Source organism: Anoplopoma fimbria, chromosome 4, assembly GCF_027596085.1.
Source record: "Anoplopoma fimbria isolate UVic2021 breed Golden Eagle Sablefish chromosome 4, Afim_UVic_2022, whole genome shotgun sequence".
NCBI classification, from domain to species: domain Eukaryota; kingdom Metazoa; phylum Chordata; class Actinopteri; order Perciformes; family Anoplopomatidae; genus Anoplopoma; species Anoplopoma fimbria.
In genome coordinates this window covers 16,487,526-16,559,614 of record NC_072452.1, presented here as the reverse complement: position 1 = coordinate 16,559,614, position 72,089 = coordinate 16,487,526, and the positions used below count along the sequence as shown (strand labels likewise).

The 72,089-nt window shown below is 40.5% G+C and overlaps 1 protein-coding gene across 3 annotated transcripts; it reads right to left on the bottom strand.

Annotated features, from left to right (window-relative positions):
- Positions 1 to 22,952: 22,952 nt before the first annotated feature.
- Positions 22,953 to 67,691, bottom strand: fgf13a (fibroblast growth factor 13a). Of its 3 annotated transcripts, none has more exons than XM_054597027.1 (5): positions 67,532 to 67,691; positions 42,593 to 42,703; positions 37,500 to 37,603; positions 26,358 to 26,556; positions 22,953 to 23,207 (listed from the first exon to the last, which is right to left on the bottom strand). In XM_054597027.1, the coding sequence occupies exons 1-5, from the start codon at positions 67,659 to 67,661 to the stop codon at positions 23,071 to 23,073; spliced, it is 681 nt and encodes a 226-aa protein (XP_054453002.1). In that variant the 5' UTR covers positions 67,662 to 67,691; the 3' UTR covers positions 22,953 to 23,070. The 3 variants fall into 3 exon arrangements, with proteins under 3 accessions (XP_054453002.1, XP_054453001.1, XP_054453000.1); XM_054597026.1 differs by lacking the exon at positions 67,532 to 67,691 and adding an exon at positions 47,854 to 47,884; XM_054597025.1 differs by lacking the exon at positions 67,532 to 67,691 and adding an exon at positions 45,446 to 45,635.
- Positions 67,692 to 72,089: the final 4,398 nt, after the last annotated feature.

Sequence of the window (72,089 nt, the reverse complement as noted above, 5' to 3'; positions counted from 1 at the left end):
GCTGTTTTTTCTCCCTTGTTATTCTGGTTCTGAAATGAGAAGTAATACATGGATAAGAGCTATCTATACTGTTGAGTACACGTACCAGAATTCTGGTCTGTGGCCATGTCCACCCTTCATTGAGAAAACAGAGCTCTGGGTAGTGAGACTTAATTATGGATTTGACAACTTAATTCCTATTAGACCAGATGTTTAGGATGTGATGACTTAGTGATATATCAGCATCTAGTGATTGCAGTGTGTGGAGGCCCCTAACAAGAACAACAGTTGTTAACTCTGTAATGAAGTCAATAAAGAGGCAAATATGGACGTCATTGTGAAAGAGAATTTAATATATCATCCACAGTGCTAGCTGCCTTAATGCAAACTGGCACAACACTGGAGAGATGTTTTCTGAAAACAACAAGTCTCTTGACATTAAGAAGAAGTGATGTATGTTTTTGGTCAGGCACTTATATGAGAACCTATTCCTAATGCAAGCAGGAATAGGAAGAAACAGGAAAAAATGGTAGTGAGCGACAGGGTAAGTTCATCAGTATAGTGCTTCATGGCTGCTGTAACACACCGACCCTGTAGTCATGGTGTTCGTTTGGCAGAGGAGGGTTTTGGCTTCATTTTCTAAATAATAGTAAAATGTTGGTTGCCATTAACAAGAGAGAGGGGGTGGATGGTTTTTTACATCAGTTCCAAATCTGCAGTAGAATCCATTGAAGCAGTCGAGGAAAGAATCATTCCAGTTTAAACTAAGCTGTGGTGCTTGGTATCGTGCTTTGTGATGTCTGCCAGTCTTGACATCTTTGCCCTGAAGCTTAGCCTATAATTCATCTTTGAAGCAAGACTTATTTTTTTTCACAGCCTTTTGAAATTCATAGTTCAGATGTTTGTACTGAACTCTGACACAGTTCTTAAAGGCATAGTGGTTCTTGCTACAAAGCAACCTGACTTCATGCTGTTGCTTGTTGTTGCTAAACACAGTTAGAATGCATGCACTTTCTGAGAACCTGAAGTGAAACATTACAGTATCATTGTCAACATCAATAATGTCCTCTTCATCATTCTTAAAAACTCTTCAATCTCTGCTGTTTTACAGCATGGCAGTGTAGCTGACTCAGTCTAAGACCTTCAGCCATTCATCAGTTTTACCAGATATTAGATGCTTTATGTAAATTTAATTAAATGATATATTTGCTGACCCCATTGGCTGAGTGACCACATGTACTGCAGCAACACCCTACACCTCCTGGTCTAGTCCTGTCTTTTTGGGCTCTATTTATTTGTCTTTTATTGTGGTTGTATCATTGATACTTCCCTCTTGCTTTAGTATCGTCACTACCTCTCAGTGGCCATTGAGGCATAATTACTTTCATGGATATTGAAAACACAGATGGAAGGTTGTTTTGCTTAAATACGGTTAGTATTTAATTCCATCCATGTAATAACATCACAGGATTAAGGGCATTTACAGCACGAAACAGGATCTCAATCCAAGAATGGCCAATATTATTTTGATGATGAAACGGTTGAATTTTACTGTATTGGAATGGAAAGATGGTGCATATAAGGCCTACAGTTTAGGTGGGGGTTGACTCACTCACTTATCCACTTTTACATTTCTCTCTCAACTCCCATTGTCAACATAATGGATAGGTGCAGTAAAGTGATCAATACAGTACCAGTCAAAAGTTTGGACACACCTTCTCATTCAATGATTTTTCTTTATTTTTATTTTTATTTTTTCCTACATTGTAGATTAATATTGAAGACATCCAAACTATGAAGGAACACATATGGAATCATGTGGTAAACAAACAAATGCTCAACAAACCAGAATGTTTTATATTTTAGATTCTTCAGAGTAGTTGAATGAGAAGGTGTGTCCACACTTTTGACTGGAACTGTAAATACATAAATACATGCATACCTCATTAACTGTCAAAAACAGCAATCATTTGAACCAAAACACTGCCAAATCACGAGGACTTTAATAATTACCTATGAATTACCTTTTGTGTCATTTCAGATTTTTTTATTTATTTTTTTCAAATTGAAGCGTTGCAGCATGAGGAAGCCGGAAATTGAAACCGGAAATGGAATGGCGTAAATTCGTCCGGTATTTGTTTGTTTGAAAGCAACTTGTTCAATGTTAAAACTTCATATTGCTGAGTGTTGAGGGGGAAAGTTTTTAATCAAAACTGACTGGAGAAGACTCTTTCAGGGTTATGCTTCACCCTAAAAACACAGGACTGTTTGTTTAACGACGTGTTGACATTTTGTAACAAGTGGATTTAAGTTACAGGACTGACTTTGGAGGAAGGACTGTTTGGACGTCAGCTGCTGTTTATCATCAGGAACAGCTGTGAAGGAAAGCATGACACCACCGACGGGAGGAAAAGTGCACATGAATGAATGGAAACATCCATTTGGACTCATCAGGGATGACTGGGAGCTGAGGCCATTGTCCCCACAACCTAGACCCTGAAACCATAAGTGTGAGTACTAGTTCTGTGTTTTACATTTGTGAACTTGTTATGTTAGTTGAATTTGTTCCTCTGCAGCTTGTTTTTATGGATCAGCTGAGATGTGGAGCTTGTTGTTTATTTTGCCTGCCATTCCCTCATTAAGGACACACGTGACTTTGTGTTTCTCCCCTGAAGATTCATAAAACTAAATGTTAAAGTAACTGAGGTATGAGTGAGGTTAGGTACTTGGAGAGGAAAGCCAGACTTGTGGCTGAAAAAGTCAACATGATCTGAATATTTGCATGCACTGTTTAGTCACCCTGGTTGTTTCCCTGCCAAGGACAGTGGCATAGTCCTGCATTGTTTACCCACTAGATTGTAGCGTATAGGACGTTTTTGGCAACGATTGTAACATTGTGATGCTTATTTCTTTGCACTGATATGACTATTCACATCGTAAATGAATATTATAGTGCACACATTGCCAGTGTATTTCTGTTGAAGATTGCGTAAAGCTTTTACCGAGCTCTTAGCTTGTCATTGAATCCTTATATTACATGTGAATAAGGATATATGGGTTATAAATATTCCATACTACAATAATCCATTCCTTTCCGTCATGTTCATGAGGCACGTCAAGAATAAAAGTGCTCGAAACAAGGGCGAGAGGCTGTGTCTGTAATTAAACTTTTATGGCTGTTTCAGAGTTGAACTTTCAGAAGCTTTTTACTGCATTTTTCAACATCCCTCACTCAGTCTGTAGTCTCACACTTCCAGACATAAATGGTGCTTTTGATCTTTCTTTTGACCTCTGATTAAAATTAGTTTGATTAAACTTGACAAATTTGACATATCTTAAACAGAATTGAAATGCTGCAGCTGGTAATCGGACTGAATTGGCATTTCATTTTGCTTCCTTTTTAATGGAAGAAAGTAGCCCCAAAGGCTGGTTTCTTGGAGAGGCAAATAAAAACAATGAGCTATTCAAGAGCTTTAATGTTTTTTTAAATACAAGTCTGTAATTGTTTTGTTTATTTTGTGTAATGATTTCCATCTGAGAGTAGCATTCAGTGGCATGAAAGAAAGATGAAAGCTTGGTCATCTAGCAAAAAGTGTCAAAGGGGCTCTGTTAGAAGTCATGAATAATGAAAGGTGTGGCTACTACTGCTGATTCAAATGCTGAGGTGAAGTGGAATGGCCACATGCAGCATGCAATAGTCTTTAAGGACCACGGATAGAGACTTTTAAAACTACCGAACTCACTCACACAGAAGCATAAAGATAGTACTCTCTCTCTCTCTGTTGCCAACACTCCTATACTTCTGTGTCTTGCACGTCTCCGCTTTGGAAGAGGAATCTATCCTCAGTTGCTCTTCCTAAGGTTTCTCCTATTTTTGCCTTGTTCAAACTTCTTTGGGGGGAGTTTTTCCTTGCCTGAAGCAAGGGTCAAAAATACTATAATGATACTTTTCTACCAGCACTGTGCAACAGGCTTAAAACACACTCTATATTATGACTTTTACATCAAAGTAATAGAGGATATTGACCTGTAAGGTACTTTACTTGCTGGATTAGCCAAAAGATATTTTTGTAAGTGTGACCTTACTCATCCTCTGTGGTGAAAATGTGTTTCGGAAACGATTAGCTTCATCTATTTGACATGTTATTATAAAAATGAATGACATAATACAATTAGAATTTTAGCACGTATATTGACAGGTTTTTAACTGTTGGCTGGGATATTTTGCATGTGAGTATTTTCACAATGCATATGCAAATAAACGCATGTACATCAGGGAAACACACTAATTAGAAAAGCACTGTAACTCATTTCTATCACCAAGACTTAGTGCATCAATAGGCTAATGAAGATAATTGTTCTCATGTGTTTGAATCCTGTGTGAAAGAATCAAGATTCATATGCTGTTGTGATACAATTGGGAATAGATGTGTGTTTGATTGAGATTAATTATTTTCATTGAAGAGTTGTGCCAAAGGAACTGAGAAAACTGTAAACCCTGGCCAAGCTGGAAAGACCATTTAAATACAAAAAAATGTTTTACTTGATTTTATCACAGTCACTGTTTTACTGCTGTTTACTTGTTCCTGAGTTGAGTGTTTTGATATCAGTGAATGGATTATGCTGTGTTTTGTCAGTCTTCTGACACCCACAGAAAAATCAGGAACTAATCTCTCAAAACATGCTGCCATGAACACATTATTGTTACATTCATGTTCTCCTACTTTGGCCTTTTTAAATGGCAGCTCCACCAGCATTCCAGCACTAAACAACGCCGTAATTTGTTCCATTTGTCAAATTGGTGTGCGAGTCGTTGTGACCTTTCTCAAATGGATGATTGTTTGTTTTTGTAACAAATCTGTGCAGATGCTAGTAACCATGAATGATGACGTTGTATGTTGGCCAGTCTCCTGGTGTCGTGCATTTACTGCAGGCAGGAACATCTGTTGGCCAGTAAGCGTTTGTGTGCGTGTATGTGTGATGGTGTGTGTGTGTGTGTCCAGATACGTGATGGGTGTGGTCAGTCACATGGTGGCTCATAACATCACATGAGTTTCAACTACCCGCAGTACACAGGTCATTGCCTCCTTCATTGTGCATTTTTTTCTGTGGCACAGGCTTTGTGTGTGTTGTAAGAGTTGCTCCTGTAACTGACATGTTTTTTTTAAACATACTACCCGATTGTTTGCGCTAAATAGACAGTCATAAAAACATAAAGCGCATTAACCATTCAGACATGTCATTTATTAAAAGATATAAAGCAACAAGAACGTCTGTTATAATAGGAAATCATGTTAAAAGAGAATCATGGGAATTTCTTCCCTGTCACACAAACAGAATAAAATCCAGTACGAATCAATACTTTTGAACATATTCTGTGAGCTAGTATTCTAGGTACTTTAAAAAAAATCCTGCTGTGGGCAATTACAGACCATGATTTATAGCTGCGTGAGAAATGTATAGCACTCTTTAGAAATGATGAATTGCCTGCTATATCCCTGGGAGTGAATCGATACAGCGAGTTAATACTTTGGCATCATAGTCCAATACACATATTCAGTACAAGTGAAGTACACATACGTGTTGCGTCTACCAGCTCTTCCATACTCCTTATACTATATCTTTGGCTCTCTGTTCCTGCTCATTGGTAAAGTGCAGTTCAACATAGCTGAGCAGCAGCCCGAAGCCTGTGGTGAGTTTCTCAGCTTAATTTGACCGGCCTCCTCCATCTCTGTCATCGGAGGGCTGTTTTTGGACCTGGCTACCGCATTATTAATAATGCTGATACATTCTCACATGGTCAGCCAGGGGAAATTAATTATCCTAATGGGCATAATTCCACTGTAGCTCCGATTGCCCCCGCTTAGTATATGGGACAAGATGGACGAGACGTGTTATTGAGGGGAACGGTGGCCTGGATGGATCGAATAACTGTTCTTAAATGAAGCTGAGCTGTGAGCATGGCTGAAGTGTCTGTGTGCGCAGCAACAACAAAAAAACAATATCAGCAAAGATTCAAGCAGGAGAAAAACCAGAGACTTTGGTGGGGGAGCTATTTGATGAGCAATCATATCATAATGTAATGAATATTAATTAGCTGATATTAACAGGGTCCCCTCTGGCCAAACTTTCTCCTTTCAACTGCTTACTCATCTGTGGGAGGTCAGCCGAGCCAGTGCTGTCCAAACAGGAAGAAAGCTGTTTGTTTATCGTGATGATTGCTCCATCTCTCCTATCACACACTCCATTCGGTTCAATGCTTTGACCATCTCTCTCTCTCTCTCTCTCTCTCTCTCTCTCTCTCTCTCTCTCTCTCTCTCTCTCAGTGTTTTAATCCTACTGCGCTCTTCTACATGCTCTTCTTTGACAAATGTGATGTATAATAAAATCCAGCACCCAGTTGGCATTGCTTGATTTGGTACAGAGCCATGCTCTAATTGGAAACAGTGCCATAATGCTGGATTCTAATTATGGTTTCCATAGCAACTGCACAAAAAAAAAAGGTTTCTTCTGTAGAGTTGTGATGTATTTCAGGAAGAAAAACATTAAGAGCAAGGTATGGTATGCTTACCCTTGTTCTTCTCCTGCTCTTCTACCTATAATACCTTTTTATGAGCTTACATCCAATCTGTATGATTTGATGACATCATGCCAATGTGTATGGCGAAGAATTACAGTCTAGGATTATGGACGTTCTTCTGGGTATTTCACATATGCTGCCTAGCTGTTATTAGACGTATCTTCCACAGGGTGAGAGCAAAACTTTGTTAAAAGTTCGGAGTGGTGGGTTCAGTGATCCTCTGGTTGTTGTTTTCAGCAGCCTCGTATGCTTATCTCTCTCTTTCTCAACTTTAAAATATCAGCATGCACAAAAACACACACAAGCAAGCACACATGAACATGCACAGACACGTGCACCTGACTAAAGAACATTTGAATACTTTTTTTATGGGTTACAGCAGAAAACTACTACTGCTTGCCAACCTTAAAGTACGGAAGAAGCAGCTCTTAGTTGGTACTGTGTGTGTGTGTGGGTGTTTTGGACAAAAGTCAGCTTTGTTAAGTGAAGTTTCACAATACTTTGAGGGTTTTTAAGTTCATGTGCTTGTTTGTGAGAGTTTAACTAGCTCAAGGAATAAAACGGATGATTTATGAGCTTATACAATTATCAGATAGAGACAAAATTGTACAGGAGGTCATTTGATATTCCACACTTGATTGATTTCAAAGTTCCCTTTGATGACAAGAGAGACTGGCGTTAATGCTTTTTAATCAATCCATGTACAAGTCTGTTTTTTCTGGTTGTCATTAATTCAATATAGATCAAACACAATATTTATTTTACATGTTGTAAATGCAGTAGCAGAGTTCTCAGTTTCTACTTAAAGACAGATGACATCATGGTGCTTTGTTCTGTTTATTCTGATGGAAAAAGATGCTGCCACATAAAAGGCTAAAAGCCTGCTAATGCCCTGTCATGACTCTCCACAGAGCAGCCTGGTCTCATCTGTTTGTAAATGTGTGTGCGTGTGTGTGCGTGCACTGTGCGTGGATAGGATAGCGATGACGGAAATGATATGACACGTGTAGGCGAGGGACAGTGCCTGTGTGTTCTTGGAAACCTGCGGTCCTCCATCTGCTGCTGTTAGGCAACCAGCTGCCTGCATCCCATCGGCCCAGCAACACCAGCCACAACTACTGGCTGAAACCATGGCAACCGGCTCCTTTCTGTGGGCTGCCTAGAATGACTGACCCATCTCCTTTTTTCTTCTTCACTTTTTCTCATCTTCTTTTTGGAAATAATATCAAGGGGCTTTTATTTCTGAGATTAATCCCGAGCTCCTCTTGCATGAATTCTGCTTTTCAAATGTGCAAAGACAAATGCAACCCAGTACTGTACTATGCAGTGTACTGTACTCACATGAATCATATGCACTGTGTCAATACAGTGTGGCACTGAGAATGAACATTCACTAACCAAGCATAAACGCACTACACACCCACACATCGTCAGTGTCCTGCTTTCTCCACGGCTCACTCATTTGCAGCCATGCACACACAGACATCTTCACATTGACATAAACTGCCATCCTCTCTGGCTCAGCCTGACAGAACCAGAGGGGATCCCTTCCATTCAGTGAGGGGCCTCTCTCTCTTTTCCACATCTCCTGGTGAGACATTGATTATCAGCTTGCAGAGCTTCAGGGACCCCCACCCCCCACCATTACCTCTATCCTCATCACCAATAGAGCCTTCACATCCGGCGTCTGTGCTTTCACGCCGAACAAGCACACTGAAAACATCAGAAAATGCTCAGAGCAAATGCACAAAACGTATGTGTATATTTATATGTGCCGTTAGGACGTTTTACTAATTCTTGCTATATGCAGAACTGGGCTCCGATAGTGGCCAATGGCTGCACGGCCACAACCAGTCACGCTGAGACGTTCATCACCTTTTGCGTGGAGGCTCCATCACATAATCTTTTACAGAAAATATGTGTGTGCATGTGATTAATTCCTGTTGATAATAATAACAACTGTTAAAGACTCCATAAAATTGCACCTGGACTTTGAGACCAGAAGGAAGCATTGGGGGAACTCCAGCCATAAATGCTTATTTTGATTGTCTGAGATATATATTTTTTGAAAGTAGTTCTCCACTGCAGGAAAAAAACCTTTATTAGGCGTTACTGAGGCGATAGGGCTAGAAAATGTGGGCTTATACTTTCTCCTACCTGGGAACAGCTTATGTTACAGCAAGCTGGCTGACAAAAGGCATTAGTGTCAAATCTGACCCATTTTCAGTTTATTTCTCGCCACTCAAGTTATCTCACGAGTATATAACACAACACTACCAGCTCTTGGTAGTGAGTACCGGCCGATTGATCAACATCTAATCTATACATCTAGGCCTATATCGTAAGCTAAACTTTTCATAACTTTTCATAACTTTTCTCCTGATCCCATTACAAACAACACAATTTTTAAGGTTATTACAGATTTAGTTTGACTTTTTGTTTATTATTATTAAAGGGGTTGAATAAGGGATTGCTCAGTCACATTATGACAGAGAAATACCTGATAAGTGCTCGCTGTCAGCATTGCTTACTTGAACATGGTTAAACTGTATTTAATAAGATGTATGGAAAAACAAGAGCAAAGCGCTTGTGGCAACCTCTTTGACAGGTTAATCATCATTCATTTCAAGTGACTGGAGAGCCTCGAGGCAATATGTTCATTCAACGTAGACCCTCTTAGCATGCACACGGCTATAATAGATAATGACAAACGCAGCAACACTGGACACACACACACACACACACACACACACACACACACACACACACACACACACACACACACACACACACACACACACACACACACACACACACACACACACACTCTTCTTTTCCCACCAGAGCAGTCATTGCCTATAGCCAATACAAGAAGACATACAATATGCCCACATGCATCCACCAACTCCCACTCTTAACATACTGCTGATCCATCACCTTTCTCAGCCCATGAGACACACAACTCACTGCTCCTCCACCAGAGAGATCTAAGAACGATTTAAGAAGTGCATTTTACAGACTGTGTAGCATCGGCGAAGGTCTCCAAATGCTCCAGAGCAACTGTCATTACGCACGACCATTATGCAAGGTTGTTGCTATTTATAGCACCCATACCACTAATACATCACATGTACCTATAAACCATAATTGATAAACATCGTCATTAAACATCAGAAGGACGATCAGTGATTAATGATTCCCTCTCTCACTTTATATTTCATCTCCATCTTATTATCTTACCTACATCTGGCTCTAGAAAACCCCGTCTATGCACAAGGTTCACACATTCTCACCACACATTCTTCTTATAAACACCACTTTATGTGTAGGTTAAACAATCGTTTTTATGCCTATGTAGTGTTTATACACACCAAGTTCTTCTTGGCTGTGGTTTTGGCTGTGGCGCTAAGCCGGGCCACAGCAGCGTGGCTATCCCTCGCTGTGAGGCAGCAGTGGAAATGCATGCCATGGTTTGGCACGGCTAAAGGAAAAAACAGAGGCCAGAATTACAATTTGCTTGAAATTTTAAACCAACAGGACGCAATGCAGTAGAATCATTCTGCCATGTGTGACTAAATGTGGATTGCTTTCTTTAAAAACACACCATGAGGCCAAAAATCTACTTTATCAACTCTACAGAGCAGAATAACAGAATCCTCACAAATAAGAAGAATGTTCCAATAAAGCATGACTTGTTCAAAGCTTTATACATAATATGTACTTGTACGTACTATACATTTTTGCTGTATATGTTGCATGCATTGGTTTTTATGTGTTTATGCTGTCCGTGTTTGTCGTAAAGTAGTAAAATGGCGTACAAAATGTAATTGGTAGTTCCCCTGATATGAGATGATATATCATAGTATTTATTAACAATAGCAGTCCTTTTCACTGTGATAGTGGCAACCGAGAGTGCACAGATTCTGTGTTTCATTGCCCAGCAGTTCTCCCTATAGGCTTCTGGCTCCACTTAGAAAGCTGATAGACAGCTGGCCAAGATATTGACATCCTGGTACATTTGCGCTCAGAGGCTGAGCTGTTAATGGGGATTTAAGCCACAGATCCACAAGCATGAGCATTATTCGTCCTCACCACAAGTCCCATTATTGACAAGTGGAATCAACAAGAAATTACCAGGATGAGAAAGGTGTATGGGACGGAAGCAATTTCCACACACTTGTGTGAAACAATCGCATAGATAGAGACTAAAGAGATGACACACGAGCATTAAGCAAAAGAAAGCTCCAGCCTGAGGGAGAGAAAAAGAGATTGTGCGCAGGAGATAAGACCAGGAGATAGCCGAACAGAGAGCCATGAGAGAAACTGAGAAAGGGAGTTGTTATGATGTGGAAGAGGAGGGGAGACAGTGTGGAGTTGTGTGATAGGAGAGAGAGAGAGAGATCTGAAAGAAAGCTTGCAGCTTGGTGTGTAAAGATGGACACACTTTATAACTGCCTGGCCTGGACTGATAATCCAGGCGTGATCGGACCAAACTAGACTGAGTTTGTTCTAGTTTCTATTGACAATTGAGAGATAAAGCCGTACACTAAATATTTTACGAGGAGAAAAAACATTCATTTCCATTATTGAAGAAATACAGAAGCGTTTTTACACACATCTAAAATATTTCATACAGTCATTCTTCAGGGCAAAAACATTATAAAAAAAGAATTTAATGAAAAAAGCTGCCATAAAGAAATGAATCTTATCCTTCCCTATAATAACTGACGATGGAACAAAAAAATGTTGATTTTCATTTTCTTTTTGCTGACATTAATTTGTTTTTAAAATTCACATTTGATCTGAATTTGTATGGAAACATACATTACCAGTACAGTTAATAAGATGGCACAGATGCAATAGTAACCTGCTACATCCATGCTCTTTCTTTTCACAAAACGTTCAATTTTTGCATCAAGCAGTCAACCTATGATGACTTCCCTGCAGGCAGCTTGATATTTTGCCCTATATTTCTGTTTTGCTGAATTCATAATCTGTTTTTTGCTCCCTTCAACCTTTTGTGTTTCCTCTAGCTCACACAAGTCTTAAGTCCTTTACGTTATCCTCTATTCACTCAATCTGTTCTCCCGTCACATGTTTAATGTCAAGGCTGTTTGTTTTGTGCGGGGGTGTTCCTGGTATGCATATGTAGAGGAGGTAATAACCTTCACAAACCGTCATGTTTTACCAGCGGAGCAAATCCTCAAATATCAGATCAGTAAATCACGCCGTCCCATCAATATCAAAGGGCGCCGATATCGATTCATTCCCGGACCTCGGCTTGTGGCAGTCAATCCAACAGGATATTAAAGAAGCTCTGTTGTTTTGAGAAATAGACATCTCCAGAATACATCTTCTACACATTCTGATTTAGTCTTGTTATTTACCAGTGACACGTATTCAACATAATATCAAAACATTATGAGACATTTCATTATGTGAGCTCAATGATTAGATATAAGATATCCTGAAGACGTCCAGTCTCTTATCTGTTTGACGTAGTTCTACACATGTATTCTGGTTAAACAGGCTGTGACCTGAGTTGTCATTGACGTTCCCTAATGCTTTCTTGTTAGGTGTGTGTGTGTGTGTGTGTGTGTGTGTGTGTGTGTGTGTGTGTGTGTGTGTGTGTGTGTGTGTGTGTGTGTGTGTGTGTGTGTGTGTGTGTGTGTGTGTGTGTGTGTGTGTGTGTGTGTGTGTGTGTGGTGGACTGGAGGCAAAATGTTTTCCCCATGCAGGCGTTTACCAAGTTCGGTCTACTGTTTTGTAGCATGGCAGCAGAAGAATGCATTTATGCTGCAGAGGCTTCATGAATATTAGATATGGCCCCTGCCTGCTTTTCAGTACCTGCCTCATTGCTTGACTGCATGCTAGCAGAGGTTGGTGCTGGCTGTCTGGCTAATTCGCTCCCCGTTACATAACGCCTGACCTCATCCACTGCAGTGAGGCAAGAGCTGGGATTCCCTTCTGCACATGGCAACGAGTAGTGGGGGAGAAGGGAGGAGGGAGATGGAAGGAAGGGAGGGAGGGAGGGAGGGAGAACACCGTGCAGCACAAAGGAAAGTGGATGCTTATTAATGATTACACTGTGGACCGGCAAAATGAAAGAAGAATGCCAACTGAAATGCATTTAAACTTCAGATGACAAGGATATGAAGCTAACAAAAACAAAAAAATGACAGGAAATAAGTACAACCAGATTCTTGGCTTCATGGTTGAAATGTGATATGTGTTGTTCACTATACTAGTGGCTGATAATGGTTAGAAGGAACTGAGAGTGATGCGCAGAGAGTATGTTAGTCAGTCGGGGGGGGGGGGGGTATGAGTACATGCAAAGCGTTTCCTCTAGTCCTGAGGGAATGACTTGGCTTTGCGGGACTGAGATTTGAATAATTTGAGCTAAAAAGCACTGAAGCAAATCCAGATGGAACAGGTAAAGAGGTAGAGAAACCAAAAACAATGGAAGCAGTACTGTGGAAATGTACTGCTGTTGCATAACACATCATGCTGGTTGTTTGGACATCTCTTGAATGAATCTAATTTCAAATAGTATTTCAGGTACAGTAGAAAAATAATTTGTGATGTCCCTGTCTGTAGGAATTGCTGACATTTGTATATATAAGTATGTATTTATGTGGTTGAAAGGTGTTGAAGACACAGAATACACACAATGGTAACTGAGAATAGAGTATATAAATATTGTTAGTGGGTCTGACACAAGATTACTTCATAGTATCTTATGAAAAGAATCCCACTATCCTCTCAAAAACATGACTCAGAAGGTGCCATTATAAATAAAATGGCCTCACATTTTGAAAGAAAAACAAAGAAAAACAAAGCAAAACAGAATTATGTAACATCTTCTTTTGAGTGATGTGGAGGAGAGAGGATGAAAAGACAGAAGAGAGTGAGGGTATGACCTCAGACAGTGGTTGCTATTTGAACCGACAATATAAAAGTATATGGAATGTTTTTCATCCTGTTCTCTTGTGTAAGACTCCCAGCTATACCGTCCCAAACTCATTGTGCCAATAAATGTTTGTTTTGGCCAAGTAAAATGACACTGAATAGTAAAACTGAATTTGTAGAACACAAACTCATAAAATCTCACACCACAGATTTACTGACAATTGTCATCCAAAAATATTGCGTGAAAGCACTACACATACATTTTGAGGCCAATACTGTTTAAGTGTTGGATATACAGTGTATTTCTCTTTCCAATATCATTTTCTAGACAATTCAGGAGAGCAAATGTTAATTGGTTGCTCAAAAAACATTTCTGACAGTAAACATCAGTCTTTGGTTTCAGTCCCTTCAGATTCAAAGAGGAAGAGCTTCTTGCCAAATAACATCCACTGACATTTAATAATCCTTCAGGGAGAACTGCATCATTAATGAACCGGAGATACGAACTCCAGACTATAACCTAAATAGACCAGAATACAAAATAGCCACGAGGAAATATTGTAATTTATTGTAATTGTGTTTGTTTTGTGCAAAATAACCTCTGGCATTTACAGATCACCCATTGATCATTTATAATAGTGGGAAGAGACGTGTTGCTAAAAGCTTGGGACATGCTAAATGTTGGTCCGTCTTCTTTTTTCTCCAGGTGTGTCTACAGGCATTTTGAGTTCAATGTGTCTGCAGAGATACAGCTGGAGGCTTTTTTACCCCAGGACCACCAGGATATGTTTTTGGGCGCACATACTTTATAAAAAGTGTGATTTGAACAGCTGCCATACAACATTTCCTTCTTACATTATCCATAATTTACATCCAAAGCTGCTCTTCTACGTTATTAACTGGGGATTATTCATTAAAGTAATGGGTTGCAGTCTTTGTCTGGATTATAGTAACGTTAATCTGACTCTCCTGACTGAGACTGGGATATGTGATCACTCATTGGCTGTTCATAACCCTGTCGGGCAGTTCTGGTGCTGCATCAACCAAATATTTTTCTCTATTCAGTCTATTTAGTCTTTGTGGGTTTAATTATGTAATCTTTCACACAACAGGTCTTCTGGAAAAAAGGGCTCACACAGATAAAAAAAAAACAACCAGATGTACAGCTGACATATGACGTGTTAGAATGAATACGTCATTACTGGATTAAGTAGAAGTCACTCAAACCAAACAAAGGGCTTATAATAATGGATTTTCAACCAGCATTTGTGTAATTTTTTATACCCTGTGGTCTAAATCTGTTATCTAATACACAGAAATTACAGTGGTATGCTGTAACTAAAGGCTTCCATGGTGATGCAGTGCCCCCACTCTAACCAGAGGTCTGTGAATGTCAAAATGTTTTTAAGCAAAAAAGGAACTTGATTTCCTCTCTGGAGAAGTGATACCTTACTTAAATGGGAATGCTACTATACGTCTTTGAGTAAAGTCAACCCGCCAACAGCATCCTACTCTGAATACACAAGCATTCATTTGCATAAAATGAAATATTCCCACTCTGCACTGATCTTTCTGCGTCCATTGCATGTGCCATTAATGGTGAATGGATGGATAGACAGACACACAGGGTGACTACATTTACACGCACCAAATATTCTGTTTTTTTGTCTTTATTCCGAAAAAAGACAGTATTCCTAATAAGCTGTTTATATGGCTATTGACAATGAATATTCCACTAATATTCCCGTTTACATGCAGCCGTGCATAAACCGATTAACGTAAAACGACCCCATGCTGCATCCTCGTTACCGAGGGCTAGTACTTCCCAAGTTGGCGCCTTTTTCAGAAAAGGCCTAATTCAGAATATCCAAACGGAATAGGATGTTTACATGAAGCATATCAAAATCTGAATATTATCATAATCAGAATAACAGTGGAATATGAGTGTGCATGTAAATGTATCAGTAAACTATTAGGACATTCATGTGTTTTTGATTGTTTTCCTTCCGCATTTGGCTTAAATGAAACAATGACTGTGAGGTTGAGGTGTCGACTTTTTTAGCCATGCCAGCAGTATTGTTGGTCGGTCATACGGTTTTGGTCAGTAGACCGAAATATCTGTAATATAACTCTCTGCCATGACATTTTGTGCAGACAATCGTGATCCTCAGAGAATTGTTTCTACTCACTTTGTTGATTTTTCAAGTACAGCCTCACTTTTAGCTTTGATTAAGTGTCTTTGGGGGCATTTTATGTCTTTTTAGTAGAGAGTCAACAGTAGTGAGCTGACAGAAAATGGAAAGAGGGACAGATGGTTACCAGCTGTACCCGAACCAGGGAGGCTGCATCACACAGCCAGTGCCCTACACCCCTGTGCCACCTGAAGTGCTGACACTATACATAGCCCCAGTGTAACATGCCAATTATCCTAAATGTAGAAACAAAGCATCCAAAGAGTTTATTATTGTTGACTGACCAAGTGAATCATCTGGCCTTAGTCCGACTTAGTATGGTTTTCACTTGCTGAAGACCAAGATGAGGTCAAAACGTCCCAGTAGCCAACAAGAAGTGAGAATTTCCTTTGGTTTTTGACTCTATAAAATGCACTGCTGCATCAAGGGTTAATTCTAAAGTGACCCCCCATTGCATGGTCTTTTAGTTTGGTTCCTTTTTTTTCATTACCTAAATTTACTCATGTAGGACTTCCATGCCAACCAACCTCATGATGTCAGGCTACGCTAGAAGATGACGGAGCTACACTTGTTTGAAAAATGAAAAACTTAAATTACTTGCTATTTTTAGTGTTAAACCAAGAATGTTTTATAGTGTGGGGAATCCATTTTGTAAATTATGCTCCCTCCATCTAGTGTTTCTTTTCCACTTCAAACCTTGAAGCCATTACTTTTCATTTCAAATTCAGTGTGGTCTGCTGGATCACAGAGCCTTCACAACAAAAAAACGGTCTCTGTGTTGTAATGTATTTTCTTTCTCAGTCAACACAAGTGGGTCAGGCTCCCATCTCTGATAAACAATCCACATTAAATCCAACTATAGCCTGAAGAGTACAAGCAGGAGGCGACACCCCAGCCGTACTGCTCCTCTAATGGGGGAAAAAGTGATGTCTCGTGCTATTTGTGGTGGATGTTATCAATGTTCATTCTCTGGGAAGTGTGTCTCACCCATCTTTTCTGCCTGTCCCTGGTGCTCTGATGTGCTGGTTGGGCTGATAAGCAGAGGTGCGAGACACTTTCTGCTCAGGGTAATCTGGTGAGAATGAAGCCTCTACTTTTCCTGTGCCAGGGGAGCATGGGGAGGGATGATGGAAGAGAGGTTGATAGAGGGACAAATAGCAGAAGACTCTATTTGGATTCTCGGCGCTCAGAGGGCACCGGGGTGTTGGGGAATTGAGAAGCCTGGCATGTTCTGGGTTAGCAGTGATGCATTTCATACAATTTAATACATTTCTCTGCCTGAACATTTTTATTGTATGGACTGAAGGGCTGCAGAATGTCAGCTTGTGGTTTTTACTTCTGTCACCTTATAAACTTATTATATACATATGGTTTGTTTTGTTTCTCATGCAGAAGGTGAGGCATAAAAGCAAACTCTGTGTTCTGATTTTACACAATAAAAGTGTCACCTATTTTGCTCCTCAAGAGGGATATGCACAACTTTGTTTCCTAACACTAGCTGGCTGGGTGACTTCATTAATCTCAGCGTTAAGCCACTCTACCCTATTTCTTTCTTCTGTATCACATTTTCTCCCTCCCCTGCGTTCTCCTGCCTGTTTACCCTCAGTATGTCTCCAGGGTTTAGAGCCATATAGCTCCACATTATTTATAGTCTGCTAGCTTCAATTTCTCCCCCTCGTTTGTTTTGGTATAATCCATTTCTAAGGGGTTTGGACCTGTGAAAAATGACAATGAAGCTTCATGTTCAAATAGACACACATAATTTGAATTTACCACTTTGCAAATAACACGGAGAGCAAGTTGTTTCTAAACTGTCCACAAAGAAACTGATAAATAGGAAATTGAGAAGGAAAACAGGAAGAGAAGTAAATGAGCGCTGCAGCTGCCCCTCGTGGGAGGTTTCAGCGTCAGCCAGTCAATTAAATTAAAATGTCTTTGTCTTCTTCCGAAGCTTGTTAAAGCATCAATATTTCTGGTAAGTTGCGCTTGACTCCGTTTGCTGTACATTACATTGTGTGCAAAAAGCAGGAAGCAAATCATTCCAGCTTGTCTCGAAATTAGAGCAATTTCATGCATTGACTTCTTGACTGGCAGGTGGAAAATTGTTTTCTGTATAACACACCTCTTGTGACAACACTGTAAGAAAAGGATAAAAAAAAAAAAAAAAAAAGGCTACAGGACACATCTGTAACATCAACATTGTTAGTGAGGAAGAACTAATCCTCCCAGTGGAATAATAAAGAATGTAACTACTTATGAATTTGAAATGATTTATTTTACAGCTTTGACTGTAAAACTGTTTATGTATCCGATTATGATACATATACTCTACATACAGCATGCAGTAAAGCATAGTCATGAAGGGTTTTTAATTTGTTATTTATGATTTTATCAATGGTATTAGATATTTTATTAAGGCTTATCTTAATAATAACAATTATTTTGTTTCAGATTTGTAAATGATTGAGTGATTTACTAATCACTAAAACAGTCAATAAGAATTGTAAAGTAGCAAAGGATCATGCAGTTAGCCTTTCTATTCCATTCCATATAAAGCACATTATAGAAACATTAATGTTATTTCTTGACATGTAAATGATGTCGCGCTGTGCAATTGTGAATAAGATGACAAAGATGGAGAGACAGAAAAGGGAGACTGGGTGAGATGTGGGAAGGAAGCCAGCCAGCGTGTGCTGGCAGTGATAAAGGGTAATGAGTTATAGCATTCACAGGTACACAGTGCTCGCATACATCACAGCTCCATCAGCTCGGCCTGATTCGTGACGGATTATTGCAGAATGATCCCACTCGAGATCTCAAATCCTTGCGCACCAAAGTGGCAAAGGCTTTGCTTGACGTGCGTATACATGTGCTGCTTTGTGTGTAAGTGCACGAGACGCACCCTCAGGATTTGCATCTGCTCTTTTTTGGGGGCTCCATGAAGACTCATTAGTCTGGCCAAGTGAGGGGCAGAATATCTGATTGGTCATTAAGCGAGAGACAGAGAGAGAGGGAAATGGAGAAAGAGATACCAAAGAGTGAAAGTGGCTGCTTTCAACATTTTCCGCATAAGGCAGGCAGCCTCCCTTAATGAATTGAACGGCCCCATGCTAATGAATGGATTCTAGAGATGGGCAAAAGGAAATTAAGGGAGTAGGGGGATGTCAAACTACGTGAACGATGAAGTAGCTGAAATCGGGGCCGATATTACAGAGGCCTATTAGTCCTCCTGTCTCTGCTGGCAATGGGCGTAATGAGGCAGTCTCCATGGGCAAAATTGATGCCTACTCTATCTCACCCTCCGAGGACGGAGGGTGAGTTAAATAAGGAGTTGTGCAGTAGGCTGTAGAAATAAGGAAGTCTCTTTTGCACTTAAAATATTATACAATGACACAAGTTTTTTTTTAAACACATTCCACTACAACCGGATTTTGTTTACGATTTTGTCAAATTCAGATTCAGAGAAATTATGCATCAAAATGCAGAATTATTTTTGTCTGACGGATCTCTTTTGTAGCTTTTCATTTGTATAGTCCTTATTGGTGTTTAAAGGTTGAAGTGATCACTGTCTGCATATTAGTTGCATTCTGGACAGAAGATCTGAATTTGCAACTGCAGTTTTTTGTGCTTTGATGACTGAAGACAAACAAGTAGATAAGGATAAGACATAACACTAGTAACACATGGGGGTCTCAGGAGGTCCGAGCCTGTTCTCACTCAACAGACACCATTTGGACAAATTTGATCAATTTTATTGAAGCAGGACATTGTCTCTCCTCTTTTTTTGAACCACGACGGCAACGAGAAGAGGCAGAGCCGATGTCTGTGTGTCGGCTTGGAGTGCGAGTGTGCGCTTCGGGTTAAAGAGAGAGAGGCCAGTGTTGCGTGTCCGTTTTGTGAGTGGACTTATTGTTAACTTGACAATTGGGCTTACAGCACAGCTTGTACTTATGTCTTAAGGATTGGACCTCTAATAAACAGAAGTGTTATTATATTTGTTGTTTTTGCAGTGGTATCGCTTTAGTTTTGGTATAGAGATACTTTAGACAGTTATTGTATGAAAGGCATAGTTGTTGTATCGTGACAACACTACCAGCAGTACAGTTTGGTGTCTGCACTATCCAGGGCACCATTGATCAGAATGTTGCAAGTTTGAAAAGTATTTTACAAAATGCTCGGGTTTGTGAATGTGGCGATACAGTGTTCTAATGCATATTGTATGGAGGTGATGTAAGGCATTCACTGCAAGTGTTCTTTCAGTCTGTCTTTCAGCTTGACAGTTTAGAAAGAGGTTCATCCATTTTTAAAAAGCATACAGGAGCTCGTTGCATGTCACATTGTTGCAAATTTACAGAGGAAGTCATGTTCCGACTCTGTTGCTTCTGCGTTGCAACTTTTCAAATGTTTCAGAACCACGCCGCAGCATAGGTTGAGGAGGATGTTTGTCAGTAAGATTTCCTAGACGGGTATTAATTAAAAATGTAAGGCAATGTGTCCTTGATTGACATATCCGATTAAATACCTTTTTTATTCATAAAATGAATTTAATAACCCTTCAATTTTCTTGTTTTATTTTTTCCATTTCACTGCTGTTTGCTCAACAATAGTACTTGCAGTCATATTTTTCTTGTATTGCTTTATTCTTCGTGTCACAGTGTGAGAGCCTTTACCCTTATCACTCCCGACATGTACTGTGGGCGACAATCAGCGCAGAGTGATCATGGACAAAACCCCTCATTAAAGAAAGTGCTTCTTCCAGAGATGACAGAGGCAGAGACGAAAGGGGCTGACCTTATTAACAAAGCCTGGCAGGTTAACACGGTGCCATGCCATCATTCAGATCAATCTTTACCATTTTGTTTTAGCAGCGACTGCAGGTCATTTCTACCTCGTCTTCTCTGCGCATATGAAGACTTATACAACTGACATGTTCTGATTTTACCCATCAAATGGGATTGTTTTTATTTTTTACACTGGCCTAATTATGTTAAGACTTGTTTGATCATGCACAGCCCGCAGTTTCCTTCACTTAGAAGGATCTCTGATATGTCTGGATGATGATCTTATGCATTGCCCATAAATATGATTTATCTTTTGGAATCTCAAGATCAACCTTTTAGGGAAAATGGTAAAAAGTGATCTTTCTTACATGGCAAAATTACTGAGCCAAGGCAGCACTCAACATGGATTAAAAAAAAGCCACAGTAGTGTAGCGATTAACAGGTATCTAGTCTCCAGCCTTTTAAATCCAAAATACATATTGATTTATTAGATACATTGATCCCTACAAGCAAGGCAATTAATGCCATACATGATACGATGGAGTCGAAAATATGAGTGCATGTCCAGGAAAGAATGCAGATGGCTCCCAGTTCTGCATTACCAACCAACCATGTAATCCTGCCAACTAAAATCTAATCCCCACAGCCAAGGTTCTCTGTAATTGCAATGGCTGGATGGTGGAATGAATAGACTAAGTTAAGAAGCCTACATAAATAAGGCAATTGATAGGACAAAGAAGAAAGTCTGACACATTTTAAAATTATATCTTAATATAAACATTTTATTCAGTGCATTTTTGTGTATACAACAAATAAATAAACAACTGGAAGTTACCAGGCAGCAACAATACCTGCCTGTAAATGTTGTTTTTCAGCTTTAGCCTGGTAGTTTGGAACACATGATCCAACATGGGATAATACACATAGCCTACATCATGCAGCTCTAGACCAGAATTTCCCTGCTTTCTCCCATGCAACGGATAGTTTCACCTAATACATACCACCTCCGGAGGAAACCAAGAAAAGAAAGCCTCCGGGAAGCATGTACCAGAAAGAAGTTATGTAGCTGAAGGGAAGAGTACCTAGCCCACAAAAAGGGTCCTTTTTGTACATAATTGTGTTTGTACATGCCCTGTGCAAGAAAGGGAAGATGTTCCTTTTTGTATATTATTCTTCTTTTTTTTTTTTTCACTTTTACAAATATGACGTGTCCTATAAAATCTTAAGCCACCTAAAAGTCCACAGTATTCTTTTTTTTTAAATATAGAAAATATTGTCACCACAATAAGTTACTCAAACACATAACAAGCATCCTGGGAAGGGGGCTTGCACCATATTCCTATGGTGAACTGTATTAGTCAATAGAAGTCGACAAAAAAAAGGTTGGCGGGGGAGTCGGGAGTATGACACAAGCACAGAGGGAGAAAACGGATCACGAGGACAAGAGACAGAGACATTGTGACACAGTGGTAACAGAAGGGAATGGGAACACAGAATAATCGTTTCAATCCTCGGTCATCGAGCATATCAGCAAAAAGCACAACATCAAGCACGCTGCCAACTCCAAAGTGTTTAAAATCACTTCCTTTTGTCCATTGTTCCTTTTTTTTTTTTTACCTCAAAATCTTTGCTTTCTTTCCTCAAAAATGTACAATGGAAAAAAAAAATAAAAATCCAGCTTTGCCTTTTTATATTGGCTTGGTTTTCAGCGGCTTAAAGGGACACTCTTTAATTCGGTCTTTGGTTTGCTGGAACCCCTTTCAGTGATGAGACAGCGACACAAATTACAAATACTGAACAATGGTAAGGGAAGAGAACAAGAGGGGACAAAAACAAAACCAGTTGTCAAATAAAAAGCTCTCGGCTAATTCAGAAAAATTAGCAAAAAACCAAGGTGCAGCTGTGGCATTTCTAAAAAGAAAAAGAAGAACTGCAGGAGAGCCACACTGTCCCAGCTGAACATAGGCTTCATTTTCCCATGCTAGAGAGCTCAGTCTCTGAGCGTGTGCACTAGGACGCAGGAGAGCTACCGTCCGGTTGGCCACAGTCCCAGCAGCGCCGGGCTGGGCCACACCAGGGAGTTTATAGGCTTTGTATTCACAGAAGCATGGATGAGACAGAGATCAGGGCTTGTACTGAACCACTGCAGCCTTGTAGACCAGCACTGTTACAGGCAGCCCTGAATGCCTACATGTCTAACTGCCTGTCCCTGTCTGACAGATGCACGAGTGCTTGGTGTCTAAATGACCAAAGAAAAAGTTATTGTCCACAGGAAATTAAGCAAAATAAAATAAGATAAAGATGAGATGAGAGGTATGCGATCATCACCAAAAGAGAGTGATCAAGGTTAATAGATAAACCAAAACAAAAATGATTTTTTGTTTTTATGTCCAGAATGGTTTATGTGCTGTTAGCTTTCTTACTAGTGATGGGTTCTTTTGATGATGATTGACCAGGATGGTACCTAACTGTTGGTTAATGATGGTGTCTGCGTATTTGTGTGTGGTTTGTTGTCGTAGCTAGTCCTTGAACCGCTGATCGGTGAGATGGGTCTGCTTGTTTTCACGCTCTGCTGGAGGTAAGGTTTTCGTGGTTCGGCCCCGGGGCCTCGGGTTTTTCGGCTACCGGGCTACGTCGACTCGTTCTGGCTCACAGCTTTGCCTCCGTTGAGCACAGCCGAGGCACTCCGACTCTTGGTGGGTGTGCCGCTGCCGGAGCGGGAGAACTCTGTCAAGTCATGGAGGGATGGCTCTCTGTACATTGCCACTGTGGAAACACAAAATAAGTGAGAATTAGACGAGCAACAACAGAAATCAAGGCTTGTGATTTGTATTATACAAATAGCAATAAAGTGGGACCTCGATCTGTTTTGGTTAGAATACTGTAGATCCAGTGATGGCATAACGTGGGATCTTGTAGTTACATGGAAACTGCTGAATCGAGAGATCAAAGCAGACCAGGTTGACGCTGAAGTAAAAAAAAATCCTATATTCAGAGCTCGACATTATAAATTCAGGAGTTGCTAGTGCTCTAGCTTTGCTGTGTATGCAGCATCGGCCCGATATGCGTCTCAGCAGCCGCCTTTCAGAAGAAATACCAGTAATCAGAGTCTTTGGTTTCAGGATGTTGTCAACATCCCTTTGCCTAGAATGCTATTTGATGTTCACTCCTAAGGGAATATGTGGCTGAAACAGCAAACCCAGTCCTTCAGACACTTCATCTAGCGCGGCGTTTTTTGTCACAGCAGCGATCCAGAGACCATCCTTGTACACATCAATCAATGGCAGGGTTTCACTGGGAAACTGCTGATGATTGATTCCAGTCTTGTTAGTGACAGCATTGTTTGATTATAATGGTGGGGCGACTGACCTCGTGATTATGGCTTCACGTCAGCACCAGTGCTGCTATTTATATTTAGACACGAATCCCCAATAACAACCATCCATCTTGTCATTTTTCCACATTCCTCCACAAATCTCGCCATGTTTAGCTGAAAGACCATAGTGCATTTTTTCCCGATAAAGGCAACGCTTTGTGTCTTACATCAATGATTTCCAGAAGGATTGTAAGAGGATTTTCCTGTTTGGGTTTGAATGACGGGAGCTGAACTTGCTTCATCGAGAGGAAGACAGAATGAGAGGCTGTGGGCTGCGACTCACAGACTGGAACCAGAAGAGTAGTGAGTAATGGCTGGAGGAGATGCCATTGCCAGTACAGAGACAGCTTTTTAATTGGTGCCCTGTAACACCACTGCCTCTAACTCTTTATGAGCTGCTGGAACAAATTCTCCTTTATTCCTCTCTATCGTTCCTTTGCAAAGCTCTTTCCAAACCACTTGCTACATCTGGAATTTAAATTATTTTTGCGATTTAGTCAATATGATGCATTACTGGATCATTTTAAGTTTGTTCAAAAGAAGGAGAATTACTTAGATCTTTGGGTATGACAACAAACTTATTTATTTTTCTCATTTTGGATTTGCTGTTGGACTTCACAAATACGATATTTCTCCTTGTAGATGAAATATAAAAAAGACAGCTGAGGGTGATAGTTTTGGGAATCTTTTAGATTAACTGTCTCACCCAGCCTATATCTATCCCCGTTATTCTCTTTCCCTCTTTCTTCAGTATTTTTCTCTAAGCACAAAGCAATGCAATCACTCCCTGGTTATGGCTCGTAAGTGTGTTTGAGACCCCCTAGATGGCTCGGTAAATGGAAGTAAAAAGCATGTAGTGATCTGGGAGGGCAGATATAGATTATTAATAAGTTGCTGGCTGGAGCAGCGTAACATTTGCAAATAGAAGAATTTAACTCCAAGCTAGAATAGCAGGCATTACATGTGTGTATGTGTGCGCATGTATGCCTTAATTCGGATTTAAGGCAAATTTATATGTAACTGTACTGTACAGATGATCATAACAGAAAATTCATAGATTTTGAAATAAGACTATTAAGTCACAGTCATAGTGTTTATTTAAATGAACCTGTAATTATAATACACTATTCCACCACCACCCGCTATGACTTCAATGATAAACACAAAGTAGAGTTCAATTTTCTGACAATAAGAAAGACTGAAATGCTTAGGCTTTATAAGAGTCGACTTCATGGCAGATCTATTCTATTGGATTGCAATAAATGATAAGAGTGCCTAATAAAATAATCAGTAAGTGAATGTCAGTTTATTATTTAAAATATTCATTCTCCTTCATAACTGAAGCAAAAATATTTACTGATTTTGCCCAAATCACCTGATCCTTGATGATTGTATGATGAAGTACTTTATCTGGTACTTCATAAAACCAAAAGACTAAATGATCTTTTCACACAGTTACTGTAGAAGACAGTTAGAACTCGACAGTGCCAGTAGGCATGTTAATGTGCAACACAAACACACACTTGTGATGGATCCAAACCGTGAAACTCAGAAATATAAAGGAACTGCCCTCTTTTTGTCATTGTTTGGGCTTTTTTTCGCTGCAAGCCTTTTACTCCTTACTGAAAAAAAAAAAGTCTTCTTTTATCCCACTGAAGGGGAAACAGACTCTCTCTCTGTTGACAGGTAAATCTGTGTCTAGTTGAAGATGAAAGGAAACCGTGGCCTTTTCAACAGAGAGACCCATTTCTGCCTCTCCCTTCCTTTTCCTCTGTTCTCCACATTTGCCACACTACCACACACTTATAGCCTGGATGGGCGGGGCTCTCTTTGACTCTACTCTACTGAAAATAAAGCCCCTATTCAAAGCATTAAAACATGTTGTTTCTGCTGCTTCTGGTCGCAGACAACGGCTCAGATCTTCTTTGTGTCTGCAGGGGAGTGTGACCAGCTAGAGGAAGCTAGGTCAACACCAGCATCTCTAAGGGGATAACTAAGTGGAAGAGGGTCATGTAGAAAGCAGCTCTTTAGTAAAAGAATATCCAATATCTGGAAGAGAATGGGGATGTTTAATTAGAGAAACACTAATGGTGCTGTGCTCGTCTCTTATTGTAAAAAAAACCCTTTGCAAACTAGAAAAGTGACACTGCTGAATAATTAAGGAACTTTCTCAATTAAGTAGTGACAGAAACTTTATATCTGATGCATAGCATTTCAATTGCACTTCCAGTATACTCAGTCAGTGCTAGTTGAAAGTTCAAATAGCTTTGGACACCTTCTCCCACTTCACCTTTCAGAGATGGAACCACAAGGCAAGAGTCTAAACTTCTCTCTCCAACTCTCTTTTTTTTGTGTTAAAACAACTCTTTCCATCAATTTTCAAAATGTGTGCCTTACCCATCTCCATGGTGGCTGGCTTTTCACTCCTACATTTACATTTACTTTTGATTTTAGTCTTGGTCGGACCAGGCATTGTATCAACTAACTCTTATAGAGTATAGTTCGACCCTTAATGTGAAAGAGGACCGGGGCAGGCTTACCTTTTAGAGGTTTGGGAAGGAAGTGGGCTGCTGGCTTGTTCTTCTTGACATGGTTCCCCTTCATGATTTCTCCTTCCTTGTTCAGACCGAGGTACCAGCCCCTGCCCGACTGCTGCTGCCGGTATATCATGGAGGAGTATGTCACATAATAGTTCTCGAACACCGACTCCTTGAATTTGCACTCTGGCGTAAAGTGTTCCTGTGGGGGGGGGAGAAGGAGATACAGAGTATAGTAGATGTTGGACAGTAGTTCACAAGGTCTCAAGCTTGTTTGACATCCTGGTATGAACAGATGCAGCTGAAATGGAATAAGTCATTATACATACTTGGGAGTGCAACTTAATACCGGTACATTGCACTGCATCTTTAACTCACACTGGGGCACGGAAAGACAGAAGAACTCATCTCAAAGCTCAAGACCCTGCTTTAAAAAATTTTGTCTCTTGAGAATCCTTTAAGACTATTCATTCCATTTACTGTAGAGAATAATGTAGCACTTTATATCATAGATAACAGTGATATGACAGATACAGAGGAGCATTAATAATACATAGGGAGTACATTCTCATTTGGCTCCAAGCTGTTAATTATGTATGGGCAGTTCATCATCTCTCACAGTATTGCCGCTCTATAGAATATTTTGTTGGATGCAATGATTTAGTACTGCCATTTCAGTAATTATAGTAAGTATTGAAGTACTTACTTTCTTTTAAACTACAACAAACGATAAAGTACTTTTTAGAATGTGGCTTTAAGAGGCTTATATACAATCTATGTGCATTATGTGTATATCCTATATAAGATGTGTGTTCTCATTATCTTTGCAATAACAGTAGGTTTATATCTTTCTAATGAAAACATTTTGTATTCATCCACCGGACTCCATGCTGTGTGTGTTTGTGTCAGTATATCCTATATAAGATGTGTGCAATGTGTGTGTGTGTGTGTGTGTGTGTGTGTGTGTGTGTGTGTGTGTGTGTGTGTGTGTGTGTGTGTGTGTGTGTGTGTGTGTGTGTGTGTGTGTGTGTGTGTGTGTGTGTGTGTGTGTGTGTGTGTGTGTGTGTGTGCTTGTCCAATTTGTAGAGCTGCTCGGGCAGTGAGTCTACAAAACAGAGTCTAATCATTTAGAAGACGATTCCCCCTGGGGGAGATCGGGGGACAGTATGTACTAGTCAGCAGTGAATTGTTCTTGCCTTGCTTTTACAGTTTTTCGTCTTCGGAAACTTTGTTCGCAGAGGATATGCAATAAAAGCCAATGGGTAAAACTCACAATCGGTGTTACAAAGTAAACTCTCTTAGAAAGAGAAGGATGGATGCTTTTTCAGACGGAAGCAGGTCCACCCAGGATCAGTCCTACCCCAGTGAAAAAGTATGGTGGGTGTCAATGGTGAGAGTGATGACGTGTCCCCAGGGCCAAAGACCCACCGTGAGATCGTGACAAACAACATGTCACTACCAGACAAGGAGTCATCCATAACAGCGTCACGCTTTATTAACAGCGTTAAGGGGACTGAAGTTCATGTCTGACGATGAGCTTCGCTCTGCTATTGAAGCTTTTGTGTACGATGCAGTTAAAACACACAAAAGCTTTGTAAACTAATAGCAGTGAACTAAGGCTGGGCCATCAATCACATTTTATTTTTAATTACACCCCTTTCCTTTGCAGTGGTGAGCTTTTGTCACAAACTCACACTCAGCCAGGCTGTGACAGGTTCAGCTTGAGCCAAAATGACAGAAAGAGAGCCTTAATGTGTTTAGTAGTTGACCTTATTTATTTTTTATCAAATTTACTTTTATTCATGGATTTTAGATTTATATATATTAATATATTTATTTATTATTCATTTATTTTATCAAATAAATCTATTTTTTTTATTTATATTTTACTTCAATAAATGCATGATCTTTCCAAAGTAAATGAGTAAACCTGTTAAATAATCTTGAGCTCAATATTCACAAAAATAAACAATACATTTTTGCCATAATCAAGCAGCCCTACAGTGAAATGTAATGGGTTTGGAAAATGTCCACTTGTTGAACTTGGTAAATTAGCAATCTTGTTTACTACCATGTGCTCATTCGACATTCACAACCTGACTCATTCATCATCACCCTCAATGATCTCGCCTTAACTGATCACTCTAGACAAACGTCTACAGAACACCACAGAAAAGTTGAAGTGTGGGAAGCTTGTGAGGTATCACCTCAATGGGATACATCCTGTTGGATCAGTCCTGGCTCTGAGTAAAACTGATACATCACAGCGGTAGCAAACACTCCATATGAATAAATGCCAAGCCAACCAGGAGGGCTGCAGAACCAGCTGGGAGCTTACAGCGTTAAGGTTCAGGAAGAAATCAGTCTTCAAGCCGTAATGAAAAACAAAGCTGAGGGAATAGTCAAGAACAATGACAACATGCAACTCTTTGTTTCAGACGGATGAACGTTTACGTTCAGGGTCGGGGCGAGGATAATGAGCGTTTTGTTCTTTCTTCCTGAGCTTCCTAACATACATCTACCTTTACACACTTGAAGATGCAAATGATTTCCCCATAGCCCACCACTGTCCCACTGGTGCCCAATTCCAAACAGCAGTAATCGCTAATACAGTGACAATAAAATGTCCCCTTAATGGCTTCCCACAAAGTGTTCAAAGCCAACACAATCTCACCCAGATTAAAAACAACAAATGCATTGTTAGTGGGTCTTTTCACCCCATTCACAGGGAAAATTATGGATTTTCCTGAGTTAAAATCTAAAATCTTGTTTATGTAAGCATATGGGACCTATTTAACAGGTTATGCAAATCCTTACGCCAAAAATAGTAGCTGAATAATTTTAATTAATTAAATATTTCCGCTGTTTAGATCTTGAAAGGGATTCAAGACATATTCTGCGATAGACTGCAGTTTGCACAGCATTCTCCTCTCCAAAGTGTTAACAGCTCCAGAGTAGTTCGAGCACCAACCCAGTGTTTTTGATAAGTGTAAATTAGTTTGTTTGCATTGCCAGATTTGTGCCTCTCACCCATGCCGATTGTGGCAATAATGCACTTGCAACAGCAGAGTGGTTAAGGGTTTGCAATGTCTTGCTGCACACATTTAAAAAACATAAAGACTGCTTTGGCTCTTTCCATAGGCAGATCAAAGTGATCTGTGATTTCTTTAGGGGTAAGCTACTGTATTTTAGTATTTGTCAAGTAGTCTGCTAGTTTATATGTAATACTAGAATTTATTTGTGCAAACATAAAGAAAACAAAACGTTTGACTGTTCTGCTCCCCTAATACCTCAATGTCTTCTTTGCTGTCTTACTCTGATTAGCAGCAGTCTTAGAGAGGCTGGGCAGCATCCATCTCAGTTATGCACGGGCAGCGAGTGAAAGCCAAACAACGGGCTGCTCAGCTCCCGAGCCAGGAGTTCTGTTCTACCTCTAATAATGAGCTTATGTGGATTTGGCTGGTCGTACTCGCCCTGGAGAAGAATAAGAGTCTATTGATAAACAGACGCATACAGATACAGGCACATCTAGAGCCAAGATGGAGGAGAGGCTGCTGGCTGGTGCTGCTGTATTGGCGTGGGTCTATGGACAGGCTCACTCAGACTGACACAAGGAGGGGCCAAATGGCAGGGGATCCCCATTTCTATTCTAACAGGACTGTGATAGACAGAAACACTCCGATTCTATTGAATGGGCTCCAATAGCATCTCCTTCAGTCAATAGCATATCTATTGTTCCCTGAAACTAATCTCCCGGTGAAAATATCTCCCATCACTTTAATCATGACTCCAGTGCCAGATGGAGCGAGGGGAAATCACTTTAGAAATAAGAAGCAGGACACTATCTGCATAGAAATAATACCAGTCATGTCATCTCTCCCCCCCCACATCTCTATGGTGGTTTTGCTAAATGGACTTTTAATGATCTCATTACACTACATGGGCCTTTTTTTCCTTGAAATATGCAACTATGACAAGTCCTTGTCCAAATGATGCGCAGCTGGCAACCTCACTTACACAATGTCCAGGCAAGCGTTTTTTAAAAAGAATATTAGCCCACGGCTCTGTCTGAGTGCGCGTAATGCTATTAGGAGCTGTGTCCCTCTCATATAGAACCAATTTGGCAAGGAAGGAAAATGAGATGAAAGCCTCTGGTGTGTTTGATACAATAAAGATTTTGATGCATACGTATCCCTGTTTTAAATAAGTCCGTCAGCTGTTCCTCACCTTCGCCTATTCCTGTAGATGTGAGGAAATGTGTTAAATAGTTGTGATGCAGGGAGCTCTGCGGTACAATTCTCTACATCTTATAGTGGAATACACAAAGGTCCATTGCTTTACATTCCTCTTTTCTAAACCGTCTTTGAGGACATGAGCAGTGTTTTAATTTAACTTTATAGAACTGGCAGTTTTAACCCTTGTTGTTGGACACTTCTGGTAGAAAGGAAAAAGAAAATGAATAGTGACAGAGGAGTGAAATAATACATTGCCACCAGGGACATCAAGTTTCACCTCCTCCTATTTACATATCAGTTTTAAGATTAGGTCATATTTGTATGTAGGGTGACTTACTTGTATAGTGTAAGAGGAGTGGGGCTATGTATTAGTAAGCACCTCAGGATAAGAGACGTATCGCGATACAGTGTCACGATACGATTTATCGTGATATAGCCAGTGTATTGCGATACCATACGATACGTATTGCAATATAATGCAATACTCTATTTTTTTTTTATGAAAATGTAAAAAAGAGCAACTTGGTCTTCTCATTGTGTCACTGGACAATTTTTTTACTAAAATGCACTTACCACATCTTCATTTGAAAATAAAACACATACTCTATTCTTTTCCTATTGTGTCATGCACATCTCATTTCAGTGCAATTCATTTCATTTACATACCACACACACATACACAAAGTCATTTATACTTGTCTTTCTTAATGAAGTGAATTTCATCTCATGGGCAGAGAACGGTTTTATATTACAGCGAGAGGGAAGCCCGGCTTAAGTTATGGCAGCATTGCCTGGGCTCTTTACGATCCAATAACTGCATATAGGAAGGGATATTTAAAGGCTGATGCAAGTGTTGATTGTGACACACTGAAGGATGTTTTTCCGGCCCATTTTAAATATCCATACAACACTGCCCATCTGGGAAAACAATTACACGATTCAGCAGTGGTAAGGGCATTGTCAGTTATGTCAAAAAAAGGCGATCAATTATGATGGGAGCTCGAACAGCATTCTGGTTGGCTTTAGTAATTACGCCCCAATAGTGTTTTCCTGATCCAATAAGTAGGAGGAGAAATACTAGCAGAATGGATCTGATGTCTTCTGTAAAGTAATTGGCTGGACGTTTCACAACCCGAGCCAAATCAATGCTGCACACTGCCCCATGTGTATGCAGTTGCCATACCAACACTAAGATGTCACCAATTATGTCAATGGTATCAGGGCTGAGTGCTGTACTAGTTTCTTTGCAGACACATCAATGTTTGTGATACCAACAAAGTCTGATGCTATGGCCGGGCAGTGAAGAAAAATCTTCCTAAATCCGGCTTTTCAATGTCCCAGTCGTTTTCAACTGAGTGGAAGTGGATTAAAAGGCACCTTTTTCTTTAATTAAAGATAAAATACACTTTGCACATACCTTGCAAATACCAAACACAAATAGACACACCCACACAGGCTACACGTTGAGGGAAGTAGCACATACACACACACACACACACACACACCACAAATTAGTTAATGACACAGCTCAATGGAGTGGAATCTTACAGCAGTGGTTATTTACCAAAGGCATTGTGCCTGCTAAAAAGAATAGAAAGGCATGGGTGTGAGCCAACTCCATATTTAACAAAGGTGTACTAAAATACAAAAGCATAATGTACAAGTTCAATGTTTTAAGGACTTATTTGCTGTTTCTCTCTTTCTATTTTTATTTTGGGGTTTTCCTACATTCAAGTTTAATATGAATCCGGTATGATTTTTAACATTCTATTACACAATCTCTGCATGCATTATTCAAGGTTTCAGTAACTCTGCTGAAGCATTATTTAGAAGTTAAATGTATACCTAAACCTTGACTAAAAATGGGCAGAAAATACTGAAAGTGAATTGAGTGAGAGTGTAGATATAATGCTGGGTTCACATTTATCTAATAGCCTCTTTTTTTCTTTTTACCTCTGCTTCCTCGTCATCATCATCATTTGTTTGTTGTCTTTTGTGCATTATTCAGATGACCTCACTTTTCATTTTTAGATGTTAAGCTGGCACATAATGCACATTCAGAGTGCATTTGTAAATGAGTAAAGTCTTTATGCAGGAGATCTGTCACAGGATGCAGGACCATTGCAGGGATTTAACTGGCCTGGTGATTAGGGTTTAAAACGCCTTTAAATCTAAATGCCAACTTGATAAATATCCTCCACCCAAAGAGCCCTGAACTCTCCATTTTACACACACTCACACAGAGCAGTCTAGACGAGACTCAACTGGAGCCTCAGTGACTCGCACTAATTCAAATATGACCCACCAGGAAATAAATAACACCACTTCAGAGGCACATTGTGAGATATGTGGACACCACTTAGCTCAGGATCTAAAAATATAACCCCACATCTATAACATATCTAGCATAAAGGCTTTTTTTTTTGCTAAAGATGTGTTAGATGGTTTACCATTTGCCCCACTACTTTTAAAAAAGTAGAGGGGCAAATGGTAAAAGAGAGGATTGTAAAGTCAAATACATACTATGTGTGGTAGAGGAAGAACCAATTTCTTCCTCTACCACACATTGACGCCCGTGGATGAATATATTTTCACTGGTGTATTCTGCCTCACCCACACATGAAAGCACATTTTTTTCTCACTCTTCATTTCTCTCTCTATTTTTCTTGCTGGATGCTATTATGTACAGAACACACAGTTATGTACAAACAGATGCATATGTGAGGCCGCTCGGTTTATGTTTTAAAAGCCAAATGAATAAGCTGTGCAAGAAAATACATAACATCAGGTTAAACCTAACAGTACATATACATTTATAATTTAGTATGCATTAGAAAGTGTGTTAGAAATGTAGATTGACTAAACCTCAGATGAATCCTATTTATGATATTGCAAACATTCACTCACGCTCCCGTTCATGCATGCACTTTCGCACACATGTAGAATATTGGGAGGCATCTAGATCTCAGCAGCAGCATTTCATCCCCCCCACCCACACTACGTCACCTGTTGTCTCTCTGCTGTTGATTGGGAATCTCCCCTCCCCCTAGCTGACCTGCTATTGGCTGGTTTAATGTGTGGCCTCAAGGCAGCGCTTTACCACAGCAGCAATGCCAGCAAGACAGGCACAATTAAGCCTTCACCATTTGATTAAGATTTACACATCTGTACATCACTAAAAAGACAAAATTAAATAAAAAAATGAAGTGTTTGCAAAAAGGTTCAAGTATTGCTAAGATATATTGATTGTGATTCAGATTCTGCTTACTCGTTGTTTCTTTTGTCCAATTTATAAAACCAAAAATGTTGATAGGTAATATCAACGGTAGGTTGATAGGTATATTACCTATCAACATTTTAAAAAAAAGTTAAAAATGAACAATCCATCCAAATTGTTAGCAGTGAGTTCAAAAGTATAGAAGCCTTCAGCCTGCAGTAAATGAATAGAGTCCTTTACTGTTAAGCCTGGAGCAAGGTATTACACACACAAAATCCATTCATAAGCTCAGAGACCATCTAGTGATATAGTGCTGTAATAGCTCACTAATGTAGGTGTGTGGCAAATAGAAAGAAAGAAAGAAAGAAAGAAAGAAAGAAAGAAAGAAAGAAAGAAAGAAAGCTCTAAATGTAGTCACATGGACCTTGAACTGCCTTCTGAATTTGGTCTAGAGAAATGAAGATGGGTGTCAGATTAGAGGACCTGGTCAGAAGCTTTATAGCAGCACTCTGAATCACTGTATGGGTGAATATTCTCCATAACATCAAAGGGGTGAACATTATAATTGGATATCATCTCCTTAGCAGCAATACGATATAAACTACTTATTGTCAATTAAAATAAAAGCATATTAACGAAAAACAAAAAGGATCCGGGACAAGACCTTGGTGCACACCACAGACGGAAACAAAACGGAATCTTATGAAGAATATTATGCCCATCTATGGTAGTTGTAGCTGCTTGGCATCCACTTTCCGGCTGAAACAAGAGCAAATAAAAGTTTATAAATATGCCTTTACTTCTACTGCTGCTTCTACTGTTTATAGAGCCTTTGGGAGCAAGACCCATCTTTGGTAAATTAATCCTGCAGCTTGCTGCATATGCCTAATAACTGACAGACAAGCTTAAAATATTAAAATCACTCACTGGGAGCTGCGTATTGTTGAGGAGCCATGTTAAATACAACGCATGCATGTATGTGTGTGTGTGGGAAGGGGTTGAAGGACTATGGCTAATTAAATTACTCCTGTATATTCCCCTTAGGCATGCTTAGCTGGGGCAACCCCCATGGATATGTTGACGAACAACTGCCAGCGCTCATTAAAATATTATTATGGGAGTCCATACAACTTTTGCAAAAGGCTGCAGTGAATTTTTTTGTCACTCCTTTGGTCTTTAGAAATCCAACATTGAATACGATTTTTTTTTTTTAACACAATTATTTAACTAGAAATGACATATTTATGTAATAAAATATTAATATAGATATGAAAAGGACTTTAAATCTCTATGGACTAGGGATGCTATTTATTTTGCTGAGCCACCCTTGTTAACCAATCATTAACCGACAACATTAGTGCCTTGCATGCAGGTGTGCTGTGTGTTTTGAAGTGCCTAACAAGCCGCTCAGCTGCAATGAGAACTGATGCACAAACAAGTTGAATCCATCATTTAGCACCAGCTGCAGTGTACGAGAAAAACAGTCAACTGAGTCCCCAGCTCATCTGTCCGGGAGCGTTAATCTACACTGCATCAATTAGTTTACCTGCCAGGTTGTCAGCTGTGTTTCTGCCTGGCATACGTGGTCAGAGTTCCCGCCAGTGCATTGCGAGCCCTGTGTAACGTTAGCTGGTATCTAATCAAGCGATGGAGTGTGTGTGTGTGTGTGTGTGTGTGTGTGTGTGTGTGTGTGTGTGTGTGTGTGTGTGTGTGTGTGTGTGTGTGTGTGTGTGTGTGTGTGTGTGTGTGTGTGTGTGTGTGTGTGTGTGTGTGTGTGTGTGTGTGTGTGTGTGTGTGCAACTATGAGTACGGAGTCAACAGCTCAGGCTCACTTGTGGTGGGCTGACCTTTTAAGGTGGACCAGCGCTATTTGCCATTCAGCTTTTGGTTAATTTCTTCTTGTTGCTTTAAACTGATTACCACATTAATCTGTCAAATTCTACTAAATGCTGAATAACATGGAAATCAAACAACACAATTCTAAACATTTCTTCAGGTTGCACAACTGTGTTCAAACTGTCAAATAAACTAGGCCAGTGTTGTACTGTTCCAAAACTGCTGGTCTACAATATGAAATTCACCGCAGGATATGAAATCTTACAGAAGAATTATTAATGTGATGTTATTGATCCCTTGCAGAAATATAAACTAAGAGCACAGCAAGAAAAACAACAACAGAACAGTAACCTGCTCTCAAAGCTATCGGGATTTCAGTTAAAGACTGAAAGACCAGCGACTCATTCCGCTTTCAGTTTATTGAAATATAAATACTGTATTATTAACTCACATGAAGTGTTACGATTATTGTACATGTAACGCTGGGTGATTGCAGTCTTTTACTTACATTTTGTTATTGGAGAAATCAATGTATTTACGTTGTTTTAAATTGCATTAAATAGCATTGTGTTAGTTCATGAAAAGCACTAAGGTTTACGTGATTTGCTGAAAAGTATTTTTCACTATAAGTGGCGTAAACCTCAGCTAATCGGCAACCATTTTTTTTTTTTTTTTTTGTGTTTTAGCAGTTCTCCCTTTTATTCTGCTGCTATCTTTATAATGCTGCTCACTGTTGTAGCTGACCCCAATACCTGAATCTCCTCAATGCTGAGATCTAATGTTCATGTATGTGTTTGTTATTTAGGGTGTTGGTCCTTTCAGCAGTTTTCTTGTCGTTTCTTGGATAACTTGAGAGCTCCCTCAAAGAGCAGAGTCTCTTTCACAAAATCTTATTATATAACCATCTGCACTTCCTTGACGTTAGTGTATTTAACTGAACTAATGCTTGGTGAGAGCTCATTTGTGTGTTTGTGTGCATGAGAAGAGAAGAGTGAAATCGGGGTGGTAGGGACAGAGAGAGAGGAGCCAGAAGGCGTGTTTTCCTTCTTCCTTCATCACATTACTGTCTAGCTATTTAACAGATAATTTGTCAGCAGCAGCTGCAAAATATAAAGCAACAAGATCATTAGGTTTTCTTTGCTTTTTTTAAGCTTGTTTCCATCAATCCCCATTGTGCCTGCCTACTTAGACCTTTAACATACAGAACAATCTTTACTAATTTGATTACCAGGATTGTTTGTTCACAGTGAATGTGTGTGTCTGCACGCCCTCCGGCGGCACATCCAACCAGCCTGTCAGTCCTCTCAGTGACGCCTGCCACACAGTGTGATGGTGGCATTTGGGGAGAAGACGAACAGGAACTGGAACATTGTTCGCTCGGCAACTGAATTATTCATAACCTTACACATTCAATCAAAGACGGAGAGCCAGCTGCCACGATCAGATATGTCACTGCTCCACCTGCTTACACCATCCATGAGCTTCTTATTGACACTGAATTATATCAGAAAATGATGCTGCTTTTTCATTAGACTTAGGACAGTCTGTATTAGCGGACAAAGTGTAAGTGAATTATCCTTTCCCCAAAGAATATAAATAAAAGGAAAATATCTGCTTAAATATAAACACTTTAAGCCAAATCACTGCCATGCCTTTAAAGCATCTAACTTCTCTTTTGCATGTTTCTTATTGTGATTTATCCATTTGCCTGTATCACCGTAGTATCTCCATTTTTCTGCCAGAGACCTAACAATCTCTTTGCATACAGCGGGACTCGAAGGTCAGCCTCTAGGATAGAGGCTAGGACCCAATCCTACACACACACACATTCACACACACATTAAGTGGGACACTTACTGATGTGTACAGGTAGCCCTCACTGTTCATAGCCAGATAGAGTTTGGTTTGCACCCCCTGGATGGCCACCACTCGAAGCCCCACCGGAATAAGGTTGAACATGGCTGGAAAGAGACAGACAACAGAAACACTTTGAACATAACTTGTATTTTCATCTCAATAAATACACTTATTACAATTTTTCAGAATGTTACATAATGAGTGATAAAAAAGGTATTATGCAGCTTTCATACATTCTCATGATTCTATTATGCTTGAGATATACAGTACCTGGGTAATTCAGTGAGCCACTTGACACTAAACTTGACAGAGGCAAAATTAACACTCCCGTTGACATTTCCGTATTCACATTACAAGCCAGAATGTGGACAAATATTCAAATCCAAATTTATGTGCAAGCCCAAAGCGCAAACTGTCAAACCCAAAGCACAAATAGAGGGAAGACATAAGCTCAGGGACTCAGCCGCTCTCTCCCAAGGGTGTTTTTAAAAAAGCAAATGAACAAAATTAGAAACAAGAGACAAAAACAGAGAAATTGTTGAAATGACAAAGCAGCTCCGGCTGTGTGAAGTTCAGTATTTCAAACACAATCCTTTGAGATGGAGAGAAATCAAATATGAAAACAAACTCTGGCCAAATGTTAATCTATGATGTGATGATGACAGCTATTATCTGACAATGCTGCTCCTCGCTATGGGCCAGTTGTGATGCAGCATTATGAGGAAAAAAAGAGAGAAAACACTCGCACACCTCTGTACATTGGCTTTATGATCACACTCACACACACACATATATAGACCTGTGACCAGCAGGCTGAGCTCGAGTCGTGAGGCTGAGAGAGCCAGCGGCGGCCCAGCTGGTCAATGAGGTACACCTGTACCTAATTAATATCGGCCTGCACTGTATACAAGTGTGTCTGCGTCTGTTTCATAGGATGCTGGCAGGGAACCCACGGGCTGAGTGGAGGAAAAGCACATGTACATCCATCTTAAAGTCTTTAATTGTGCTTCTATCCCAGAAAAAGGAAACGTATTGTATTATTGTATTGTATTGTTGGACATACTGCCAAACAGTGATGCCATCATCCCTGCTGTTTGATTTCTTTCTACCTTTTTCCAAATCCAGTAAATAATGTCAACAGGAGAATCATAATATTCATCTCAAGTTTACAATTTGATTGTTAAGGCTGTACATTGTCACATTAAAATAAGGACTTGGTGGTTCTGACATGTGAGAGGATATAATTAAACTTCATCCTCACACCGGTTAAGCGATGAGTCAGAGCGTGCCCTTACTATAGGTCCTCACGTCAACCACTTAGTAGATCCCTATCTGCAGACTCCTTCGAGCAAAGTGCACTATAGAGGCTTTTTGACGGGCTATTTCAGCCGCCCCTTATCGCTTTAACACCACTGCAGACATCTCTCTCTCTGGGCTTTCATTGTAAACAACAGCCACGGGAATGTGTAATGTATTTACTTGGTAGAGTAAACAGGCCTTGCCAGCATATTCCTGGTTCAGTGTAAAAGCTTTGTGGTTCTCTGCCGTCCCTCTCTCTCTGCTTCTCCCTCTCAATCTTTCTATCTCTCTCTATCTGTCTTTAAGGTTTCATTTGTTTCTTCAAATGTCATATTCTAAACTTACTCACTTGTCTCTTCTTTTGACACCAATGACACGTTTGAAATGATTTAACGGTCAGAGTATATCAACAGTAACAACAAAAGTATGTCAGGCTCTAAGACGGATAAAGATCCCAATGACGGATTTATTGGATGGTGATTCGACTGATTAGAAGCAATATTTTTTTAAAGAGGTCACAAGCATACAGTATAATGCTTTAATCTTGCCTGTAATATACTCCATAACAAGAGTTGTTTTGTTGTTCTTGTTTTCATGTAATGAATATACCATCAGAACTCCTCTGTGCATCTTAAATCCTCAATTATCTTCTCAGGTACCGTACAGTTGAGCTACCTCGTTTAACTAACTCCATCTCACATTTTAATTGCGACAGTCTTATATTGGTGCAGCAATCAAAAGATGTCTGAGGAAAGAAGCACTGCTCTCTATGACAGATTGGGTGAAGCCTTCTTTGGCAGCTCTGTACAGCAGATGCTGCCAGTAAATAGTACATCTCCAACAGAAAGGACCTACTATGCTACCTCAATACTTACAGTATTTAATGTGTGCTGTACAGTAATCTACTAATGATAGATCTGCTGATGTGTATTTAATGACTGTAAACCAAAGACAAAGAAACTGACTATAATTGTTGCATTTATGGGTCGAATAGAAAGAGCATCAAATCCCTAACATAAAGTATAATAAGTATGTACATAGTTACTGAACTAGTTCACACCAACATTTACTACACAAATGATTTGAAAGAGTGGTAGTGCATTCAACACTTCTGCTTTGTTAGTTTTCTTTCATTTTGACAAATATTTTTTTAGCATTCTTCAACACTGCAGTGCGGAGGCTGAACATTTTCTTGCCAGAAATTCAGGGTTACAGGTTTCAGATTGCAAGCTTTCTCCACAACCATTGTTCAGATCTAACTGTCTTGGCTCTTCTGTATATGAATAGAGTGGAAGGTATAAAGTGTAGCAACCCTGAAACATCTTGCTACCTGAGCAGGTCTTGTCTTTATAATTGCACCGTTTCCACTCTACGTTGCTCACTGAGTTTTTCGAACTCCCACTATGATGCACACATATACATCCACATTCTGCCTCCTTTCAGAAGGATTACCAGCCGATGTACTGATGGAGATTTTCAAGAGGGGAAACTCAATTACTTCCTGGCACCTAGAAACATCTGAGCACACTGAAGGGGATGACAGGGCCTCCACCCACTCACAGACCTTTTCCTAGTGCAGAGAGCCACATAAAACTAGAAGCGTGAGGAAGCCTGAGGGAAAGTTTTCATGATTGCCTGCATGCTGTCCATGTGACTAGAAGTCATGACCAATTTAGTCTGACAATAAACTAGTCCCATTTTTATCATTTATCCTATCTGTTACGGAGACAACATTCAGCAGAACCTGTGTCACCTGATTACTGTTCAACTGCTGTGGCTCTTTGGCTGTTGTAAATTGGGTTACTAAAGGAAAAATAGGTAAATAATTACTATATGTAGACTTCAATTTAGCAGCAAAAGCATAAAGGATTGCACTGTTTTTATTTTTATTGACTATTGTATGTTCAGGAAGCTCAAAAGGGACATTAGTTGGACATCAGTAAAGATTAAAGTAAGATGACAGAAATATGTTTACTGTATAGGACATTTGGTGGAAATAAATAAAGACATTCTCTCAAATCTTGCTTACAGTAAATTGGAAAACTGGACATTTTAACAATCTTTAAAATCCAAATTTTATGTTTTACTTACAAAGATGAGGATGAAAACATAAAATCTTGGACAAGACTGAGAATGGGCTAAATTTTGAACATTGAATAGTCCCCTCTTTTTTTCAAAGAAAATGATTTACAGTTGCCTTAAATGCCTGTTTTTTTTTTTTTGTTAACCTGTGGGTTTGCTCAGTTGTGATGCAACACAAGAAAATGGGTGAAACAGTTTAAAATGGGAGAATAACTGGGATTTATAAGATTTGAAACTTCTGAAACTTCTTTTATTACCAGATCCAAACGGCCAAGGCTGTCTTCTCAGCAAGCTACTGTAGCAAAGATCAAATCCTTGTTTTTGTGTGAGTGTGTGCGCATTTGAGTAGGTCCTCTCCCACCATCACAAGACACCAGTAGCTCCAAGAGGACTGCGCTCTCCGTCACCATGGAGACAAGCGCACCCAGCGCCTAACAACGCTATTTTTGGAGCAGTGCAAAGAGCTTCACTCTTTCTCCTTTGCCAGTTCAGCAGCACTCTTTAATTTTCTCCTCAAAAACTATTTTGGTGCCAATGCAGGACAGTTGTTATGTAAGTCAACGGTGAAGCGAGGCCTTTCAGACGTGATGGGTGGGATGGTCAGCGTGTGAAGTGGAGGATAGTACTGTGCGTGTGTGTGTGTGTGTGTGTGTGTGTGTGTGTGTGTGTGTGTGTGTGTGTGTGCGTGTGCGTGTGCGTCTCTCACAGTATGCTCTTTGTAGTACTTCAACTTTATTTAGGAAACAATTTCCTCACAAATTACAAGCTGTAGTTCTTCTTAGGCAGCATCCCACTTGCACAGAGCTGCTATTTATAAGTACAGTAAAATACACACGCCATCTCCACCAGGGGAGTAATTGAATACAGAGGTACTAATTCAGAGGCTCCAGAAGTGTTTACATCCGCTTAGTGTCAGGATTACGCTGCAAGTTTTACATCAAAGGTGTTTCAGTGTGCCATCTTTCTCTCGGTACGGGGGGGCAAAAGGGGATTTCACATCAGTGAACTAATTGCTGTACCTTTCTTATCTTCAAAAGCATGTCGTGTTTTCACTGCACTACCTATTTATAAGGTGGTCTATTTCTGCTGTATTGTTACCAGACTAGTGGCTGTTCTGTTGCTCTTCCATTGATCTCCTCTCTAATCTGTTTATTGGAAAGCATCGAGCTGGTGGTTGTAATGGCAGTGGTAGGGACGCACCAACACGTAGTATAAGACATAACTGGCTCTCACAACAGAGGCAGTGTGCAGGAGAGTAAAAAGACAACCATCTTCAGTGTTAAGGTTGCCGTGACTTTGATAAAATGAAATTAACAAATCCTAACTACTGCAGTGCTTAAATGAACTGGCAAAGAAAAAGTTTTCTCTGTGTTATGAACCAAAACTTTTTTATCTGCAGGAGTGGAAATCATAACAAGCACAGTTTTGAACAGTAAAATTCTGCAATTCAGATGAAGATTAAGCATTTATATTCTAAGAAAAGCAAAGCTGCAATGTCTCTCTTAAACTCTTTCAAGGGGTATAAATTTGCATGTTCAAGTTGCCATAATGTTGATACTCTGTTAAATGGTGCGGTCTATAGCTAATGCATCATGTCTGTCGTACAACAAATTGACAGTAGCAAGGTGAAAGGTTCCACCCGGCCAATAATACAGTATGACAATGGATGCATGATATAAATTAGGGGAGCAAAATATTAGAATGAAACTTACTGTAACCATTGTCCTCCTCCTTCGTTCCATCAATGGTTCCATCCGCCTGCAGCTGCAGGTGGAAACCTTGTCGACTGTACAGCTTTGTGACTATCCCTTTTAGCTGTGGCTCTGTGGAAGCAGAGGGGACACAGAGACAGGAAGACACAAGAATGAAACACACGTCGTAGGAAAACATGAATGTAGCAAAGAGATGTCACTCGTAGCCATCTAAAGGGACATTTTGAAGCTTCAGTTTAGGGTCACGGCTTTCTGACATCTTGGAAGTTACTGGAGTCAAACGATAGTAAGGAGTGGAGCCGAGGTGGGACAAAAAGAAGCAATTTGGATGGCTGACTGTGATAAGAAAATACACTTGTTAATCAAGCAAACACGATCATCACCAAAAACATGTTTAGGAGCCAGAATGTGGCAGCCATCAAGAGGAGCTGCAGTTTAAGATTCTTCCACATTGGCTTGTCGGTTGCCACTTTATAAAACAACAGGCCTGATAAAGGCTCTTGTGTTGCAGATAATCCATATTCGGATTCCCACTGATCCCGAATCCACTTTACAAGGGCCATTTCACTTTTATCATCCCGGGGGTAGGCAACATAAGAAGCCTGATGAATTGAAACACTTAAATAGGCATTATGCTTTAGTGAGCTGCAAGATTGACACATTGATTGATAGTAGTATTTAATTGGCAAAGTGTTAAGAACTACAGTTTGATTAATGCTGCTGTGGTACAATCCATGAAAACAGTTTCTGTCTTTTCCCTACAGCGGTACAGAGGTGACTAAAAAGACATCCCTTATGGCTCCACAGAGATATAAGACCACAGATGGACCAGAGCAAATTATATCAAATAGAAAATGGCTTTAGGGCGTGTGGTAACTCGGTGGTCTAAGATGGCTGAGGACATTTATTTTATGTCAACCCCTTTTATTAACTCAAAGCTTCCCGTCACTCGCCGCATGTGAACTATCCAATTAAGTTGAATTTTAAAGATCAAATGTATGAAAAGATACTTTGTTTCTTGAAAATCCTAAAATCACTTGTTTGAGATATGCGCATTTAAAAACAAATTTCTAAATAATACATCTTGACTTCAATAAAATCTTTGATATTTAGTACATACTAGGATTTGAGTAAATTTCACTTAAAATTCAAGTACATTATCATGTACTTTCAAATTATTCATATTTTTTGACATGGTAAATAAGGAGCTGTATTCTTTTTTATATATCTGTTACTGCATTAGATTTAAAACAAGGACAAAATAGAATTATTCAATGTAAATAGTTATAACTTTACTAATCAAATGGGCAAAAGCCACACTATTAGATTATTAGTAGCAACATAGAAAACGACCCACAATGAGTCTAAAAGACAATAGTTTGAAGTGGCAGATCATTTACTTTTGAAGTGGCTTGGCAGCCTATCTGTGTTACATCAGAGTCACTTCTGATAAGAGCTAAGTGCTCTCCATTCCCTGGTTACTGTCCCTGGTGGAGTGTCCTCTTCTGTGGTCTACCACACCTTTCATCTATCCTTTCATCTCACTTCCCCTCCAATACCACCATTTATTGCCTTACTAGGGTTGCATTAGTTGCAGAGAAGGTTTTTTCATTGTGTACACCAGAAGTATTGTCATGATTTGTTGTAAAACTTTGTACTTTTCAGTAGAACATCTTCACTTTACATTGAGAAATGTACACACATCAGCATGTGCTGTAAACACAGAAGACACATGATGATGTGCACACTGCATTACCAGACACTGCACGGAACTATATACGGTGTAAGGAACACACAGACAACGCCTTCTTAGTACTCATTGCTTCCTCCACAGGATAGAAATGAGGGGTGCAAAACTGCAGGATAGTTATGTTGTTGCTTAAAAATTAACCTTTACTTCCAGGTGCATCATATACAGAGTTACAAAACGGTTGGAAATAAATAGGATTAAATAAAGTTTGAAAGAAAACAGAGTTGAATCTTCATCCCTTCGTCGTTGTCATGTCCAAACACATAAAAAAAAGTGACACAATTGACAATAGGTGATCTATGGGCCTGAGTAAGATGTGAAGAGATCAGATATGCAGCCGTGGTCACTTCTGCAATGGAGTTGTTAGAGAGTAGGTGCTTTAGACTACAGACACAACACCACTGGAGTAAGAGAGCTCACATGTATATTATACTTAAAAGAGTATAAACTTATAATGCTCATCATTTCAATTCTGACGATCAGGTACCACCTGTGTTTATTATCTGCCAAGTACATATATCTGCAACAACGAACTGGACCAACACTATATCTGGAAACATCACTTTTGAGCTAAGTGTGAGGCCTGCTAAAAATTAAAAATACCTGAAAAGACCTGCTTATTTAAATCTCTTAGGAAACTTGTGTCTCTATATATTAAAGTAGTCTACCCAAGGCTGGTTATGTAGAAATATTAATCAATTTTGGAGACTGTTCATAAAGAATAGTATGATAACCTATGATGAACTGATTATCCAGTGTAATTTTAAGAGTGAACAATGACCCGTAAGTGACAGTGAAGTCCAAAATGGACTTAATAAGCACTTTTTTTGTCCGGTGTGGCCTGAATAAGTGGACAGTGAAGGATGAAGCATCAGTTTAAAATATCCCTCAGCAGTCTGAGATGCCAAAGGTGACTTCTCTGTGGACACACTTCATAAGGGAGCCCCGGCAATCTCCCACCAACTTTGGCAGAGTGATTAATCTTTTGAAATGTGCATAGAAATGGAACAGTACTCGGCATGTTCTGTTGTTAAGATGATTTTTGAAATACGATTGCATAGATGAAGGAGTTATTGATCCCGATGAAATTGCACAAAACAGACCTGGTCGTCTCCTTCGCCTCTTCTTGGAGCCAAAGAGTTTGACCCGGGAGAAAACGTTGAGTTTATTGGGTTTCTCACAGCTCCCCTTGGCTTTGGTCGGACTGCTGACGCAGCGGCAGGCATTGGACTTCTCCCGCTCCCTCGCCTGCCTTTTCTGCCGGATGAGGGAGCTGGCGATCGCTGCAGCCATGGCCAGTTTGGCTGCGCGCTGGAAACAACTTCAGTAGAAGCGTGGAGATGATCACCCAGAGGACTGGGTGCCGAAGGTAAACGTCCAGACGCAGTGGTAACAAATCTGAGGCAACTGCAATTAGTCGTCAAATAAAGTATTTGCCAGGTGCACTACGAGGAGAAGACAATAAAATAGTCCCAGCGGTGCGTTAAAGCCAGTTAAGATAATGTCCGATGAATCATTTTTTTTATTTTATTTTTTTTGGCGAATTTAGGGCGTTATTCAGGAATTGTCCGTTGTATCTCCGAGAAAAAAGTCAAACTTAACAAAAAAAAAAGAAACCCAAACGTCCATGCTGAAGCTGCACAGATACTTTCACCACAGCGCGTTGCATGTTCCTCCAACTGTATCATTTTCTCTGCATCACAGCAAAAACGCAGAGACCTGGTGTCTTTTGCATCCTCCCTGTTCACTACATGCCCGCGCACATGGTGTCCGGACCCCAACGCGCAGCCACAGGATGGAGACACCTGTTTGCAGACACCGGGAGTGTGTTCCCACTGCTCTAATCCCCTCTCTGAGGCTGCTGCTGTCCGAGACTTAACACCGAGTTTTCGAAAGGCAACGCAGAGGATGTGAACGAATCACTAAAGTGAAAACATTTGTTATTTTCTCTTCTTTTTGTTTGAATCGAGTCAACATGAGGAAAGAGCAGCAGCAGCAGCAGCAGACGCGTCGCTCTGGGTGCAGCAGTGTGTATCCGAGCAGAGCGCAACGCACAGACTCTGCTGCTCAGAGCATCAGAGCATCAGAGCATCCCACCGACACAACTGTGGGGATGAGCAGTGGTGGGGAGGAGGGAGAGCACAGGGAGTCTAACTAGCGAGCCACAAACCCAGTCAGTGTGCACAGATAAGGGAATCTGCATATAGGCCGTCATATGTGATAATTCATGTTACATATCAAGAGAAAGGGGCGTCGATGGCGTTGGGGAGGGGAGTTGGCAACAAGGAGAAGGACGAGAGAGAGAGAGACAGAGAGAGAGGGAGAGAGGGAGAGAGAGAGAGGGAATGCCACCGATTTTTTTGTCATCTTTTTATCAGATACGAGTGGACAGATAATCATGGAAAAAGTAATTTGAAAATCTAAATCCCATGTTTCTAACTTGTGTGAGGGCGAACGTCCAGCCATAAAATATGATTAAAAAATGTTATTAAACTTAATTTAATTGCCCACTTCAGCGTGCAGGTTACTGCGAGGTGTGAGACAGCAGGTAGCCATCAGCAGTCAACAGTGATGTTAATGCAAGACGAATACAGTCGATAGACAGTGATTTAGTGCGAGGAAATACTAGAAACAGCTCCAAGCTACGGCATCATACATTCCCATATAACCAATATGAATTCACTACAAAAATCCATCCCACCTTAAAGACTTTTAATGGGCCGTTACTCGAGTCTACATAATACATATGCCAACTGAAAAGAGTGGTCCATGCTGTTTAATTAACTATAAACTCCAGAGCAGAAGTTATGTCCCGGCACTGATGTCCGTGTCCTCTCCAGCCCGGACCGCCGGCCTCATCTCTCCCCTGCTTCCCCTCAGGCCTGGGTCGAGCCCAGACAACAGCCTAACCAATGGTGCCATCTACAGTCGTTAACCCAAACTGTCGGAGACGTTTCATTTATTTCTCCTGGTTATTAATAAACGTCACTAACACACATCTAGACCAAAAAAAAAGTACTTTACGTTGATTAAATATGAGGCGTCGCTTAGACTGAAATCTCACGAAATGGAAGTAAAAAAACTCTTAAAAACTGAAAAAAAACAACCGAATGAAATAAAAAGCGGATGCATATGTCCCGAATAAACATTAAATATCTAACCAAACAGAGTCAAAAGCCCAGAGCACATCAGTGAAGATATAAAGTGCTCCAGCTGTTAGGCGCTCAAGCCTCCTCTGCTTCAGCACCACGGACAGCTCCCACCGGTACCTGCTGCACAGTTCAGAGACAATCACCACTTACTTTAGCAATAGAGTGAAATACTATAACACCACTCACATCACTTCAAAACATGAACTACATTTGACTTAAAACCAGTATATGGAATATTTGTCTCAATAACACTTAAAACATCATTTGAAGTTTAAAAATAATAATAATAATAATAATAATTTAAAAAAAAAGACAGAACAAGTGCAGCGTCAATTCCCAATTAAAAACAGCAGCCATACCTGAAACAGTTTTTCTCAAAGGAAAAGTCATGATTGTCTGCAGCGAAGCCAAAGCGGTGACTCGGATACTTGTAGTCCTCGGGCAGCGAAGTGAAGCAGAGTAAGTCTACATTCAGCAAAGTTCAGACCACTGTCAGACTAACTGTCAGAGGCGTGGCCATCAACGGGAAGATCATTACAGGACATTAGCGACATGCCATTATGACTTCTAAAATGCTCATTAAACATTCATTTGGAGGTCTTGTTGATCCGGCAAGCACGGGGCGTGTGTTTACTGTATCACTGCGCTGCCGGGGCCGGGTTGAAGAGAAAGTGATCGAAAATGCAGGCTGAGACTGTACTTCCTTCTTGGGGCAGGGAAGACTTTGGTCTCATATTACAGAAAAAATGCTGTAAAATGATCCGATAATGCGTCGACTAAACTGGTTATACAGGCCTGTCCACTCTGGACGGAAAAAAATATCGATGTACAATGAACTGAGACATGCATTAGGTAATGTGTTTCCACAAAGCCTTCTTCTTCCCCCCCCCTTTTTTTTTTAAAAAAACTCTCAAATCGTGCAGCTAATTCTGAGATTTACCAAATATGATGTTATTTATCAGCATCTGAGCAAATATTACTGTCAGTACCATGCATGAAGTGTGGTCTCTTGGCTTGCTTGCACAGCTCAGTTTCGTATTAAATCAATTATGTAAGGCATGTTATTACATTTAGATCATCTCTTTATAGATGGCAGAAGTGAAAGCAGATGTATTGCTGCAGTCAGTGTATGTAATGATAAGACTACTAAACAATCAGCTCTGAGATATAGAGAGCCTTACAGTAGGTACTTTTGAGGGTAAGTGGCCTCCAGGGACTATGCGTAACTTTGAACACTAGAGGGAGCAAGTGGACAGGCTATTACGAGCAGCAGATGCACCCTAAAGGGAAAATCCACCTAAAAACAAAACTCATGTCACTTTTTAGACTTGCACCTCACTATACAGAGCACCAGGACTTAAATCAATGATTTAATCACATTTTTTAGCTTGGTCTATTGACATTAAATAAGCAGGTTACTCTTTGATCTTTGATTAACATCACTGTAACCTTTCAAATGTGTTTAATTTAATGTAGAGCTAATAGTTGTGAATCATAAAAAGTCCTCATATACGAGTTAAATGCCACCCTTTCCATTGAGCAGCTCTAGGATTTGTCTCTAAATGACTATATGCATATCCACAGTCTCTTCCTTTGCCCTTTAGATTACTGACCAACTTCACAAAGCACTACTGAGCAGCAAATACAGAATTTATTTTAGTGTGGAATTGGGCATTTTTAGAGATTGCAGAAAAAAGATATTGAACTCAAATAATTGATGACCCAACAGTGATGTGGAAGAAAGCTATTTTTGTGATTACTTACTGACACTAGATAGGAATATAAATAGTTCATGGGTCAATACTAATATATTGACTTTGGCTTAAATAACACGAGGCATACTGTCGAGATTAAAATATTTGTTTTCCTGGATACTGTCATTGATGCTCTCTCTAATGGAATAGAGGAAATCAAGATTTAACCCCACACAGTGTAAGAAAAGATGGTCCCTTTTTCAATGTTGAACTGGGCTTTATAGAAGCAGCATTATCTCCAAAAACAGCTCTTGCCTTAATACATAGTAATACATATATCCACAGGGGCAATATTTACTGTGATTATAGTTAGCATGCTTAAAAAGTCATGAGAGCTTTCTTAAAGCCGAGAGAAACCAAAGATTCCTACCTCAAACAATACATATTCAAACATTTGCATTGATACGTTTAAATGATCCTTATTGTGAAGCATGAATAAATGTTTGTTCAGCCTAGAATGTTGTAATGTTTTTGTTAAAGGGGAACAGCACCTAAATTAAGGCTTTCAATCTGGTATTTCCAATGCCGAGGAAAGTTCAGTCAACATTTGTGAATACAAGCTAATCTCTCTGAAAAGGTAAATGTGTATTTGTGATCTCATCTGCTATAAAGTCTGGAGCTGCTACATAGACAATGAAGGGGAGATTTGGGTGGTTTATTTTCTTAATTCTATTGCAGTGTTCTCAGCTCTGAAACACAAAATGTACTCTTATACTCAGAACATTCCTCTGGCTGCTCAGTATCATCCATAACATATTTCCCAATGTTATTGTCAATGCAGCAGCAGCAGTGAGAACATCTGATTGATTGCATTTATTTTTTATTTTAATCCAACAAAAGATTCATATTGAATAGTTTCATATTATATAGGTTTATATGTTAAAAGACTACCATCATTTGCTTACTGTTTATTTTTATTTAATGACGCTAAAAAATTCCGTCCAGTCACTCGATAGTGCAGCCTATTATCTATAAGAATGGCTAAAGAAGTATGCTAAAGATGTATTGTCTTACAAAAAGTCTGCAATCAAAGTCAGTTATTAGTGCAAAAACAAAGTCACTAAAACAGCGACACCTTGACAGTTTCATGATCATGACTATTGACAGCTCAGGAGATATATTCTTCTTCTTTCTCACAAACCTATTAGGCTGCTCGATATTTGCACACCTACACTGAAAAAGATCCAATTCTTTTAACCAAACAAAAGCTGGAAGATAAATCAGGAAAAACCTTACACCAAAATGAAAGGAATGATATGATTTTGGCCTACATGGCTGATAAAACAGTTTTGTCTTGACTTATTGTTGACGTATTTTCTAACATTGATGCGTTCATTCATATTCTGTTTACAGATTAGGAGGGCACTATTTGTTGCTGTCCATAGACTGAGGGTTCTGGATTAATATTGCCGTAGCATATTGTGAATGGAGGTAAGGGCATCGGATACGTTCATAGCCCCAGGGCCTGAGGTAGTACTAAGGCGCTCCTGTTTACAGCATACAGTATACCTGCCTGTTTCTATCTGACGCCTCCTTACTTCTGCCATGATCAAACACAGACAGACAGATCTCAACACTACCAGAAGCAGATCCCAGGTTCCCCTTCTGTCATCCCACTCCTGATAAACCTGTGCCATCACTCAAGCAGACAGTGTGGCCCTTCAGGAGGACGGCTGGGTTTATCACTGACCGTTAGGAGGACACAGAGAGGTGATGAGAGTCACACTGCATTGTACAACAGCGACACCAATCAAACACCTAAGATGATGCTAAAGAAAGTGCAAATGTGTACAGGCCTGATAACGCCTGTCACACTGGTGGTGCTTTTCTTAGCAGCAGCCAAGTAATGATGGAGGAGGAAAAAATACAAAAAAAGCATACTATAGCACAAGTGGAACTGGTGAGATAAGAACAGGAGAGATACTTTTTATGTTTGAAATAGACAAGGTGTCTCAACAAAAATAGAATAAATCATACGCATTTGTCTTATCCTAATTTCTTCAGTATAATTTGTATTTATAAATCTCTGTATTAAATATAGCTCATGTACTCTTAAGTAGTTTTGCAAGACAAAAATGGATTATAGCTATATTTGACTGATTTGAAGTCGACCACAGAGTTAAACTGAGCCCATTTGCAAGTGGAAGTTGCCAGCTGACGAGCGTTGCGTTCATGAACTATGCTTCTATAAATCAAACGTAGCAGATGAGAGATAATGTACCCGCCTCTGATTTTATCCGAATGCAATAATTGTGTCTGTCTCAAAAAATATTGACACAAGTGACCTCTGTAACATAAACCTGGAGTCACTGTCAATAAAACTAGCAAGAAAGACACAAGGACATTCTTTATACACGAACACACACACACACACACACACACACATACACACACACAGAAACTGCCCCTGTGTGTGTGTGGTATGTGCGCTTTGGTTGCTTTTGTAGAAATATGCCATGGGCAAATTAATTACTGTTGTGCCCCAGAGTGCCAGTCTACTGTGGCCTCCCGGGGGCACCTTCACTGTACTGCACTCACACACACATACACACACACACACGAAGTGAGAGATTATGTTTTGCAATTTGCTCAAATGTTTAAGGTTATTAACAGTTAGATTTCATACACTACAGATTTTCATATAAAAAAGACGTGTTTATGAGCCAGAACTGTGAACAAACTGGTCTCATAGCAAGGCCTCAAAGATAGTGTTTCCTCTTCCTTACACAGTTTGCTGTTCAACACAGTCCTACTTAAAGCACCTCTCAGTCTGCAAACACACCTAACTGTGCTCGGACCGCATGACTTCAGACGGACCCAGAAGGTCCCAGCACCGAGCTGCTGTTGCACTCTCTGGCCACTAGAGAGCAGAGCTAGAAAAGTAAAGTGTGAGTTAGTCCTGTGTGCTGCCAAGGTTGAGCACCGTGTTGACCTTTGTGTTATTAAATATAACCAAACGATTAAAGCTATCTCGTCTTATTAATAACCCGGGGCTGTCATGACATCACCTTGCGTTTAATGATTTTTTTTAAAATTCATAGAGAAAAGTGGCCTCCAAGGGCAAACACTGAATAAATGGGGAGGTTAACCTTGCTCGTGGTGTGTAATAGAGGCCAACGTTGCGTACTAGGACCGTGCCTCTGATTAAATCGAGATATTAAATGTCAAAGTAAATAAATATCTTAACATTGGAATCTGCAATAGGGTGTTTATTTGCACCTCTTGTTTCAGACTGAGGTGATAAAGTGAAATATTATCCAGGGACAAAGGAATGATCTCTGATGATCCCAAAGGGTTGCTGCTCGAACCGTTCAGCCCTTCGGCAGCATTCTGGCTGTCTGCTCTTTGTGCATGCGCTGTTACAGTAAATCCACTACAACAGCAGCTTGCCGCATGCTAGGCCACCAGTGCCACAGTGATACCACGCGTTACCATGGAGACTGCACATACGTAAGAGGGTGTGTGTGAAAGACAGAGAGAGAGAGAGAAAGAGAGAGAGAGAGGACGTGCGTTAGGAATGGGGGTTGGATGTTACAGAGCAAGAGACCATAACTCAAGGTTCCAGTCGAGGAGGGGGATACAATACAGTCATGGCTGACTGCCAGTCTCATGGCAAAGATTGTGTGATCTATCTCGCCCCTTTTAGAGCCAGAGCGTTGTGTTCAAGACATGAAAGCGAGGAGTCAGTAGACTGAAAGTAGAGGATATTAGTCCCATTATTTCTCCCAGTGTGTAAAACCAGGATGATCTCCACCTTGGGGACAAACGGTGTAGAGAAAGTGCCCATAACCCCACCATGAGAGCTAACAACCAGGGAGGAGCAGTTATATGTCACATCTTTTTAAAAGCTGGAAGTCTAGTGTTTTCATCCAATAGCTAGAGAGATTTTAAAGATATTTATTAACAGGGTAAATCTTATTTTTAGTTGCAGTGAAAATAACATAAAACACATGTATTTTTAAACATCAACAGTGTATTAATAAGACGAGGTGTGAGCTGTGTCAGTCTGCTCCTCATTAAACCAGCATAAATTCTATCTCTATCTCGATTTACAACAACAAAACTAATTAGGAACAGAAAAACGCGATGGCTGCCATATTTTTTTAACCTTTCACCTTTTGTTTAACAAGTGGCTTCAAAGTCTTTGTCTACTGATCAGCACTGCCATATTTTCTCTCACACAGAGAAAATATAATTTTAGATATTTTTGGTTCCCAAGTGAAAGGAACAACGTTCTACTTTTATACATCAATACAAGCTAAATATGGCACTGAAACATAGAGCTGAAACAACTTCAGGAGCTGAGCATCTGCCAGACACATTGTGTCTGTCTGCTTGATAAAGATACAAGTAGATGAGGAGCACTGCTGAGTAATGTTCATCCATTACATGTTTATTTGCAATCTGGCCCTTCACTGCTAAATGCAAGAGTCAGAAAGTGTGACATAGTGGAAGAAGAAGAGGTTTATGGTCATCTCAGAAAATGCCATTTAAATCCTTTTTCATGTGTGCCTCGTATAACGTACATATTTATGCAGTTATTTAAATATGTAAATACAACATTTTGACCACTTACTACAATCATTGCCACTGACTTTGAGGGGACATTAAAACCTGAGGAAGTAATGAGAATATAGGTTCATCATTGGGCTTATCACTTAGTGCTATCTATACACCAACATATTTGATTCTTCATTTTAAATTCAGGACATTATACTGAAAATGAAACTGTTTATATGTTCCTCTTCAACCTGTACTTTTAATGAGAAAATAACAATTAATATGCACGGTAGATGTTAGGGAGAAACTCGAAACTCGAAACTAGCACTTCCTTGCATGTACTTTGTATACCTTTTAACAAAAATCTGTGAATTAAACACAGCCAGTACACTAGTGAATATGTTTACTCAAGCTTGGCTCTACAATCTGTCGCTTTTTAATTTATCTGCATGGGCAGTGCATCATTTAGCAGGGAAGCATACTGTGGGCTTTCACATGCTTTAGCTTCTGTGCTGTGCTGTGCTGTGCTGTGCTGTGTGTGTGTGTGTGTGTGTGTGTGTGTGTGTGCGTGTGTGTGTGTGTGTGTGTGTGTGTGTGTGTGTGTGTGTGTGTGTGTGTGTGTGTGTGTGTGTGTGTGTGTGTGTGTGTGTGTAGGTGTGAGAGGCTGTAACGACGTGGAGAAATCTCAATCAGAGGCACCAAACGGTGTGTGAAATGGCCAGAGTTCAGACAGCAGCCTGCTCGGAATGACTAATGCTCGACCAGCGTTACTTTACTAAAAACCTCCAGGCCAAAGACCCTGAAGCTGACTCTCTCTGATGATAACAAAGTCTGGCTTGTCCTCTTTGTTCCTCAGGTGCTCTGAGCAGGAATATGAAACTGAAGCAGGTTTATTAAACACTCGGGATCGGTTATGAAACATCAATGAGATGACGTCAGCAAGCTACACTACTGTTTGGGCCACTAATGGAAATTGAAATGTAATATCTGTGTGTACGTGCCATGGATGCAATGTGTCTACCAATATCTTGACCCTGCAGTTCTCAGGTCCCCTGGGGGATTGTGGGTAAATCATAGCCAATGCTGTTGTAAGCCGGAGGAGGGAGGTTTTAAAGTCCCTGTGACTGATTGTTGTGTATGGGAACATAGACAGTGCAAATGCTTTCAACAGCAGCAGGTCTTACAGGACATTGCAAGGCTGATTTAATAAACAAGAATGGAATACACAAAAGGCAGAGGGCAAAGTTCAAAGCAAATTAAGACTTACATAATTTCATTTTGTACATGTTGCCTTTCTCCTGTTAGCTACAGCACACCGTGTCTAACGCCACATTACTTTTCCATCAGCTAACTGGGCAGCGATTGGAAGATAAGATCATGCAGCATGATGTTTACACACATGCAAACATACATGCATGCATAGTAGACACACACACACATGCACCCACAGGCAGCCAGCCCGCCAAATCTAATAGGAGTCTCTAAATGCCTGTTATCAGAACAAAATCTACTATCCATCATTGCCAGCATCACAACAGGAGGCAGCCGGAGGAGGAAACCATGTTCAGGAGATACTCCCTCGCCAAAATGGATGACTGAACAGGAACATGTTTGACTCATGGATGGTGAGTCAAAGGCAGAAGCCCTTTGGTAATATCCATCACGGGGGGAAAAAGCTGCAGAGAGACAGCATTTAGGAGTTGAGAGACCATAAACAACAAAATATCTTTTATATTCTTTTAAGTTGTCCCTCCTCCACTAACCAGAACCCACCCAGGAAATGGGCCCTCGTCACAGTGAAGAGGGACATCTGGTATCAAAGAGAAATCAAGGAAGTGTGCTGCAGCCAAAATAAAGCAGCTCAGATTCTCTGAAAGTTTGTATTAATAACTCCAATGCTAATTATACCCCATCTAGCAAGAGCAGTCTTAGTCCCAGAATACAGTAAGTGAAGTGATGTTGTCCTACATATCCTTTTCCTGTATGACACATCAAGGAGGGGAATAAAGCGAGATTAAAGGCGTCGTCTCCGACACCAGCTGGCTTAAAGTGTCTACTCACTGATGGAGACACAAAGGAAAGCTCTGAGACTGGCACAAGGGCATGAGGTCATGCATGCTTCTTTTTTTAAGAGTTTCTAACTTAAGATACATTGTTGTCTTAGTTGATGGACACTTCTTAGCGAGGATGATGAAAGGTAAAAATATGCTATTCTTGACACTAGAACTGTAGCTGACATGCTGTTTTGATTTAGAAATGGCGAGTATGCAAGGTCTTAAATGGATAGTTTACCCCAAAAATACATATTTATCCTCATACCTTTTGTGCCATTTATGAGTCTAGATTGTTTAATTTTTTTATTTTTCTAGTTTGGGAGATATCTGCCGTAGAGATGTCTGCCTTCTTTCGAATATACTGGGTTTATGGTAATCGGTTTGTGGTGCTCAAAGTGCCAATTTTTTATTTAAAAACACAACAGCAATGTCTCTTTCCAGAAATCATGACCTGGTTACTCAAGAAAATCCACAGACCTTGTTGTGAGCAAATCATGTAGAAAATAAATAGTTCCAGAGAAGTAAATAGTTGGAAAGAAGAAAAAATCTAGATTTTTGTGGTAAACTGTACCTTTAATTTAGATGAAAACAATTTGCCTTACTTCTGCCTTACTAGGATAAACGCTAATTCCTTTCTAGGTGTTTGTCATATCTTTCATCCAAGTATTTATAATAGACCCTGATCTTGTCCATTAACCAGGTCCCTGTCCTCAGGATAACCCCATTACATCTCCTGTCTGGCCTCAAGAATAAATGTGGATATTATGCAACGAGGTCAAATGTGCAGTGCAGTGAGCTGGGTGTGAACATTAATGAAGCTCATTTAGTCCGAGCCACATACTCCTTATTTCCCCTGCCACTGATGCATTTCCTCTTGGAAAGTGTTTAGGGTTCATTCCCATCAATGCAAAACTGAGAGACAGGGAATATGGGTTCTACTTCGCTGGCATTACACCTGAGTTAAAAATGTTTATGTATGTTTACAAAAGACCAGAATGTATGTGAACATGCCAGTGTGATTGCATGGATTATTTCAGCGTTCTTAAAAGCCCCGACGTGTGAGGTGGAACAGATCGACTAAGCTGTAAATGACACGACAGCAGACGTGACTCAACTTATGGGAGTGGGTGGGTAAATAGGTCATGTTTCCTGGCCAACACAGAGTATCCCACTTTTCACTTTTACTCCCTGCTCTTGTTAGTGAAGTCGGCTCACAGAGAAATCAATGGGAACATAATGACAATGGATGGTAGTGGACTAGCGTTTGGAATATAACTGGTAGGAGGAGCTGTGCAGAGCTGATAGAACCCTACAGAGGTATGAGAAAAGTAGGGCAAAGCACAGCAGTAAAGCAGGGATGGCTCTCTGTGGTCTGGAGTAGAACTATAATATGAAATGCAACACTGTTACAGAATAGCTTTGGTCCTTGAAATAATAATGAAGCCTGCAGTCATAACACAACATTACCTAATCCCTTTACAGACCTTACATCATTAAATTCAAATCAAGATTGTTAAATTAACATGAGCTTCCACCCGAATGCTTGGTAACTAAACAGGTGAGGGAGTAGGTCCATAAGATCGGCATTCCAGTTGCTGCCCATGTACAGTAGCAGAGTCCAGATGACACATATTACTTATTCATTTGTTAGTTTATGTATTCTAAGATGGTAGAAGTTGTTTGTTTAGTGGTAGTTTGTCATTATTATTACGAACTGAATCTGGTTGGAAAGTCTTCAAATGTCTTTTAATTTATAATGCAGTGTAAACATGGATCTTATCGGCTATTCACTGGGCTTTTTTAAACAATTAACAATTAAACAATGTCCTAGAATCATAAGAATCACATGCCACTTTAAAGATAGTAATGAAAAGAGATTGAATGAATTTACCACTGCAGAGTACAGAGAATCTGACTGAGGTTCATTGTCTTCTGTGGATGATCGATTAAACAATTACATGCATGTCCCTCGTTCTCTCTTGGCTCCTCCATATATCAGGTCCTACAGCCGGATCGGCCCATGTGGCATGCAGTCAGTCAGAGGTCATGCTTTAACATGATTGAATGATTGCACTGAGCCTTCTGCTACCGATTGAAGGATCAGTGCCAATGACTGGGGCCCATATTATATTACGGAGGTTAAGTTCCCCAAGCAGCCCAGCTGCTCTGGTATTTTGTGTCTGAAGCTCTTTCAGGTTTAAAAAGAAGTTGCCGCCGCAAACATGCACTCACATTCCACAAGTCAGAACAAGTTTGTCTCAGAGCTGCTGGATCTGATTGGTAGGAATCCGGGTAGGACCTGTAACACGCACCAGCCAGGGCCAATGTGTGTGTCTGCAATTGAGTACATAACATTAGAGATTAGGACATATTAAGCAATGCTTTGGCTGTCGCAGGGCACAGATTAGAGATGGAGGGCTGCGTGTCACTGGCATGTTGTGATGATGGTTTACGTGTGATCATCTGTCCTGCTGAAGGCCGGCCTCCTTTCCCGCCTGATTGCTCCCCATTACATCACACTGAACATGCATCTGAGGCCTTTGACATCCTACACACACACACACCAGCAGAGCAGAGCCAAGAGCCATTCTTAGTATCTCCACCATTATATTGAGGAGGCACTCATCTCTATGGCAACACATCAGTAACATGTAGCTGCCTTTTTTTGGTTCAAGTTCTAGCACTCTGACCCATCGTAACCTCATAAGGATAGGAGTTTTTGATCTTTTGAGAAAATATGGGATGGGGAGAGAGAGAAAGACAAAAAAAAAAACATCTGTGAGAGAAATATGAGAAAAGAACAAACATGAGAGTGAGATAGAGAAAAATATGAGAGCGCGTGAAAGAGACAGAGAGAGAGACAACTGTAAATGTAGCCTGGCCAGGCCTGATGAGATATTCGATGTCTAATTATCTTTCCAGCCAGCGGATTAGCGAGCTAACACTAATGGCTGCCATCAGGCCGTAGTGCTGGGAGAACAGATGCACACTCACACATGCACACAAAGCTCAAAAATGCGAATTAGACAAGTGCAACAAGACAAGCCTTCTCCGAAAAAGAGGATGGATGTGCTGTGTTTTTTTTTTAAGTACTTTGGGAGTAGATTTGGCAGAGCGGCCTGTGGGGATATCCAGGTTAGACAATTGAGTAGTGGTAGAATTCTGCTATGTGCGTCGTTTGCATTCATTTGTGCAATTGTGTGCATATGTGTGCATGTGTGTTTGTACGTGAGCAGGCAGCCTCCCATGTCTCACCAGCACCTGTGTATCTCTTTGTTGTTTATTCAGTCCAATGTCCCAAACCCACTCGGTTGCTCGCATGCATGCTACAAAATTAGATCTGGGTCTAAAGATAATGACTCGCGGGCCTCATGTTCACAGCATACTGATGTGAGATAACCAACTGAGGGTGTGTGTGAGAACGACGAAGAACAACAACGCCGTATGACACAGAAGCACTTCGCTCTGCTGGAGCTTGTCGGAGGTGAAAGGCCCGTCATCAGGGCGTTTGACTCACTTCCATCAGGGCTCATTTGACAAACACAAACACCTGCAGAGGGTAATGGAGGAGCACTGTGTACACTTTAGTGAACGGTAACACATGCTGGAGGGAGCCGAGAAAAGGGAGAGGTCTGCCAACTGGGGCCGCAAGAGAGAACTCTGTTTTGACAGTTGATGAATTATCATTTCATTAACAATATGCATTATTGATGTCTAACCTATCTATTGCTCGGGCACATACATTTACAATGACCTCTTTTCAGGCTAATTTCATTGTGTTTAAGAAAAGATACGTGTGATGATACTTGCACAAATCCTTTCATTTGAGTGAGAGTAAGAGGTCTGAGTGTTTGAACTATGACACATATATGTACACAGCAGCCTATATAATACACTATTGTGCCTTAGATGTATAGAGCAGTGGAGGGGTACGGTTAGGCAAACCGATCTGGGGTGAAACCCAAAACTCTGTGAGCATAAGTGCAGTATAGCAACAGCCATTATAACACATCATCGTAATGATTAAATACCGGGGAGATGCTTTAGCTGTTTTTTACGGTAGCTGCTGTTCCAAAGTTGGGGAGGAGATTGCACAGAACACACATCACTGAGTCGGCATAAGGCAACAGGGGAAAAACCCCGGACACTTTCCAGACATTTAACCACCATTGACATTGAAGTAAACAAACAAAGTCTCCAGTGCAGCACTTAAAAATACAACCGAGAAAGAGTGATGGGGGGAGAAGTGGCATTCCATTTAACACGACTGCCATTACAAGTCTGATCCCAAAGGTTCTTGAATGCAAGCTGACCAACTTTTATCCAACACCTGACCAAATCACTGTACAGTACGTTTAACCCATGTATGTGGAGGGCGGGAGAACGTTTCTGGTCTTTAAGTTGCGTTTCATCCGGCTCTGTGAAAGAGCCGAGACCTCTCCCGGGCTGGCAGGCGACAGGATGGGACAAATTGGGTGTCTGTTTGAATCCTAGCCAACATCGGCTGTGGCAGGCTGGCACATTACTCTGTGAACCCTGAGATGAAGCGAGCGAGGTCTTTACATAACCCCGCCAGCACCCAAGATGACCCTCAAACAGTCTGCATCAGACAAACTGGCCTGTTGTTCTCTCAGTCAGGGCTAATGTGGTGCTTAGGCAGTTCTGGCGTCGCTTCACAGAAATGAGGAAGTCTGCAGAACTTTAAGGTCTTCAATAGTCAAAGTGAAATCACAAAGGTTTCAGCTACCACGATATAAACTTCAACAGCGCTCTAATTTAATTCTTTTTTTTCTCAAAATGTCTAATATGTGAATGTATATATCGTCATATTTCACAATATTAGTTGTAGTGCAGAAACATGTAGGTATGGAAAGCCAAAATGTAACTTACTTCAATTAAAAACAATAAGCTTTACATAGAGCAGCGGTTTTCTCTCATTAAAGCTCCTGTACCGTTTGTTGGATTTTGAATTTCTGACTTTGGCATTACCGAAAACAGGATATGAAATTGATCTACTAATAAAATAATGAAATACAATTAAAGATGCCATAATGACATCAAAAGTATTAGTCCTCAGATAATGTAACTCCCCATTCAGTTAAAGATACAGAAAACAAAAAGTGTTGGATATTCACTGCACGTCTTTTGGCAAAGTTGAACATACATTCAGGAACAACTCGTAAACACTTTCAGATCACGACCCACCGTCTGGGAGCCTTTGAAGAAATGATTAATAGTGTGACATTAAAAGTGACAAATAGAGGTCTGGTCTCTTCATTTATCAAAGTATGAGGTTTATTAAGACCAGAGTTTAGAGAGAGAGAGAGAGAGAGCATTAATGTCAGTGTGGCAGCGTCCCTGCTGAGTACAGGGAGGGTTTAGGTTAAAACATAACAGAAAGTCACAGTCAGAGGTGCAAAAGAGATAGTTAAATCTTTCTCTCACAGCAGCCATTGCAGTAGATAATAAAATACCAGCTATAACATGTTTTTTTTTGTTCACATTAAATATATTATCTACTAAATGTCTTCTCCCTAATACGTGACTCTATTTAGTGTGTATCTGTAATCTCTATCCTAGCAGCTGTCTGGAGCCACTTTGCTAGACTCCCAGTAATGCGGTGCTGACTCAGCAGTGTGCCTCTTTATCCCAATTAAATAGCTCAATGCTTGTTCACTCTGGGGAAAACTTACACACTGGCTTGTGTCACAGCTACTATAACCTGACTACTCTACTGATTGTACATGTTTGTATCAGATTTAGAGCTGGTCTGTAGTTAGAAACAGGAACTCTACTAATAAATGATGAGCATTTGTGACATAAACTGGGATTTTGGGGTAAAAGCTAGTAAAGCTGCTAATTTGTCCATGTGGTGTATAAAACAGCATATTGCTACTGTACTGGAACTGCATCTTTTTTACTCACTGGTATGCAGTAAATATAAATCCTTTCTCAGTCATTAAGATAAGACAAACTTATTTATACAAATTTATAAACATTACCCTCACAGCATGCACTATACAAAAATGACATATAAAAGATGTAGACTGTTGAAGATATGCCTCCCGTTGGTTTACTACTACATTCTGCTCCCTTACACTCTTCCTTTCAGAGTGATTTGCCATTTTTGAGCATGAACAACAATGAGCAGTTTACTAAGCCGACAAGCTACATGCTAACGATGCAAAAGTTTCCATAAAAGTTTATTATTTGCCACATATGCTACATTTATCAGGAGCACTGTTCAATTCAGGCCCACCATTCCCAATTCAGATTGTTTTTTATTAGATTTTCAAATATTTTTACATGACATGCAGTAGTTGGCACCATAGAATATAGAGTAACCATTCCTTATACTCATTCGTAACCGATTAACTACATGTCTGATCAGAATAGTCACGGTCTGTTTGGCTGTTGATGAGTCTGCAATGAGACCGAGGATGCAGAGGCGAATACGTGAGAATTGTTAATTAAATGGACACTGATGGAATGTAATAGGCCAGGCAACTTTAGTGTGCTTCACTTCTCTGCTGGTCTCCTGAGTAGTTACTCATTAATGTTGCAATAAACACCCACTCCTGCTGTTTGTTTATGCCTTTAAGATTAAGACCCAGCAAAGCCAGAAATGAACACTGTCAATGTTTCAGCCTAAATCTGAGAGATAAGTATGTGAAAATGTTGTTCTTGTGTATTTATCTAGTTAACAGAGGATGTTCACTTTTGCACTTTGATGTCATCTATTTTCCCCTTACAGGTGAAAACCCATGCAAAGGTGTTGATTACTAAAAGGCTTAATAAAAGGCTACTCATTCCTACATGTGGGATTATTTGACATAGATATTGTCTCACAGTGGCTTTAATTCTTGCTTTTCTTATCAGCTGTTTTAAAGTCCAGGCTCATCCTGAATCTTTGACATGTGGCCAAATGCACACTTGTAATACACCAGAGCGGTCAGGTGAGCACAGCAGAACGAATGTGACATTGACAATCTCCTCCCAGCCTCGTCTCTCAAGGCACCAAATCACATTATCATACACATTATTTATTCATGCACAGTCTATTTATGTATTGACTTAGACAAACAGAGTTGTTGCTTTCATGCAGAAAAGACTGCGGAGGAGAGAAAGAAAATTAAACAAGCTGTTATTGGAGCATGAGCACGTCCCGAGGCTGCATGTTTGTCTCTTGTCAACATTGCAGTAGCGTGCCGTACCCGGTGAGAAACTGCAATGGGATACTCTGTTATGAGGAGCGATGTTGGACGCCCCCGAAAATGTAATTGCGCTCCGTTGACTTTGTGCTGCATCACCTCCATGCATTTTACATCAGGTTTGGGAAATGAATGGGGCCTGCTATTCATTTGCCTTGCTCCTCTGCTTACATTTTCTTGGCTGAGTGAGCAGCAGATGAGTTATTTTGTCAATAAGGCTGAAGACAAATGAGATAGTGGCCTGAATGTCGAGCAGCACGGCCGCTGGACTTCATTCTGTCTGTAAGAGACACATGACATTACTGGTTTTATTATATTTCTATAGATAGTGCACAGTTGGTAGTGGCTAACACACTTGTGATTGCCTCATGTTGGCCTCGTTAGACTTCTTTAGTTCAACCACTCAACATGTACCTGCTGTCCCCTGTTGTGAGCCTGCACTGTTCAAACTTAGATTTCTTGAATCATTCTTGAATGCAGAGTTTACAAAAAACTGTCCCGTCTCCCGACTGCATTACCATACGAAAACATAAACATCATAAAGTAATAGCGATACAGAAATCATTATGATGGATTACACTTCAAGCAAGTTTAACATTTCTGCAAGCTCTGGGGAAAAGAACAGATACAAAAGGTTGCAGAGGGTTGGAAGCCAACCTAACAATTTATTGTGCGCTCTACCAAAAGGTCAGCAGTAATGTGAATAATTATGTGACTTGTAGATGAAGGATAAAACACACAAAACTGCTGGTGTGATGCCTTTGAAGGTTAAGTTCACAATTTTCAAGTCCGTCTTAAAAAATGATTTAGTGCCTATGTGAACAATACGACAATTTGTTTGCAATGTCCTGGGGGACAAAATTCACAGTGCTTGTTCTCAGCTGTCTGAGTAAAGTAAATCAAGTGAGTGGAGACACAAAAAGGAACATTTTGTTAAGAAAAGACTAACTTTGGAAGATGATTCGACCGTTTGGGCTTTTAGTTTTAGTCTTGATGCTTAAAAAACAGCTGGGTCAGCTAAAACACTTACAGATAAATTCTGAACCCTGACAAATTATCTCAAGATTCTCTTTGAACAGGCCCATTAATTTCCAATCTTTTTAATCATTGTGGGAATCTTGACGTATTGAGAACACATGTCAGACAAATGATGACAAAATTATTACTGTCACATTCAACTCTTTCCTCTCTGTGACATTCTATTTCTTTTTCTGAGTCATTTGGCATTTTAAACAGGCCCTATTATACTATTTACTGGGTGCATATCTCAAGTTACAGTTACAACATGTTTACATGCGTTAATGCTCATAATCCTCCTTGTTTTTTACATCCTGGCTGTCCTGCAGCACCTCTGCTCACCCTCTCTCTGAAATGCTCCGTTGTAGCGCTTGCTCCTCCCTCCAGAAAGCAAAGTCTGCCCTGATTGGTCAGCTAGCCCGCTCTATTGTGATTGGTCAACGTTTCACATTTCAAAAAACTCTTCCTCCGGAGCTTCAGCTCCGTCTCTCTATTTTGTTGTTTGAGGGCCCAACTAGTCGGAAGGAGTTTTACGTCACTTCCGTAACATTGTGACCTCATAAAGTTACCGCAGTGAAGGAGAGAATCCAATCGAGCCGTTTCAGGCAGCTCAGGAGCTTCTGAGGGGGAGGGTAACTCCTTTTAGGAGTGGAGCTCAGGCTTTACACTCTACGGACAAATATATATAACACACTAAAGAGGGACAAAGTGGAAAAGCATAATAGGGCCACTTTAAAACTCCTCTTGTTACAAATGAAAACATACACATACTGCTCAGGCCTTATACCTCTTTGTTTACATCTATTTATGGATATCTGTCCGTCTGGGGCCTGAAACTATAAACTCAAAGTCGTGCAGTCGTCTAAATTATGGATGGGATGTTTATACAGATCGGGCCCCTTCGGGCACCATCTTTTGTTGTCGCTGTGAAAAGAGACAGAACAGAGCCAAAGACAGAGAAACAGAAGCAGAGGAAACAGGTGAGAATGATTTGAGAATTAAGTGGAATCGAGAGGTGGTGACGCAGGCTGAGCAGAAGATCGTGTCAAAGTGAATTTCAAGATAGAGAACAAACTAATGTCTGATTGACAGCGGGCAGCACACGCAGACCTCAGGACGGAGGAGGCAAGTCCAGTGCTCTCTGTCTGTGGTCTTATGGTCCCTGCAGCTCCACAGAGATGAACCCATATGATGTGAACTCATCCTTTGGGGGTGCAAAAGGCCCAAGCCTGTGTGCTGCCGATGTGTTGTTCTGACAAGCACATCTCCAGTGACTTTTAAAACCAATCTCTTGGCTCTCTTTATCAGCCACCTCTATGTAGTGCTGCTGGGATATGCATCACAGGAATTAGAGGAAATGATACCGCAGATAACTGACTCTCCTAAAGCATCGACTCACCTATAAAGCAGCAGACGCACTCCAGCATCTCAACTGAACACACATCAACAGAATCTTAGAAACACTGCCGTTTACTACTTATAGTGTAACAGCTGCCAAATGTAAGACAACCAACCAGAGTTCCTTACAGAAGAGTCTGTGTTGTCATCCACTGTGACTTACAAACTACATTTAACACGAAGCCAAGTGATCTGATCCATAACAATCATTAATAATTGCAACACAAAGCAGTTGGAATGTTGTTGCCATGGTAACAATGTGACAAGGCTGACTTTACTGCTCCGATCTCGCAAAACATACAACCTTCTGGTTTTTCATTTCATATCAAAAAACATTTCCTACAAAAAAAGAAGAAAATATATCAACTTGTAGTATTTCATTACGTATGTTGTGTTTATTCGTTATTTACACGTATTGCAAAGGATATTAGCAGACAGCTCTGTAGTGTAGGCTGTGTGGGTGTGTCTGTGTCTGTCTGTCTGTCTGTCTGTCTGTCTGTGTGTGTGTGTGTGGGTGTGGGCTGCTCCTCACATGGTTAAACAGAGTTTCCATCTGCATCATGCATCAACATTAATGACGTCCTCACAAACCGCTTACGTAACAGTCGTAGTCTCCCCTCCTTCCTTTGTAAATTCAGTCACGTCCAACTGGAGCTGCAGCCAAACTGAATAATACATCTGTACTCTTCTAGCCAGACCTCCGCTAGTATTCCACTGCTTTATCTCCCCCTCTCTCTCTCTCTTTGCCCACAAGGATAAGTGCATGTGCTTGAGTCTTTCAGCAGGCACACAGACATCCATCAACAGGTTAACTGATATCGAGGTGTAACACTGCTGTACCAAACGTGGTCTTCTTTTAGATGCAGCAGAAGACACACCAATACATTGCAGAAAACATATCAGAAGCGACATAATTCATATCTTACCGATCAGGAGGTCTGCAAAGGAAAGCAATTTCTACAATCTTAGCACTCTTATCGAGGGGTAGATGATAAATGAGGCAGTCAAAGAGCCTGAGTGCCAGACAGTGCAGGGTATGGAAGCATGCTTTGAGAAAAATAGGATTTTCTTTTGTTTTACTGTGTGTCCTAACTGTACAAACGTTGATAACATATACAGTGTAAGGTATGCACGCAGGCATATCTTCATGCTGCTACAAGCACAAAAGAGGTGGAGATAGAGGTAGGGGTAAAGGGGAACAAGGTTACAGTAGTAGGGACATAAAGGAAGGAAGGAAAGAAGGAAGCACTGAGAGGGTAGGATGCAGCCATCAAGACCACAGGAAGAAGCATAGGAAGCACAGGGAACAAGAGGGGATGGGGGGTGGGGATTGCTGACTTGCAGTCTGTAGCTGAGTAGATCACTCTTTACTCATGAATATGAAACATTTCAATCTCACATAGTCTTCAGGACAGGACGATAAAAAGCGCTTCAGCTTTTTGGTTCTATGAGGCCAGTTGAAGTGGAAGCGCGTTCTGAAATTGCCCCGTCATTGAACTCATTAGGGCAGCAGCTGCCTCCATCTATTGGCCCTTTTTATTTTTTTGCACTGTTTTAGTCCGTGCATGTGCCTCAGGGTGGCGATGACCGAGTTAATGGTTTGTGGAAGGGAGGGGTTTGGCCGGAGCTACAGATGCTGAGCTCCTCACTCAGTCCAACGTAAGAGGTGTGCAGGCAGACGTATACACACACACACACACACACACACACACACACACACACACACACACACACACACACACACACACACACACACACACACACACACGTACAGTACAAACACACCACGCTGGAAGATCCCAGAGAGAGATGCCCTCCTACAGGCCTAAGCATTCAGTCTTATACTATGCTAAAACAAGCACTCTCACTTTCACACCCTCACACGCCTGTTCGTGCACAAACACACACATGCTAGAAAGGGGCAAAGCACACCAGATGCTCTCGAAAAAAATGGGACAGGAATGAAAGAGAACTTAGTTTGAAGGGGCGGAGAAACTATCAGTTCACACAGAATATGAGAGAGAGGGGAAAACAAGACGGGAGCGGGGCAGGGGGATACGAGGAGCATCGGCAAATCATAACAAGGAGGGGATGCGAACAAACCTTCGGGCTCTGTGCTCTCTTTGTTGATGACTTGCTTCAGCGGGCAGCAGAAGATTTCGTGACACTTAGCACGAAAGGGGGACCCTTTACTCCTTATATCCGCAGAGTGGATGGAGTCCTGCCGTAACATAATGTACTCCTGGGTACCTGGGGCAGCGTCATCCTGGACTGCGGTGGTGCCATAACAGAATGAACTGGGGTTAGAAAACCACACACAGAAACAAAAAGCACACAACAGCAAAAAACACACAAGGGCAGATATACAGGCAAATTATAATACGTCACAGATTAGCAACAGCAATAGCTTTAAATAACATTAATATAGCACAGAGTGACAGAGAGAGAAGGAAGAGAAATAATAGAGGGACAGAAGAGATAAGATAGAAAAAGACGTGTTTTAGATCAGAAACACCAAGTTCACAAAACAACTTAAATTAAAGACGACTAACACCAGAAAATATATCCTGTGTCACTAAAAAGAAAAAAATTATCAAATAACACAAGGAAAAAGGGGGGAAGGAAACAATCATGTTCATAGTCAGTGTTATGGCGGACACAGATCCATGAGCTGCTGCGCTTTGATGAGGTGAGATCGGGCCGGTAGAGGAGGTAAAAGGTTGTGGGATTGCAGGACAAGCATGCAGTCAGCAGCACTGAAGTTGAGGTCAGGTGGTGGGTGAGTATGCCCCCCCTTCACCCCACACCCACCCGGCTTACTGTATGATTAGGCAGGCAGATGGAAAAAAGCATGCACAGGCCTCAATGATCGGCCAATGAGCTCAACGCTTACTGTAAGTGACGTTGAGGAGCGCTGCTATGATATCACTCTGCATGTGTGTCTGTAGGAATTCTGGGATCCTGTGAAAAAGGCCTGTGTTTCATGTCTGTCTGTGTTTGATCTTTTGCATCTGTCCTCTTCTGGAAACAGTCCCTGCTTGGCTTTGGATCATTGACCTATTTTCTCTGTGTTGACGGATTAGCTACAAGAGAATCAACCCAAATAAATTGCGCCATGCCTCTCTCTGACACATTTACTACTTAATGAAAATTACCATAGAGAAGGCTATTATTCAGAGCCCCCCCCCCCCCCATTTATGACGTGTCTGACCAGCATCATTTATTTCAGTTCACCCCACCAGAAAAATGGCATCATGAATAGTGTTAGAATAGAACCGATGTCCCATTTTCACACAGTTTGTTCTTGATGACCTGATAACAGCTCTTCTCATACTGTGATAATATCACAACTTGTACCACCTGTAAGCCTCTGCCAGATATACTCAGAAAGCTCAGAGACATGAATGGACTACAGTACCGCCTCAGTTTCTTCTCCCAGAAAGAATACACTAAACTACTAAATATAAACTAAAACATTTGTAGACAGTCGCCCACTCACTGACTTCCATGCACTGTGTTTTCACAGAGTGCAGAGAGTGTCTTCTTCACAAAAATAAGATCAAGAAGCACACATCTCTCTCCCTTTGTGTCTCAAACACAAACACAACAGGAAATAAAAAAACAAGACCACGTGTATTAGAAGCACATGGGTCCAATAAATATTGTTTTAAATAGTATTTAAAAGAACAGGAAGAATTAAAAGTTACTGAGCACCGTGTACACCCTACAAGTGAACAGAAAAGCTGTGTGGTTAAAAGTACTAATTAGAATTTTAGGGCACAGATATTGAAAACAACATTATCATAACTTCAGTCCACTTCAATGCCTTATGAGACTGTAAAGTGAGGGTTTATGTACTTTATTTCAATTTAGTTTTATGAATGTATCCTAAAACTATTTGACTATAATGCTCTATTAACTATTGACTTATGATCAGACATGTGTGGATGAAATGTAACCAACAGTAAACTACAGGGAATTTCTCAAGAAGCACACATCTCTAAACACAAACACAACAGGAAATAAAAACAAGACCACGTGTATTAGAAGCACATGCTCTGTATCCATAAACACGACAAACTCACCCTGGGAATAAATAGCTAAAACACCTGGTAGTTTGTTGTAGGTTTACTTTCATTCATAAAACCCCTTTGCACACATGAACATTTTGTGTATTTCACTTAAGTTTGAAAGGTTCTCCATTTGAGTACAGAAGTATGCCAAATAGGTCTCAATTGAAGTTAAGTTATGCAATTGGTAATTAACAGGAGAGTGCAGAATAAAATGATGTCAGAAGTAAACAGGATAAAGAGAGGAGAATGACCCCAAACTGTACATCCTAAAGCAACTTAACTGAAAGGTTTAAAGCACTTTATTGTAACCCAACATGAGCACTGACTAAAAAAACACAGGGGAATATCTTGCTTTGACATACAAATCAAGAATCGTAGCCTTGAACTGACATTATGAATAAATAGCCGTCCCAAGAGTAATTTTATTCTGGTGTTGGCGGAGCCGCAGATATATCAACTTGAGAAAGATGGTTGTTGACAAAGATGTCAAGTAAGCCTTACCGAAGATGACTGAAAGTTATCTCTTTCACAGAAACAAAAATAAACTATACCAGATGGACAAACTGAACTGAACTGTTATTGATTTTAACATGAGTGTTTCATAGTGGAACTGACAGAAACAAAGTGAAAAACATGAATGGCTGTTCAGACATCCAAATACATACTGTATATTTCTTTCTTTACACGTCTGCATTATTGAATTAAGTTGTAATTCTTTTGTAGTTGTTAACATAGCTCAGGGATTTGAACAGGCAGTACTTGAGCTAATCGTTTAAAATCTCCACTACCTGGAGTCAGGGTAAGTCCAATGATTCTGGAGTAGTTGTATCCAGACTTAAATATAGTAAAAACTGAACTTATTAAAGAGAGAGAACTGCAGATAAGATTGATTGATTGCTCATTAACTTTAGCTCCAGGTCCTGAAGACAGATCCAAAAATGAATTCTCATAAGCCATCAAAACCAGGTCCACTAACCAGTGGCTCAGCCATTGCCTGACACAAGCCTCCCTGGTGTGTTAACCCCACAAAACACACACACACACACACACACTAACAGAAAGCAGATAATCAGGGCTCCACGCCCACTGCAGTTAATCATCACGTGCCTTTTGTCCCTTCGCTGCCTCCTTCAGGCTCCTGGATGACCTGCTACGCTGACAGAAGCTCCTGAATGCCCCACAGATACGATCCATCGCAGCCCCTCGCCAAGAAAAACCACTGCACTACTGAAACTTTAATGGTGCTTTGGAATGACTAGAGAGGAGGTCTAAGTTTCCTTCCAGGAATATGACCCCATTATCTGCCCCCGAGGCACAGAGGTGCTGCCACTGTACTCGATCCAGTAGAAAGTGAGCTCTCCCCTTTTTTGTAATACCTGTAAACTGCACAGTTTCTACCATGTGGTCTATTTTGTGTACTGCTGCTGTGACAAAATATGCATCTTTAAGACAACGCTGATGACGAGTAAAAAGTAAAATATACAAACTATCTTTAAAGTGTTGATGAAATAAAAATATATAAACTATCCCTTTAAACTAGGGACATTCCGACTATTTCCCTGTTGCCTGATCAGCTTATTTCCTCCCCAATCAAACTACACAAATACTGAAGGGTTTGTTTCATCTGCACAACACAGGTGTTAAGGTGCACTGAGACAAATTCACTGGTAAGTCGGAAAAGGGTTAAACTTTAAACTGGCACAAACATTAATGCACTACACAGTTGTTTTCGGTCTTTTCATCCTCACATCCTCCTGTAAACTCATGTTAAAGTATCTTTATCAGAGCTCATAGCTGAGGTAGAAAATGTGTTTCTAGAGACGGGGAGAATAGACTCTCGAGAACTTGAGCAAATGTCCAATTCCAGCCGGCGTTTATTAATGAGCCCACTAACTGCCGGCTCATCGGAGGTAATAAAAAATGAGCGACGGTGGGGTGCTAAGAGGACGAACAGAGGAAGGGGTGGGCAGCATCCTTTACGGCCCCGTCTCCTTCATCCTTGCCCCTGTCTTGATGAAGAGCGCATATTGGGATTGAAGGATGCATGATGAATGACAGGGCAGGACCTGGGATCTCACTCTCAGACCAGCCACTCAGAGTGAGCTGTCACCCTGGTTTATAATAGTCGGTGATCTACCGGCACCGGTGTTGCCACGGTGGACCTTCAGCACACGGCGATAGATGTCCTTGCCCCTCTGACGGGAATAAATCTCACAGTAAAGAGAAATGGATACAAATAGAAGGAAGAGGAGGGGGGATATGTCTGCTTCGGTTAGTTGCTCATCTGTTTAGTTTTTTAGTTCAGGTTTCATAGCAATAGTATGGTAGACGTGCTATCTGTGTGGGCAGTATTTACTGTATGGAGTATGAAGCAAGTGACCGGCAATGACCGTGCTGTGCTCATGTTTAAGTGTGAGAACAGAAGAGCAGGCTTAATGACGAAATGTCATCAGTGACACCCAGGCTCATAAACGCCACCTGCCCCGTGTTCAGATGGGGTTCAAGGACATGTGTAATCATCTGAAGCACCGTCAGCCCCAGAGGAATGAACAACACTGCCGTATATGTGAAGCAATCCGCTCCATTTA

What these genes read in the sequence shown, in the direction of transcription:
- fgf13a (XM_054597025.1), bottom strand. Translation starts at nt 45,635, where the DNA reads ATGGCTGCAGCGATCGCCAGCTCCCTCATCCGGCAGAAAAGGCAGGCG. An exon ending in AGGGCTACCTGTACACATCA is followed by an intron (nt 26,557 to 37,499) that starts GTAAGTGTCCCA and finishes CCCCCCCCACAG; the next exon opens with GAACACTTTACGCCAGAGTG. An exon ending in CCTTCCCAAACCTCTAAAAG is followed by an intron (nt 23,208 to 26,357) that starts GTAAGCCTGCCC and finishes GTGTTTCCACAG; the next exon opens with TGGCAATGTACAGAGAGCCA.